General features: G+C 39.6%; 1 protein-coding gene across 3 annotated transcripts; it reads right to left on the bottom strand.

The window, feature by feature from the left end:
- Positions 1–57,105: 57,105 nt before the first annotated feature.
- LOC110936014 (WD repeat-containing protein 62) lies at positions 57,106–67,253 on the bottom strand. Of its 3 annotated transcripts, none has more exons than XM_022178358.2 (20): positions 67,097–67,253; positions 66,757–66,975; positions 66,020–66,128; positions 65,534–65,908; positions 65,390–65,445; positions 65,111–65,300; positions 64,772–64,827; positions 64,432–64,693; positions 63,372–63,535; positions 63,159–63,301; positions 62,970–63,071; positions 62,748–62,886; positions 61,515–61,601; positions 61,274–61,435; positions 60,559–60,870; positions 60,326–60,486; positions 58,531–58,646; positions 58,106–58,410; positions 57,807–57,995; positions 57,106–57,668 (listed from the first exon to the last, which is right to left on the bottom strand). In XM_022178358.2, exons 1-20 carry the CDS (start codon positions 67,142–67,144, stop codon positions 57,189–57,191), a joined length of 3,675 nt encoding a protein of 1,224 aa, XP_022034050.1. In that variant the 5' UTR covers positions 67,145–67,253; the 3' UTR covers positions 57,106–57,188. The 3 variants fall into 3 exon arrangements, with proteins under 3 accessions (XP_022034050.1, XP_022034051.1, XP_035830552.1); XM_022178359.2 differs by having other exon boundaries at positions 63,372–63,532; XM_035974659.1 differs by lacking the exons at positions 66,757–66,975; positions 67,097–67,253 and having other exon boundaries at positions 66,006–66,130.
- Between the last annotated feature and the right edge of the window lie 4,836 nt (positions 67,254–72,089).

The following is a 72,089-nucleotide window of genomic DNA, read 5'->3' as shown; positions in this document are numbered from 1 at the left end:
TTTCAACTTAACAAAAAATGCAATAATAAATATCACAAGTAGTTGAAACGGATCCACAGGCGGATCAAATAAAATAAGATAAATTGTTCAACAGTTTATTGTCGTCCGAGCTTGCGAGACTATTGTGGACGCTCTTTAGGAAACAGCCAGCCTAGTACGTATAGTACCTGCACTTAACCTTTTGGGAAAGATACGTCAGTTTACACTGGTAAATACAAATTAACTGACTCATTTTGAAAATGATTGAAAATTTATTTAAATGCACATGGCATAAATATTTTTATAACTTGGGATAATTATGCAAGATAAACTTGTAATGGATTTATATGTTACTCCGCGTTCAGTAGCCCGGGATCTTCTGTCCGGGTTAAAGACTAATAGACACACCACAATATAGAGTTATACACGACGGATGTACGCCTACACCCCGTGCTCTGGTCGTGGCCATCTCGTAAGATAATGCCAAGGATATCCGGGACATGGTCATTAACCCCCCAAAGGCTTCAAGTAATAAAACACATTCAAAACAGGGTCATCTCAATGGATTTAACCACTATACGATTAAATGATTCGATGCCGGACCAAGCGGTACTTTATATACCTTACCCCAAACCCGTATAGGGAAAATAAGTTAAAAGTATTTACCTGAGTAAGTATGAATCACAATTGGTAAGTGTAGATAGCTTTTACTGGGCCTCCTATTCTGGAACAAAGGTTTATAATAACCTATTAGATTCCTAACGGGTCTTTATTTAAGCTTTAGCTTAGACCGGTTAGTTTTAAGGACGATACGATACAAGCGCACGATTAAGCGAAAGACCGGATAGAATGTGATTTAAACCCGACAAGTTTGAATACTTGTATAATATGGGTATACTAAATACATTCTGGATTTTGAGATAAAAATGATAACGTTTGACCCATTTCGGTCAATTTACGCAAACTAGTTACGTAAACCGAACCGAACGCAAAAAGGGCGTTACGGGTAACCAAAAGAGTCATATGCAAGTTCCCTGAGATAATATGCTTTAAATATGATATAATATCAGCAAGTTATGTCCTATTATGCCCCGAATAATTTTAAACTCAATTTATGCCTTAGAAGGGCATTTTGGTCATTTAAAATGTTATAAAAGAGTTAAATTGGAAATCTGGGTTTCGGGTCTGATTTATACAGTACATATACTTAATTTGGCATATTATAACAGTAGGGTATGACCCATATTCAAAACCTATCATTTAAAATTAAACTATGCACCGTAGGGGTATTTTAGTAATTTCACAAGGGCTAAAAATGTCAAAACTGGAAATCTGAGATCAAAATCTTATACTTACTGTTATTATATGAAAATATGCTAAATACATCAGTAGGTATGAGTCTTATATGTTTAATATGAGTATAACGCTTACTATGCGCTAAAAACGCTTAAAATGCGATTTAGAGCCGTTTCCGGGTTTTTAAAAGAAAGCAGAGATTTTTATATTTCCAGAATACTTAAAATACTTTATTTAACAAATAAAATCAGTAGAAAAAGGTTTGGGGTCAAAAGGATTTATAAAACTCATTTTATGGCTTAAACGGTCAAAACGACATTAACCGAAATAACTTAGCGATCTAAGAAACGATCAGCCAAAAATTAAATAAAAATCATCAAAAATCCCAAAATATTATATAACATCAGTGGGTAAAAATTTTTATATCAAAACGTGGCCTGAAATAGGTTATACGCTAAATGCGCCGTTTATTTAACATAAAGATATAGTTTTACGCTATCGGCCATAACTCAAAATCTGGACCACCAACTGACCTCAAATTTTCGGTGCAAGTTTATATATTAGAAATAAAGATTTCCACTCTTTCACTTTTCCAAAAATCACGTTTTATATCAAAAAGGGCAAAATAGTCAACTTTAAGCATAAATCGGAAACATGCATATGAATCGGTTAAGCATAGACTCAAGATGTAAAAATTCCAGAAAGTTATACATAAATAAAAATGGTCAAAAATAAACTCCAATATAGATCTCAAACATGCATGCATGGATCCGAATCGAGAGTCAACGAAAAAGTCGTTTTATAAGACTTTCGGTTCCGATCCGAGTTTATACTAAAGATTGTCGAGTTGATTATGATGAAACACATTCTTATATTCATTATAAAGTTATTTTTGATGATCAAACTGATTGCATGTCATCTACATTACTATTTATGCTATATTTCGCAAAAACGATTTCTGTTGACTTTTTAAGAACATCTTTGACTCGACAAATAGCATGCTTAGAGTGGGAATCAGAGAATACCCTTTTGAGGGTTTGTTTCCCACATAAATACCAACTTATCAGTGGTTTTAATTTGAGAAATGACAGAGCCAAACTCGTTTAATTGAAAAGTCAAACTATATGAACAACGGTTTGAATTTTAACTAATAATCTATGCTAGAACGGGTTATAGAATGATATAAAGGCTTACAAAGGTCCTAATGAAGCTTAGATAGGACTTGGAAGTGGCCTTGACGATCAGATTGCTCCAGAAGTTGCCTTGTGAATTTCTTGAAGTTTGCTTTGTTCTTGTTACTATCACATGTGCCTCAAAATGTGAAGTTTGATCAGATTATAAGGTGAATTCAGAGGTTGTAAGAAGACAACAGGTGTCCCAACATGCAAGGGCTTCTATTGGTGCTTTTAGGAGGTGCTAGCAACTGCATCCCACTCCAAATTCGGACCCAATTAGCAATTTTCGCGAATTACTGCATCTGATAGGGGGTCGCGGCCCGCATTAGGCAGCCCAGGCGGGCCGCCTGAGGTCTGCTACTGTCAAACTTCTTTCGAACTTGGCAGCTTTGGTCCCTGTCTTCGCACGCAACGCTTCGGCTAGTTATTTTGACTCGTAAACCCCCAAACTTGGTTTTTAAGAACCTTGGGACATTTACCAACATGGTAATGTCCTCGGATAACTTTGCGCTCAACCGAAAAGCCATGAAATTCGACGTTGACGCTTTTAACCCCTCAAGTACGGTTTTGGCCATAACTTTCTCATACTGTAACGAAACTTCATGAAATTTTTACCACACATTCTAATGAGTATATTTTAGCATTACAAAGCTTCGGGTCTGCCAAAAGTTTACTCAGAGGTATAAATTAAACATGTTGACACTTTTAGCCCCTATAGTTTGTAATTCCTCACTTTTGTGCAATTTCCGCTTCGTATGATCCATGATCCATCCGTTTAAGGTTATAAACATTAGGTAGGGTTATCATAGAGTCTATTTATCCATTGTTGACACTTTGGACCCTTACGTTCCATAGTTTTCACCGTTTGTCGATTTTAGTCCCTCTAAAGTTTGTTTTCACATACCGGAACTTTATGACACGTGTCAATACATTATTGGACGTAATTTTTTGAGGTGTTACATCCTCACCCCCTTAAAAGAAATCTCGACCTCGAGATTTACTGAAACAGATGAGGATATTTCTCTTTCATCATGGATTCCACTTCCCACGTGTATTCGGGACCTCTACGGGCATCCCATTTGACCTTTACAATAGGTATATACTTTCTTCGGAGCTTCTTAACCTGTCGATCCTCGATCGACAATGGTTTTTCCACGAACTTCAAACTCTCATCTATGTGTATATCTGTATGCGGTATAACCATTGATTCATCAGCGAAACACTTCTTCAAATTACAGATGTGGAACACATTATGAATAGCGCTAAGTTCTTCAGGCAAGTTTAACTTATAAGCGACTGACCCGACGCGTTCGATGATCTCGAAAGGTCCTATGTATCTCGGGCTTAGCTTGCCTTTCTTACCAAATCGCATCACCCCTTTCCAGGGCGATACCTTAAGCAACACTTTATCACCTACATCGAAGTGAATATCTTTGCGCTTAGGATCCGCATAACTTTTCTGCCTATCCCTGGCAGCTTTCAAACGATCGCGAATCTGAACGATCTTGTCCGTCGTCTCAAAAACGATATCTGGTCCTGACAGTTGGACATCTCCAACTTCTGCCCAACAGATGGGCGATCTACACTTCCTACCATATAAGGCCTCAAAAAGCGCAGCTTTTATGCTGGAATGGTAGCTATTGTTGTAGGAGAATTCAATCAGTGGTAGGTTCTTATCCCAACTACCACCCAAGTCGATCGCACATGCACGAAGCATGTCTTCCAAAGTTTGAATAGTACGCTCACTCTAACCATCGGTCTGAGGATGATAAGCCGTACTAAAATTCAAACGAGTGCCCAACGATTGTTGGAAACTCTTCCAAAAATGCGATGTATATCTAGTATCTCTATCGGAGATAATAGATACGGGTATACCATGCAACGCTACGATCTTATCGACGTATAATTGAGCTAACATATCAGAGCTATACGTCTCCTTGATGTGTAGAAAATGAGCTGACTTCGTCAGTCTATCTACTATGACCCATATGGTATCATTTCCCTTTTTCGTCTTCGGCAACTTGGTGATGAAATCCATTGTCACCATTTCCCATTTCCACTTGGGAATTTTAGGTTGCTGAAGCAAACCTGACGGCTTCTGCTGCTCAGCTTTGACTTGCGCACAAGTCAAACATTTGGCTACATGCTCAGCTACTGACTTTTTCAACCCAATCCACCAGTAGTTTGCTTTTAGATCCTGGTACATCTTATCAGCTCCAGGGTGAACGGAATATTTAGAGTTGTGGGCTTCCTGGAGGATAACATCCCGAAGTCCTCCATAAACTGGAACCCATATTCGTCCGTTTAGTCGTAGCATTCCATCCTTGTCGTAGGATAACTGCTCCTCAGTTACTCCTAACTTCTCCTCAGGATAGTTAGCTTCCAACACAGCTTCCTTCTGTGCAGCTAACACCCTTTCGTTCAAATTATTCCTTATCTCAATGCGCTTGGCATTGATTCTGATCGGTTTCACCCTTTCCTTTCTGCTTAAGGCGTCGGCAACTACATTTGCCTTGCCTGGATGGTATCTTATCTCACAGTCATAATCATTTAGAGTTTCCATCCATCGCCTTTGTCGCATGTTCAATTCCTTCTGATTGAACAAGTGTTGAAGACTCTTGTGATCCGAATAAATTATACACTTGGTTCCGTACAAGTAATGTCTCCATAGCTTCAAAGCAAACACAACAGCACCCAGTTCCAAATCGTGGGTGGTGTAGTTCTTCTCGTGCACCTTTAACTGACGAGAAGCGTAGGCAATGACTTTGCCTCTTTGCATGAGTACACAGCCCATACCAGTATGTGACGCATCACAATACACCACAAATTCTTCAATACCATCGGGCAATGTCAACACGGGCGCATTACTCAACTTCTTCTTCAAAATGTCGAAGGATTCTTGCTGCTTAGGGCCCCAATCAAACTTAATCTTCTTACGAGTCAACGAAGTCAGGGGCGCGGCAATCCTTGAAAAGTTCTCGATGAATCGCCTATAGTATCCTGCCAATCCAAGGAAACTGCGAATCTCAGTAGGAGTCTTCGGCTCCTGCCAATTCATGACTGCTTCTACTTTAGCGGGATCTACTTGGGTACCACGCTCGCTTACCACATGTCCAAGAAACTGGACTTCTCGAAGCCAAAATTCGCACTTCGAAAATTTGGCATAAAGTTTCTCCTGATGCAGAAGTTTGAGAATACAACGAAGGTGTTTCTCATGGTCAGCTTGGCTCTTCGAGTAGATAAGGATGTCGTCAATAAAGACGATGACGAATTTATCTAGATAAGGCTTGCAGACACGATTCATGAGATCCATGAATGCGGCTGGTGCGTTAGTGAGCCCAAACGGCATCACTAGGAACTCATAATGTCCATAACGAGTCCTAAACGCTGTCTTGTGTACGTCTTCCTCCTTGACCTTCAACTGGTGATAGCCCGACCTCAAGTCATCTTCGAGAAATAGCTTGCTCCTTGCAACTGATCGAACAGATCGTCGATCCTGGGTAACGGATATCTATTCTTAATAGTGACTTTGTTAAGCTCGCGGTAGTCGATGCACAGACGCATCGACCCATCCTTCTTTTTAACGAACAAGATTGGCGCTCCCCAAGGAGATGAGCTAGGCCTAATAAAACTCTTAGCTAACAGATCATCCAATTGCGTCCTCAACTCCTTCATCTCCGTTGGTGCCAACCTATATGGTGCTCTTGCTACAGGCGCTGCACCCGGAATGATGTCTATTCGAAACTCCACTTGCCTATCCGGTGGCAAACCGGGGAGTTCTTTAGGAAATACTTCAGGGTATTCTGAGATGACAGGGATATCTTCAATCTTCGGCTTCGGTTCATCAATAGTAACTTGTGCCATATAAATGACACAACCCTTCTGCAGGCATCTGGATGCCTTGAGCATGGACACTTGCTCAGGCAATCCATGCTGGGTATCTCCCTGGATAGTAAGTGACTCACCGGACGGAGTCTTAACTACCACTTGCTTTCTGTTGCACAGAATCTGGGCTTGGTTATGCGATAACCAATCCATGCCTATCACTATATCAAATCTGGCTAGCTTAAAGGGAAGCAAGGATAACGGGAAAGAATGATTCCTAATGGATATAACACATCCATCTAGAACAGTCGAGGCGGTTTCTATGGTTCCATCGGCTAATTCCACCTCATACTTCACACTTAAGGTTTTAACAGGTAGGTTTAACAATTTACAGAACTTATCATCTACAAATGACTTATCTGCTCCTGAATCAAATAGAACTCTAGCAAAAACATCATTTACAAGAAAAGTACCTGTAATGACGTTGTCATCTAGAACTGCTTCCTTGGCGTCCATTCTGAAGACTCTCGCATTTGTCTTCTTTCCATCCTCAGCTTTCTTAGTATTCTTTGGGCAATTAGACTTGATGTGCCCCTTCTCGTTGCAACCGTAACAGGTTGCATCTTTCAGACCTTTGCACTTCAGAGTTGTATGATCTGCAGATTTGCAGATTCCACAGGGCCTCAAGGGAGACTGCGATTTCGATTCTAAACGACATTTTCCAAAATGATGCCTCTTGCAGGTCTTGCATCTGGGCTTATCCCCTGATGGTTGCCAATCTCTCCGAGATCCAGACCCTTTCCTGCGGTCGTTGTTCCCTCGGTGTCGTTTTTCCGATCTTCGTGAGGTGTCGTCCTCACGTTTCCTCTTGTTTTCCTCTGAGCTCTTAAGGGCTCTCAATCTGACTACATCTTGAGTGAGGGAGAGGGATAGATCAGCTACTGATCTGAACGTCGTAGGCCTGGATGCCTTAACGCTCGCCTTGATCTCTGGTGCCAGACCCCCAATAAAACGAGCGATCCTTCGCGGCTCCGGGGTCACCAAATACGGCACTAATCGAGATAAGGTGTTGAAGGTAGTGAGATACGCCTGACAGTCGAGGTTCTTCATTACCAGGGATACGAAATCCGATTCGATCCTTTCGACTTCGTGTTGCGGACAGAAATTTTCCTTGATCAGGGCTACAAACTGATCCCATGTCATGTTGTACAATGTGGCCTTACCGGCAGCTTGTAGGAGTGACTTCCACCATGCTAGAGCATCTCCTTTAAACGACTGGGACACGTACTTCACCACGTCCCTATCAGCACACCCGCTAATATCAACTACCGTATCCATCTCATCTAACCACGTCATGCAGTCAACTGCTCCTTTCTCCCCAGTAAAATCCCTGGGTTTGCATGAAACGAAATACTTGTACATGCAGGACTTGCTGTGCGTATCATGCTTCAGCTTGAGTTCTTGTTTCGGTACGCTGCTGTGGTTGGAGGAGTGATTATCCTCCTCATCCTTCTTCGGCTCATTCTTCTTAGAAGGCGGCTTACTATGAGCCTCCGAATGAGTCTTGGGCTTTACGTGCGATACGGTTCGGGTCCTACTCCGAGTCCCGCTAGATTCTCTGAATTGCCTATCCATAGCTTTGGCAACAGCGTTTTCTACCAGTGCTTGCAGTTCCGCACCAGTTACGTGAATCTTTGTATTATCTGGGTGTTCCCCAGAACGACTGTTGGTTTCTTCCGATTTTGCCATGTAGCTTTAAGCTATATAAAAGTAAGGACAAGGTCTATTTAGAAACCTAACAGTATTATCGTCCTTGACGATTTATTAACCATGGTATTAATAACCATAATAGTTAATTTATTTAATTTCATTCAGCACTTTTATTAGCAACTATATCATAGAATGAAATATATATATTGGCACCATAGGCCTAGTCACTTCGGACAACTTCTAAATTTTAAATTCAGATTTTTATAGGATTAAAATTTGTATAATTAAACAGATAATCCTTTGCTTGGCAGGGAGTTATAAACCACAACTGCCTTTTTGTTTTATATGACATAGTCATAACCCGTAGGTATCAAGTCATAATCAGACTTGTATACATATACAATATGTAGATAATTTATTAAAAATGGTGGCTTGTGTGATTTTTACAGATCACGCTTGGCCAAGAATGTTAACATGTTTACAGATGTTAACAGAGATTTGAATCTTTTTATCCAGGTTTTACCATATTGGCCAGGCCTTTTAATAAGACATTCAAGCTAGGTTTTACCTTCTTAAGATCCTTGTTAAAATGGTAAATCAAAATAAAATTGATATTTTCATTTATTTGTATATTATGTTCATGCACATAGATAAAATGAAAAACTTAAGTTAACCATTTTTAATAAAGTAAACTAATACAACTTTGCCCTAAACGGGACTTTTACTCAAATGACATGCCCACGCAGGGGCTAAACCAAATAACAAACAATTAAAACAAAACAAACCCACGCAGGGGTTAAACAGAAATAACATACCCACGCAGGGGTAGAATAAGAGAAATATACCCACGCAAGGGTAGAATACAGGAATAAATGTCCTCGCAGGAACATGAGTAAATGAGCTAACAACCAAAGGATTTAATAATCCTTCTTACTCTTACCCTTAATCAAGTCAACCATCTTCTTAAACATACCGCGGTTGTGTTGGCGATCTTGTCGCATTTCCTGTCGCAATTCCCGTCGCACGTCGTGTATCCCTTGCAGGATTTCTTGGACTTGCGGTGGCGACATCATCGGCGCCGGCGGCGGTGGCTGATACTGCGGTGGCTGTGGAGGCTGCGGCTGCTGGTACCCCTGCGGTAAGTACCCAAAAGCTGATTGTCCCGTAGCCCAGGGACCTCCGAAAGCACTCTCCTGGTTGAGAGGGTTGTAGCCTGAAGCTAACCAATAAGGATCTCCCGTATAATCATAACCTGGAGGAAAAGTCGGCTCGAAAGGGTTGAACTGTGCTGCGCTAGCATACGCAGGGATTGGCTCTCCAAAGTTCTGTGGTGGCGGTGGCGCAATAGGCGCAGAAGAAACCTCTGAGACGGGATGCGGAGACTCTCCCATCTCTGACTCCTCGTGGAGCGGCGAGTAGCGGCTGCTACCTGAATGTCGAGGGGTGCCAATGCGAATCCCTCCTCGCGTAGACATACGCGCGTTCCTCCTTGGCCTCTGAGGCGGAGGAGGCAAAACCGGTGGTGGTGGTGGCGACGGAGTGACCACGTCGCGCCAGAAGGCCTCAGATGGGTCCTGCTGCTGAGGCTGCTGCTGATGCTGCTGCTGCTGGGAGTGATGCTGCGAGTGCACGGGAGAACCGTGGTAAGACTGGTGCATGGGGGAGTTATGGTAGCTAGGGGTAAAAACCCAGTTGTGCTGCTTAAACCTCTCCTCGTAGCTGTCAACACCATTGTAGGGTGATCCCCTGAACGGTGACCCATCAGATATCTCAATGGGGTGGTTCGGTGTACCGGACGGTGGCATGGAAGGATCTGTATCCTCATCGACCTCCATCTCGTTGCCACCCGAAAAGTGGTCTTCAGGTCCTAGTGGGTTATGACCCACTGGTTCATCCAAGTAGGCATCAGGGTTGTACAGGCCCTGATAAACGGGTGCTGGGTAGTTGTGAGGTGACTGGTGAAGAGGTATGAAAGATCCATGGGAGTCGTGGGGCCCATTTTCAGAATGTGGCCCAAAGGAGTGAGGTAGGGATGGTGAGGTACTCAGTGATACCGAGTGCCTGGCTGGTTCAGCAAATGATCTCCAAAGATCGTGGGCAGCAGTGTTGTGGGATGCTTATGGGGTCCGCCTATGCGAAGGCCCTGCCTCGTGGTCATGTGAGGTGGCGAATCCTCCTCGTCCCCTTCCTCGAACTCGTGGCGGCATGTTGAACCTGTCAAAAATCAAACAAGTTGCACAACAAAAATATATATGAGACAAAGTTAGAAAAATGAAAATATAAAATAAACGAAAGTTTTAACATTTCCTAAGTTCTTTGTCTAGACTCGAAAATCGAGGAATGTGCAACTGTGTAACTGAGATTAAACACAAAAGACTAGTGTTTAATTCACTCAGCGTTGGCTCTGATACCAACCTGTCACACCCCGATCTCCACGTGTCACCGGTGGGCCCGGTGTGGGGTACAGTGACGTAGTTGGCATCGTCATAGACAAACAACACAATATAATAATGCACAGCGGAAGCAGAAATAGATACATTTCAACTTAACAAAAAATGCAATAATAAATATCACAAGTAGTTGAAACGGATCCACAGGCGGATCATATAAAATAAGATAAATTGTTCAACAGTTTATTGTCGTCCGAGCTTGCGAGACTATTGTGGACGCTCTTTAGGAAACAGCCAGCCTAGTACGTATAGTACCTGCACTTAACCTTTTGGGAAAGATACGTCAGTTTACACTGGTAAATACAAATTAACTGACTCATTTTGAAAATGATTGAAAATTTATTTAAATGCACATGGCATAAATATTTTTATAACTTGGGATAATTATGCAAGATAAACTTGTAATGGATTTATATGTTACTCCGCGTTCAGTAGCCCGGGATCTTCTGTCCGGGTTAAAGACTAATAGACACACCACAATATAGAGTTATACACGACGGATGTACGCCTACACCCCGTGCTCTGGTCGTGGCCATCTCGTAAGATAATGCCAAGGATATCCGGGACATGGTCATTAACCCCCCAAAGGCTTCAAGTAATAAAACACATTCAAAACAGGGTCATCTCAATGGATTTAACCACTATACGATTAAATGATTCGATGCCGGACCAAGCGGTACTTTATATACCTTACCCCAAACCCGTATAGGGAAAATAAGTTAAAAGTATTTACCTGAGTAAGTATGAATCACAATTGGTAAGTGTAGATAGCTTTTACTGGGCCTCCTATTCTGGAACAAAGGTTTATAATAACCTATTAGATTCCTAACGGGTCTTTATTTAAGCTTTAGCTTAGACCGGTTAGTTTTAAGGACGATACGATACAAGCGCACGATTAAGCGAAAGACCGGATAGAATGTGATTTAAACCCGACAAGTTTGAATACTTGTATAATATGGGTATACTAAATACATTCTGGATTTTGAGATAAAAATGATAACGTTTGACCCATTTCGGTCAATTTACGCAAACTAGTTACGTAAACCGAACCGAACGCAAAAAGGGCGTTACGGGTAACCAAAAGAGTCATATGCAAGTTCCCTGAGATAATATGCTTTAAATATGATATAATATCAGCAAGTTATGTCCTATTATGCCCCGAATAATTTTAAACTCAATTTATGCCTTAGAAGGGCATTTTGGTCATTTAAAATGTTATAAAAGAGTTAAATTGGAAATCTGGGTTTCGGGTCTGATTTATACAGTACATATACTTAATTTGGCATATTATAACAGTAGGGTATGACCCATATTCAAAACTTATCATTTAAAATTAAACTATGCACCGTAGGGGTATTTTAGTAATTTCACAAGGGCTAAAAATGTCAAAACTGGAAATCTGAGATCAAAATCTTATACTTACTGTTATTATATGAAAATATGCTAAATACATCAGTAGGTATGAGTCTTATATGTTTAATATGAGTATAACGCTTACTATGCGCTAAAAACGCTTAAAATGCGATTTAGAGCCGTTTCCGGGTTTTTAAAAGAAAGCAGAGATTTTTATATTTCCAGAATACTTAAAATACTTTATTTAACAAATAAAATCAGTAGAAAAAGGTTTGGGGTCAAAAGGATTTATAAAACTCATTTTATGGCTTAAACGGTCAAAACGGCATTAACCGAAATAACTTAGCGATCTAAGAAACGATCAGCCAAAAATTAAATAAAAATCATCAAAAATCCCAAAATATTATATAACATCAGTGGGTAAAAAGTTTTATATCAAAACGTGGCCTGAAATAGGTTATACGCTAAATGCGCCGTTTATTTAACATAAAGATATAGTTTTACGCTATCGGCCATAACTCAAAATCTGGACCACCAACTGACCTCAAATTTTCGGTGCAAGTTTATATATTAGAAATAAAGATTTCCACTCTTTCACTTTTCCAAAAATCACGTTTTATATCAAAAAGGGCAAAATAGTCACCTTTAAGCATAAATCGGAAACATGCATATGAATCGGTTAAGCATAGACTCAAGATGTAAAAATTCCAGAAAGTTATACATAAATAAAAATGGTCAAAAATAAACTCCAGAACAGATCTCAAACATGCATGCATGGATCCGAATCGAGAGTCAACGAAAAAGTCGTTTTATAAGACTTTCGGTTCCGATCCGAGTTTATACTAAAGATTGTCGAGTTGATTATGATGAAACACATTCTTATATTCATTATAAAGTTATTTTTGATGATCAAACTGATTGCATGTCATCTACATTACTATTTATGCTATATTTCGCAAAAACGATTTATGTTGACTTTTTAAGAACATCTTTAACTCGACAAATAGCATGCTTAGAGTGGGAATCAGAGAATACCCTTTTGATGGTTTGTTTCCCACATAAATACCAACTTATCAGTGGTTTTAATTTGAGAAATGACAGAGCCAAACTCGTTTAATTGAAAAGTCAAACTATATGAACAACGGTTTGAATTTTAACTAATAATCTATGCTAGAACGGGTTATAGAATGATATAAAGGCTTACAAAGGTCCTAATGAAGCTTAGATAGGACTTGGAAGTGGCCTTGACGATCAGATTGCTCCAGAAGTTGCCTTGTGAATTTCTTGAAGTTTGCTTTGTTCTTGTTACTATCACATGTGCCTCAAAATGTGAAGTTTGATCAGATTATAAGGTGAATTCAGAGGTTGTAAGAAGACAACAGGTGTCCCAACATGCAAGGGCTTCTATTGGTGCATTTAGGAGGTGCTAGCAGCTGTATCCCACTCCAAATTCGGACCCAATTAGCAATTTTCGTGAATTACTGCATCTGATAGGGGGTCGCGGCCCGCATTAGGCAGCCCAGGCGGGCCGCCTGAGGTCTGCTGCTGTCAAACTTCTTTCGAACTTGGCAGCTTTGGTCCCTGTCTTCGCACGCGACGCTTCGGCTAGTTATTTTGACTCGTAAACCCCCAAACTTGGTTTTTAAGAACCTTGGGACATTTACCAACATGGTAATGTCCTCGGATAACTTTGCGCTCAACCGAAAAGCCATGAAATTCGACGTTGACGCTTTTAACCCCTCAAGTACGGTTTTGGCCATAACTTTCTCATACTGTAACGAAACTTCATGAAATTTTTACCACACATTCTAATGAGTATATTTTAGCATTACAAAGCTTCGGGTCTGCCAAAAGTTTACTCAGAGGTATAAATTAAACATGTTGACACTTTTAGCCCCTATAGTTTGTAATTCCTCACTTTTGTGCAATTTCCGCTTCGTATGATCCATGATCCATCCGTTTAAGGTTATAAACATTAGGTAGGGTTATCATAGAGTCTATTTATCCATTGTTGACACTTTGGACCCTTACGTTCCATAGTTTTCACCGTTTGTCGATTTTAGTCCCTCTAAAGTTTGTTTTCACATACCGGAACTTTATGACACGTGTCAATACATTATTGGACGTAATTTTTCGAGGTGTTACATGTGGTTTCTGTGCACTAAATTCCATAATTATGTATGCATCCATAATTACGTAATTCCTTGCACAGTCCGCACAGTTTGTTTTGTAATGTTTTGGGGAAGAATATCAAACTTGTGATGAGGGTGACTAGACTACCATAGGGTCCTTTTAATTAGATCAACATATGATCTTTTTAACTAGGCCACCAAGGAGTCCTTTCAGCTATATCATCACATGATATTCCTAACTAGATTTTTGGATCAATCTGTTTAACTAGACCACTCAAGGGGTCTAATTATGGAATAGTACAATATAATCCAAGGGTCTTTACTATTACGTAAAAGCCCATTGAGGATTTAATATAGTACCTTTGGATATCCTACTATGAATCCCTTATACGAATGATATGGACGATTCTACGAGGATTTGAATAACAAAAACTTGGATTACACCAAAAGCATAAAAGGGAACACATAAGCATATAATCACATAGTTGCTTAACTCAGTTATTAATTTGTTATCTTTGGACGCGGATACTTAAAGTACACCAGGAATCCAATCCGTGGATTTCATTTGTCACTTTAATCATTTTCAAGAATCTATCTATGAAGATAGAAAAATCTTAATAGGAATTCGGCTTTGTCCTTATTGAATTGTAATGTACGTATTGAATCATACAGAGAATTTAATTAAGGACTCCGATGAATGTTACTCACCCACAAGGATCTAATTATGAGGATAGAAAGATCCTATATGGATTTTGGAGTTTGTGTAACGAGAGGTGTTCCGATACCCTACACCAGGCGTGCTTACGTTGATACACAAGGTAGAAAGTTCATGAGGTTGAGGCGCTAGATATGCCAAGGCGACATATGAAGCAGAAATTGAAGGTTAAGCAGTAGCAAGATTGTAACAGCTTTGCTTTGGATTGCAAAGCGGCACATGTTAACCAAATGTCCCCATCGTCCACTGTGGGTACACTTAAAACAGGGTATTTGATTCGGATGATGACGGTGGCATTGATTGCACCAAGGAGCAGTTCCCTTATACAGCTTCATCCCTGAGGCGAGTCATGGTGGTAGCTAAATCAACGGTCCTCTTGAGTACGACGCCTATTCGCTGGGTAATTGCAGCACCAGGTTTAGACATTTGAGTATTGTTGCGATGAAGAGGCATCTTGAAGACAATGGAAGGCATAGGAGGAAACAAGCAAAAGATAGTCAAAAGAAAATGACAACGCATGAAGATTGTGACCATTTGTTTGTTACCAAAGGCAAACAAATGAGATAGTGACTAATCAAAGTAAGCGGGTCAATATAATGTATCGTGAAGACATGCTCGCCTATAAGTGGACACTCACCCCAAGAGTTCCCAGGTAAGAGTGACTGGTCCGATACTGCGGATTTGTACGAACACTCTAGCCTTAGACAGAAAACTCAGGGTACAGGCACCCACTCTTCCAGTTTGCACGTGTTCACATTATTTAGACCCAAACTTTGACGAAATTTTGAAAACTTAAAGGGTTCGAAACCTTATAACAAAGGGTTCAAAACCTAGTAATCAATCATCCTAGAACAGATGATTAGTTTTCATAGCAGATCAACTTTATGTTCTTGTTGTGGTTGTCACCTATGGATAAGTGACGGTATTGTTTTATGACTAAACGCAAGTAAACTCGCGTTAGGGTCCTAGGAAGGTTATAGTCTAGGTCAAAGCATTACTAATAACCTAATTCTCTATAACCATTGGCTCTGATACCAACTTTTCTGTCAAACCCCGACCACGTAAAACAACAAAACGTTGCGGAAACGTCGGGGAGTGTTGTAACAGAATCATTGTTTCACAACCATGGATTAAACAAATTTCGTTTTATTGAATTAAATGAGTTACAATGTCTTAACAATAAAGAAACATAACAAAAATTAATTAGTCTTGCATCTTTTAATGTCACTAAGGCCTCGTCCAATCCTATGTGAGCATGCATCAATATCATCATCAATAGTCATCAACTATTGTACCTGAAACACATGTGAAAATACATCAGCATAAAAATGCCGGCGAGTACATAGGTTTTATGAAAAATAGGATTCATGACCTAGGTTTTAGAAAATGTTTAACAAAAACTTGTCATGAATCCAGTTTAAGTGTTTGCTTTTATAAAATGTTTGAAAATCGATGATAGATATGTATAGTTAAAAAGAATGATGTAAGGTTAAATGAATAACCAAGTAAAAATGAGTTTGTATAAAACAAACTGTCTTGTAAAACAATGTCTTGTGAAAATATGTTATTTATGTAAAAATGTATAAATCCAAATGAATGATTCAAATAACGCTACGCCATGTAATATAATACAAGCACTTATATATAGGAAGTACCAGCGGCGTATCCACCATGCTTGTACCACATTACACACGTCTCGTTACTCAAATCACTTACCCGCATAAACCACCAATGTAAATTGCCCATGTCTAAACCATTGTCAAATGTCAATTAAGTAATGTGTAAACAAAATGTCATGTATGGCAAGTGAAATATGTAATCACCAAACCATAGGTAAGAATGCACAAACAATGTACTAAGTATGCGACGGATGGTCATACATAGCATGATACAAAGCATAAAATGTCTTGTAAAACGATGTACTAAATATGCACACAAGGGGCATACATAGCATGAAATGTCATGTAAAACGATGTACTAAGTATGCTAAGTAAACATACATAGCAAAATCACAATGAAATCATGTACTAATAGTGTACTAATGAACATAGCAAGTATATGATATAAAAGCATGAAATCATGAAAGTAACAAGTAGGCACATGTGTTTCACCCCAAAATGTTTGGAAAACAGTAAAAGAGGGGTCTATGTACTCACTTGAGGGTGCTTAGAAGTCTTAGGATAACCACCAAGCAAAGCTAGAAGATCACGGAATCAAACGGCACCTATATAGGTATCTACATTAATAAACGGACCTATCGAAGGATCGGGTAGTACAAGGGTTCATAAACCAAATAAGTATGGGAACTTATGTAATATGGTTTAACAAAGCCTACGTACTAAAACGAAACCTATCCTAAGTGCTTTTGACCCATTACGACCCGTTTAGGTAGCTTACGCCACTTTAACGCGTCGTTTGTGTAAAACGCGTTTGGAATGGCTAACTAGTCCTATGACAAGCAAGATATGCCTTAACATGTTTAATATTGTTGTTAAATCAGTTTAGATGTCAAAAATTTCGTTACATAGACTTAAAATGAATTTATGCGTAAAAAGGGCATTTTGGTAATTTACCTAAGGCATATAAACTACCTATCATATAACTAACTAAACGTCTTGACCATAAGGTATAACCTCGGAAGGTTATTCCCTATACAACTGTGGTCACCTAATGTGTTTGGTCGGATCCTAAAGATCGACCAATGGGTCGGGTTCGTAAGCATAAACGATTGATTAGATCGCTTACCTTTACGACCCTAAACAAGCACAAATCTAAAAGCGACGAGCTAAACATGCTAGAACATGTTTAGTAAAGTTAGAAAACAGGTTTGGTATTAAAACAAATGGTTTTAATACCCTAGAGTAGTTTGGTTACAAAATACGCGAGAAAACGCATTTTGGCCGAAACTACGACTCGTCACTGAGCCTAGATAACGTGGTAATCAGTAGGTATAGTTACTAGGGACTATAACCATCGTGATTACGCTCACGTTATGAAGTTCAAACGAACTTCGCATTGACCATAAACTGGTTAATGCAGAAAGTCAAACGCAGTTTGACTTTAACGCTAAAACGAATGAAAAACGCGAAAGAATACTTACAGAAGGTCCCCGCAAGATTCGAACCCGATTCACTCTCAGGTAGGAAGCATATACTTTCACTTAGAGAGTGTAGAATCAGATTCAAATGTGAGGAAGAATGAAATGGGTGAGGGGTATTTATAGATTTCCTTGAACCGTTAAGATCGTTCGTCGAAAAACGTGATTTGATCTAGACCTTACATGTGGGCACATGGTTTTCAAAAACCATGGGAGCCCCTAATGTGGACTATGTTCATTGAATACCATCCCATGGTTTTGCAAAACCATGGGTGAAAACCATTAACACTTCAAAATGGACTAGGTTCATTGAATCTGCCAGAAATTTCAAAAATCGTCCCTACACTTGTAAAACTTGATTTTTTTTGGCACTATTAAACCCCTTTAACCTCATTTCAAGGCTCTAAAATGATATTAAAGTATAGGGAACTTAAAATATGCTCAAAGACATCACGGATGTCGGTTCGTTTGGTCGTACGGTTGCGTTATTCGCTCAATTACGACGGGAGTCGTAACGAACGCAAAAACGATCCAAATTAAGCGACGAATGGAATTTATCATACTAAACACTAAAATAAAATATTTTAATGCTTACATAAATTTTTGGAAGTCCGGAAGTATTCAGAACGTAAAATATGCGCGAAAATGCAAACTTATGCACTTTTTGACGCTTTTAGTCCCTGAATGAGCATAAAGTTTATTTTTGCGCACCAAACACCTCAAAGCCTATTTCTAAGCTATGTAAAGAATATTTAGGGCATAATTAACTTATGATCAAGTTCCGGAAGGTCTGTTACAGTACAAATAGACATACTTTCGCAGTTTGTCGAATTTAGTCCCTGTAAGCGAATAAACTTGATTTCGGCATACCAAACCATCCAAAACTTATTTCTAAGTTATGTAATGGTTATTTAAGGTATGTTAAGCCTATTTCACTGTTATGGAGTGTTTGTTGCATTAAACTGGTTATATTTACGCATCAGATCGCGTATAACCTTCCAGAAAGCGATTTAAAGCCCGAAATCGAACAAGAATTGATACGTGCAAAAGATACACATATTTATACAGATCCCAAGTATGAAATACAATATTTCATTGGCTTGGTATTTTTTTGATGGTGGTGGTGACACAGGTATCACACCAATCCTGTGATTACTTCCTCATCTTCTCGGGGAGTAAACCAAGTTGTTTCAGACTCAAAGGTAATATCTCAACTTGACTATATCACCAAAGAGTTGCTAGAAATTAAGAAGAATGTTGATAGGTGCGAAGTTTGTAGAGGTGGTCATGACACTGTAGATTGCCCAACCCTTACCTTAGAACAGGTCGAGTACATAGCAGGTCAAAATAGGGGTCCAACTAACCCGTTCAATAATAGTAACTCTAATTGGCGTGCTAACAATTATCACTCTTCAGGTAACCCCCTGGTTTTCCATCTGGTCAATATCAAAGTTGGGGGCCAGGTTTCTATTCTAGTCGGGGGTCAGGTCAAACATGTCAATTTGCTAGTTTGGGTTCAGGTGGGCAGTTCAGAGGTGAGGAGTCAAACCAAGAGGTTCAACCTAGGAATGAGGGGTCAAATGGTAGTTTGTCTAGGATAGAGGAACTTCTTACCCAGCTAGTGGTTAAGGATCAAGCCACCCAGCGTACCTTAGAAGAACACGCTACTTTCTTAAAGAATAATCATTCGAATTTCTTAGACCTTCAAAGGAAAGTTGGGGATATTGCATGCCAGTTGCAAGAACGACTTCCAGGTCAATTTTCGGGCAACACAAAGCCCAACCCTTCAGGCACTTTGAAGACAATTTCGACCCGTAGTGGTAGGACTTTAGGAGAGGTAGTGAGACCCGAGAGTGTTGAGATAGAAGATGAGGACCCCGTAGATGAAGAGATTAAAATGGAGGCGCCCGGTAAAGTGCAACCTAGGTTAATCCCAGCAAGTACCGCACACACCGGGGGGCCTTCAAGTGAGAAGAGTGTAGAAAAGAGGCCTAGTCAAGTTGTTCCATCACCTCATGTTGATATTTCCCGTGCTCCATTTCCCTCCCGCCTTTAAAACCAAACTTATTCCAAAGAGTACGGGAAATTTTTAGAGATCTTTAAACAGCTTAGGATCAACCTTCCTTTCATAGAAGCCCTTCAATCAATGCCGAAATATGCAAAATTTTTAAAAGATCTTCTAAAACGTAAGGATAGGTTAGGAGAGGTTTCTAACATCCCCCTTAGTGGAGGATGTTCCGCCGTAGTCTTGAACAAGGTCCCGGAATAATTGACGGATCCGGGCCTTTTCACCATCTCGTACTTGTTTGGGAGTGATACCGAGTGTAGGGCCCTAGCCGATCTGGGAGCGAGTATAAACCTAATGCCATATTCCATGTACGAGCGGTTAGGTCTAGGAGAGTTGTCCCCTACACGTATGTCTTTGTCTCTAGCCGATAGGTCAGTGAAGTATCCACGTGGCATAATTGAAAACCTTCTAGTCAAAGTGGATAAATTCGTCTTCCCCGTTGACTTTTTCGTTCTTGATATGGAGGCCGACGAAAAGGTTCCTATCATTCTAGGACGCTCGTTCTTGTGTACCGCCAAGGCTATCATTGATGTCTTTGACAGGAAATCACACTTCAAGTAGGTGAGGAGAGAGTTACTTTCGAGATAGCACGCTCCATGGAACATCCTAGTGGTTCTAATGATCTTAGTAGTCCTTGTCATTCAGTCTATTTCATAGAGTCTTTCTTATCTTGTGTCGACCATTGCTTTGACTATATTAGTGGAGCCAATCTAGTTGAGAGTAAGTTAGATGAGGTAGTTGAGAAGGTAGAGGAGGTTGAGAATGAAAGTGAGAAAGTAGAAGAGAATGAGTGGGTCCTCGAAGTGCTAGAATTGAATGAGATCAAAAGTGAGAGTGGGAGTACACCTATAGAGAAGCCCACTCCATTAGAACTCAAAGTTCTCCCGTCCCACTTAGAGTACGCATTTTTAGGTGAGGGGTCCGAGTTTCCCGTCATTATTTCGTCTAAGTTAGAGGAGGGAGAGAAGGGTAGGTTGTTAGAGGTGTTGAGAGAGAATAGGGAAGCCATTGCATGGCGTCTTTCGGATATCAAGGGCATAAGCCCCGCCTATTGTACCAACCGGATACTCATGGAAGATGACTATAAGCCGGTGGTGCAACCTCAACGGCGCCTAAATCCAAACATGCAAGAGGTCGTTAAGAAGGAAGTGCTAAAGTTGCTAGATGCCGGGGTGATTTACCCTATTTCCGATTCACCATGGGTTAGCCCGACCCAAGTCGTCCCAAAGAAGGGTGGGATGACGGTGATCATGAACCAAAAGAACGAATTGATCCCTTCCCATACTGTTACCGGTTGGCGTGTATGCATAGACTACCGAAAGTTAAATGACGCCACCCGGAAAGACCATTTCCCCTTGCCATTCATTGACCAAATGTTGGAGCGTCTAGCGGGTCAACAATTCTATTGTTATCTCGATGGATTTTCGGGTTATTTTCAGATCCCCATCGCCCCGGAGGATCAAAATAAAACGACGTTTGCCCTTACGGCACTTATGCGTATCGCCGCATGCCTTTCGGGTTATGCAACACTCCAGCTACTTTCCAAAGATGCATGGTTGCTATATTCCAAGACATGCTTGAGACTTCTATGGAGGTTTTCATGGATGACTTCTCGGTTTATGGCACCACTTTCGACCAATGTCTTCTAAATCTCGATAGGATGCTTAAGAGGTGCATAGAAATAAATCTTATGTTGAATTGGGAGAAGTGTCACTTTATGGTGACGGAGGGGATTGTCCTAGGTCATAAGGTGTCTAGAGAGGGAATAGAGGTGGATAGGGCCAAGATAGATACCATAAGTAGATTGCCTCCACCTACTAGTGTTAAGTCCGTTATAATCTTCTTGGGTCATTCGGGTTTTTATAGGCGATTCATAAAGGATTTTTCAAAAATTACTCGCCCCATGACCCGACTTTTAGAGAAAGATGTACCTTTCGTTTTCGACGAAGAATGCATCAAGGCTTTTGATCTCTTGAAAGAAAAACTCATTAGTGCCCCTATCCTTGTTTCGCCCGATTGGAGCTTGCCTTTCGAGCTCATGTGTGATGCAAGCGATTATGCCGTAGGTGCGGTCCTAGGTCAAAGAGTCGATAAACACTTTCATCCAATCTACTACGCGATCAAAACTTTAAATGATGCTCAAGAGAACTATACCACCACGGAAAGAGAGCTCTTAGCCGTAGTGTTTGCGTTTGATAAGTTTCGCTCTTATCTCATGCTTTCCAAAACAACCGTGTTCACCGACCACGCCGCTTTGCGATTTCTATTCCAAAAGAAAGACGCGAAGCTGCGTCTCATTAGATGGATCTTTTGCTCTCCGAGTTCGATATAGAAATTAAGGATAAAAAGGAGCAGAAAACGTGGCCGCCGGCCATTTGTCAGATTTAAAGGATCCAAAGAGAGAAGAGGTTCGTGAGGATTCCATAGGAGACACTTTCCCTCACGAAACCATAGATTTTGTTAGTGCCGAGGTAGAGGGTTTGCCATGGTTCTCGGATTTGGCAAATTATTTAGTGACCGGAGATCTTGTGAAGGGTATGTCATATCAACAAAAGAAAAAGCTTCTTAGGGATGCTAGGAAGTATATTTGGGATGACCCGTACCTATTTAGGATAGGTGGAGATAGAGTACTTAGAAGGTGTGTTTCAAAAGAGGATGGGTTAGACATCCTTAGACATGTGCACGAGGGTTTAACGAGAGGCCATCACGGGGCAAATGTGACGGCACAAAAAGTTTTCGATAGTGATTTCTATTGGCCAACGGTAGTGAAGGATGCCGTAGAGTTTGTTAGGACATGTGACCGTTGCCAACGTAACGGCAACATCTCATCCAAGGATGAAATGCCCCAAAATCCCATCCAAGTTCTTGAAATCTTTGACGTTTGGGGCATTGACTTCATGGGACCTTTCCCATCTTCGAGTGGGAATATGTACATCCTCGTGGCCATTGACTATGTCTCAAAGTGGGTGGAAGCTCAAGCTTTGCCCACTAATGATGCCCGAGTGGTGGTGAGATTCCTTAAAAAGTTGTTCACACGTTTTGGAGTTCCTAAGGCTATAATAAGTGACCGTGGTACACATTTTTGTAATTCCGCCATGGAAAAAGCACTTGCTCGCTACGGTGTCACTCATCATCTTTCCACCGCATACCACCCGCAAACGAGTGGCCAAGTAGAGAATGCTAACCGAGGGGTGAAGAGAAATTTAGAGAAAACGGTAGGAAAAAGTAGAAAGGATTGGTCGGAAAAGCTCGACGACGCCTTGTGGGCATTCCGCACCGCCTACAAAACATCGTTAGGAACAAAACCCTTTATGATTATGTATGGCAAAGCTTGCCATCTTCCGGTAGAGTTATAGCATAGAGCTTTGTGGGCTTTGAAAACCGTTAACCTTGACCTTACCGAAGCCGCTAGAAGGAGATTCTTCCAAATTCATGAGTTGGAAGCTTTGAGGGATGCCGCCTATGAACGATCTTGGAGTATCAAAGAAAAAACTAAGGCGTTGCATGATAGGAGGTTGCGAGGATTGAAAGAGTTTAAGGTAGGTGATAAGGTGCTTCTATTCAATTTGAGGTTGAAATTGATAGCAGGAAAGTTAAAATCGAGATGGAGCGGACCGTACATGGTTAAGGAGGTGTTTCCATACGGTACCGTAGAATTATATGATGAAGTCGACAAAGGTGTGTGGAAGGCAAACGGTCATCGATTGAAACATTACTTGGGAGGTCCCATTGATATTACTGAAGAGGAAGAAATTCCTCTAGAGGACCCACCCATCTTCCTAGAACAATGAGTGGCGAAAGCTTCGTTTGTAGAGTATGTACCATTTGTAAATTTCGTTATTTTTCGTATTTTTCGTAGTTGTTCGTGTTTGTGTTTTGCGTGTTTGAGAAAATTTGCAGGAAACGTACTCTTGAAGAGCTGAAAATGCGGAGAAAAAGTCATTCCAGGTAAGTCCCATACTTAGAAAAATTTTAGGATGGTTTGAGGAAGGTTGGGTAAGAGTTAGAAAAAAATTCTAAGGCAAAAACTTGAAAATTTTCGCAACTTTCTGTTGAAAATTGACGCTCGCGTCGCGCCACCACTAAACGTGTCACATAGTGGCGCAGCGCCACCATATAGTTCAATAAAATCACTTTTGAACCCTTTAAACAGTCTGACCCCCAACATAATGAACTCTTTGACCTGAACCCCATTGTGGCGCTACGCCACGGCCCTCACACCCTTAGCGTCGCGCGACGCGACCAACCCTAAAAACGAAATAATATCTTTTCGGTCACCAGCTACCCCAACCAAACCAACTTTCTTTCTCCTACACCCTCACCGCCGAAATCCTTCCCCACCATAGATCCTCCATTCCTCCACCAAATCTCCACCATTTTCCTCCGCCCTACCTCCCTTGTGACCGGATTCTCACCACGAGGAAATATGCATGTGGCGTCGCGCCACGGGTAGGTGAGGAGATGCTCGCGTAGCGCCAACAACAAAGCAAACAAATCCTGAAGTATTACTTACTCGTGTCGCGCCAACGTGAAGAGAGAACCCCGTCGCACGGCGCGACGGGGTGGGATTTCGTAAATTATTTGTTTAATGGCTAGGGTTTGGTATTTAATGAAAAAGAATCATCATTAAGGAACTTACTTACGAATTAAGAAACCCTAAGGCGACTTTTGGAGCAGATTTTACATCTTTCGGAGTGATTTAGCTTGCGGGAATCATACGGTTTAAGCTTGGAGCGTGGAAGTGAAGATTGTTCGGGTTTTATCTTCTGGTTTTCTTTAATTTTGTGTTTTCGATACCTTTTCCAATGAATTCTTGTTTTGAACCTGATTTCTTTATTTTAGACAACATGTTTCTTGGCTAAAACCTTTGTTACTACCTAGGCAAGATGATAGTTTGATAAAAGTTTGGATCTTTTAACGGTTATTATTGTGTGTTTATGGATTGATCTTTAAAAGTAAAGTGTTCTAGAGTTTCTGATTTGGTGCATATGCGTATTTACTTTTGATTGTTGATTATTTACTGTTTCACATAGATTTTGGTGAATGTCTTTCACATAATAAATTTGTGTTGATTATTTGCATCCTTGCGGGTTCGGGTGATCTTTGGGTAAATCAGCCGATAACCTTAGAAACAGTAATTAAAATGCAATTAGAATTTAATATTCTGCTTAACTTGTTGCTGAGAGGCTTGAGTTAGTTATTAGGTCTCAGTGCAATGTATAGCTAAGACAGATTTTGAGAGAAGTCGGTTTTAGTTCCCTAATTGCATTAGTGTCTAGTAAACCAAGTTAGAGCTTAGAATTGCCTTAGATTATCGCGCTGAGAGGTAGATAGTCGAAATAGGGCACTTTTAGAGTCGTTAGAGGACTGAGAGGAAGTCTAACAGTCGGTGTTCATAACAGCCTTGTAGGGTTTCCTAAGTTTCTTCCTGAGAAGGGTCAGGAAGTCTTAGCATTGAAATACCTTAAGGTTTAGTAATTTACGATCCTGGCTCTGTACAACAATAATACCGTTAGAAGTCCATTCCTAGTTAAACTGGATTCAAGTCAAGGTAGTCATTAATCTCATCTGAATCAAACCTTAGTCTTCGTTCGTGTCTTAGTTTAATTTCATTTTAACTTCAGTTTTAGGAATTTAGTAAAACCCCCCTTTAAAACACAACAATTGTTTACTCGTGTCAGTGTCTAGTCTAAAGAGAGTCCTTAACGTAATTAAGTAGAGTCCTTGTGCGTTCGACATCCGGACTTACTTTTCTTTGCTAGAGTCGACCGGTTCACTTGCCGGTGAGTAGTTTAGTCAAGTTAGAGAGTCTAGATTATTATTACTTGAGTCTAAATTAGGGTTATTTTAGTTTATTTAGTTGAACTACTTTTTCCACATCATTAGTTTTATGCCTCATTTGATGTAATTTATATGTTGCATTTTACACACATCAAATACCCCCACACTTGAATCTTTGCTTATCCTCAAGCAAAACTCTTTATTATGTGGCTTACACAACCAAATGGAATAGGTAGAAGAGAAGTTTTGGGCTTGTCTTGAGTGTTGGGAATCTAAGATCTTTATTGGGTTTTATTTTTATTCTATTTACAATCCTATTCGATATGATTTATTTAGAACGTTTCATAAGAGAAATTACTTATTTGGGCATAACATGCCTCTTTAAAATTCCATTTATATACAAGTTCACATACCTCACGGGAGATCACTCAACACTCGGCCGAAGATGTATTTTTGTGAAACACTCGAGATCGGCATGTAACTTACTTCTACCATATGCTTGCCAAGCAATCAATCATCCTCCTTTTTAACTACAAACCTTTGTAAATATCAAGAGTACTTGGGAAAGGGTTAGGCTTGGGCTAAAAGTAGGTGGTTTTGGGTTAGTGGTTAGTAAAAAGGGCTAAAAGTGTAAAAAGCGTCAGTCGTCTTAAAACTTTTTGTTTTTGTGACTTTTATTCAAACTAAGCATTTTCAAACAAAGTTTCTTTGAGGAACTTGTTCGTTTATTGCTAGACTTCATTTTTTTATAAAGAGACGTCACAAGAAAACAGAGTTTTTTACTAAAATAAAAGGTTGAAAAGAAAAGGGTTTTGGTCGGTAAAGGTGTTTGTTTTGTGGGTTAAGAAATGAAAAGGTTTAGGCTCAAAGGGTTTAACTAGGGGGATTTTGGGTAGGTGATAAAGAAAATGAAAAATAATGGTGTTGAAAGGAAAACGGGTTAGTCCTAATGCCTCCATCATTTACTTACTTGGGTTTAAGTTGGTAAGGACCGGGAATGTATCGTCGTGGCAAGTTCTAGAGTCGTAAGAACCAAGCAGCTATTTACACAAGAAACGAAAAATGAACATTTAGTTTAAAGATGTATGCTTGTATGCTCAATAAAGTCTCAAAACTCACTTATTGTGGGAATGGGTTTATAATGTGATCAAGTATATATAATCAAATTTTAACTAGATTTGTCATGCCTTTTTGTAATTTTCTTATGTTGGTTCTTTTTATCACGACGCTATCGGATGTAAATTTGTAAAAATATAACCTTTTTAGAACTTGTTATTCCCAAATTAAACCAAGACAAGTAAAAAAAGGAAAAGTTTTTGAAAAAATTTTTTTAGGGTGATTAGCGGTTCCAATAGAGTTTTGTGTAAGGCGTGTTGTTAGGACATTCAAGGTTTTAGCATCCCCCACACTTAAATTACACATTGTCCTCAATGTGTCCAAGAAATAAGTTTTTAGGTTGATTGAATGTGTAAAAAGGTGTTGAAAAACAAGGTTTGGTGTTACTGGGCACCTAGCCACGGCCACGTGCTGGGTGAGCACGGCCCCGTGGTCAGAGTGCCAGTAACAGAAACCTACAGAATGTGACCACGGGGGCGTGCCTGGTGGACACGACCCTGTGGCAGGCAGTTTTCAAACAATAGCAGGTACAAGGTAGTGGACACGGGGGTGTGCTGGCTGAGCACGGCCCCGTAGTGACAGTCTGCAATCAATGAAAACAGGTTTTTGGCTTTCGGTTTGGGTTTCCGGGCTTATGTAGCACTAATACTTAATGCCTCCAAGCTTCTTGGGTACCTGTTTTGCTTAAATACCATACCACACACAACAAATAACAAACATCCTAAACACAATGAATTATCGAGTATCGTATTATAGCGTATCGTTGAACCTTCCAGAAGAAATCGTAGGCTGATACATAAAAATACATATAATAAATTATCATCTTCATAATCAGACGAAGGTTACAAACACTCAGAAAATCACCAAAATGATGTTGAAATTTGTGAGCCTTCAGATTATTTTGGGAAACGTGAAAGAATAACGCCTCATGAAACGAGGTTTCATAATCATGGGAAACGAAGAAATTTGATCTTGGAAGAGATCGAAGATTTGGGTACAAATTCAAGTCATGAAGATCACTCTGCAGCAGTTGATCATGACGACTGTAATAAAACGGAACATAATCCCAAATTGTCTAGAGTATCGTATTATAGCGTATCATTGAACCTTCCAGAAGAAATCGCAGGCTGATACGTAAAAATACATATAACAAATTATCATCTTCAGAATCAGATGAAGGTTACAAACACTCAGAAAATCACCAAAATGATGTTGAAATTTGTGAGCCATCAAATTATTTTGGGAAATGTGAAAGAATACCGCCTCACAAAACGAGGTTTCATAATCATAGGAAACGAAGAAATTTGATCTTGGAAGAGATCGAAGATTTGGGTACAACTTCAAGTCATGAAGATCACTCTGCAGGAGTTGATCATGACGACTGCAATAAAACGGAACATAATCCCAGATTGTCTAGAGTATCGTATTATAGCGTATTGTTGAACCTTCTAGAAGAAATCGCAGGCTGATACATAAAAATACATATAACGAATTATCATCTTCAGAATCAGACGAAGGTTACAAACGCTCAGAAAATCACCAAAATGATATTGAAATTTGTGAGCCTTCAAATTATTTTGGGAAACGTGAAAGAAGACCACCTCATGAATGAGGTTTCATAATCATGGGAAACGAAGAAATTTGATCATATCACATTTTTAATTTAATATCGTATTATAGCGTATTGTTGAACTTTCCAGAAGAAATCGCATGTTGATACATAAAAAATACATATAACGAGTAAAAGTTCCTCAGAATCAATATCAGAAAAAGGTTACAAACACTCAGAAAATCACCAAAATGATATTGAAATTTCTGAGCCTTCAAATTATTTTGGACAACGGTTTCTCAACGAAAGGAATTGTAAAAAGGAAAAGAGACACAACTCGTGTAGCTGCAAAAACAGAATCACAGTCCTTTTCCTTAAATTTCCAAAACAGCCACCAGCAATACCAGTGTGTTACTAGTGCGGTTGCCGTGAGCTTGAGGAACTTTTAATAAGCTGTCACAGTTGGCAAATTCATTGCGTGCATTCATATCGTTTGGATCCACCACAAATTCCATGGGTTTGTGTCCAATGCAAGGATCTTCGATTTCAAGCACTTGATCATCTCAAATTTAGGGAAAATGGGGTTGAAAGATGATAACCCAACAGTGGAGGATCTCATTCTACAGCTCCTATCATCATTGTTTCAGTAGAGTTTGAACAAGTGGCCAAAACATTGACATAACGCGAAAATCATGATTTAAGGTGTTTTTGGTTTTAATTTTGTTGAAGATAGTCAAATTTCTTGTTTATCTTTATGCCATTTAAATTTATCAATCACATTCTTGTTTAGCTTTATGCCATTTAGGTTTAACTTAATATCGTATTATAGCGTATCGTGGCGTATCGTATCACATCTTTAACTTAATATCATATTATAGCGTATCGTGGCGTATCGTATCACAGCTTTAATATTTTTTTATCGTTAAGTATCGTATTATAGTGTATCGTGTCGTATCGTATCACATTTTTAACTTAATATCATATTATAGCGTATCGTGGCGTATCGTATCACATCTTTATTATTTTTATATCATTAAGTATCGTATTATAGCGTATCGTATCACATTTTTAACTTAATATCGTATTATTGAGTATCGTTCGTACCGTAGTGTAATTTTCTATGCAACCAAGCAAACCAATCTAAACAATTAAAATAAACAATCACAAATACAAATAAACTGAAACTGCAAATTTAATTACATAATAAGTTTGTACATATACATGACATGGTTCAAAATACATAAACTGTCAAAATACAATAAAAGTACAACGATCATAAACCTATGGATCCTGACCCTCCTGACTGATGCCTAAGGGCACCGCACCCTGAGTCCCTGAGGTCCCCCCTGATCCGCATCCTCTCCAGGGCGAGCCAACATTGGTGGTATCGGCAATGGTGTATTACCACGTCGGATAGCCGCCTGTATATCGCCCCGGATCGCCCGCACGAGAAGACGCTCAGTACGACGGTGACTGGCGTCTATCCGGGCCTGCAACCGTTCCTCCATTCGCTCTAACGCAAGCACCACAACTGGATGGAGCTGGTCGTACAAAACATGTTGGGGGTACTGAGGCACCCCCTGTGACTGCGGCTCCAGTGGTGGACCACCTGGCGAAAATGATGGCGGAAATGGTGGGTCAGTGTGGTCACCATCGCCGTCATCGTCCTCACCTTCGCCGTCCTCTGCGGCATCACCATCTGCCGGCTGACCTTGTGCCATCTCTGAAAGCAACTCTAGTAACTCGGCTGGGAGAGCGGCAGGGGCAAACAGCTGCCCGTCGGGTCCTATAAATCGCAGCCCGAGCCCAAGGAAGTCAAACGTCGCGTGCTTGTCGATCAGGGCCTGTCGGCTCAACCTGACCGGCTCCATCACGCCCCCTCACTAAATACTGGGTCCGGCTGGGGAGCATGTAGTTCCCTATCCCATATGGATCGTAACGAGATTGATAATCAATCAAGGGTGCAGAATCCCCTTGATCAATCAAACAAACAAAAACAAGAATATCAAGATGACGAACACGAAACAATCACTTTCAATCCGATCTTCTATTGATTATCCAACATAAGGTTTACAATCAATTCAAGACCACTCGAAATCTCCTAGCTAATCTATATAGATTTCGAACTCTTCTCTAACTTTCCTCTAAGTGTCTACTAACTGGCTAACCTAAACCCTAATGCATAAAGCTGTTTATATACTATAGCCTTGTTTGCATACTGGGCTTTGTTCTGGGCTTGGCCATTCTCCTAACTCATTACACTAATTAACTCCCTAACCAATATGCTAAGCCCATTACAAAATATCCAAACACTAAATAATCAAACTATTAAGATGTTGTCACAGAACATGCACTAACAAACTCCCCTTTGACAATAGCTTCATATTGTAACTTTGTCTTCAAACATCTTGCAGTCTTTTGGTCTTTGGATAGCGTCAGCTACACAGTTTCTGACATCAACAGACTCCCCCTTAGCGGTTGCTTTCAATCTCCAAAACTTTCATTCATTGTAGATCCGTGAACTAGCAATCTTTGGTTAAGCAAGTAGACTTCAACTCTTCCAAATCTCTCTCTGCAATGTAGTAGAAGGATCCTACCATGCATCTTCAAACATTCTTCACTTCACTCTCCATCTGCACTTTACTTGTATTCTGCACTTCATTTTGATAACTGCATCAATCTGTTTAGAAACACAAGCAAGTATCTCGAAAAACCATTAGTCTTTTTCATATTTAAAGATAAACCAATATTTTATCTTATCATGCAAAAACAACTACCTGTCAGTTCAAAATGGGAGATCTTTTAGTAGGGAAATATTTCAAGTATTCTTTATATAATTTTAAGTGAAAAACAGTCCAAGACGATTACCAGTATTCTTGTCCACTTAAACAAAATGCATGAACATTTCAAGTACCATTACCGTATGATATATTAAGGTAATATTATTCTGATATACTAGTGTGTCCCACTTCAGGATATACCCCCGCGATCAAGGTATGCACAAAGATTCATCGTAGTAGGTGAGTATACTAAATTCATTCGTTTTGTTTTTCAACGTTTAGATAATTGGTGATCAAGTCAGTACTTCCGTACAGCAAAGAGACCAAAATATCTAACGAGGGCTAAGACAAATACCATTTTTGGTACGATTTTTGCATTTTGCACATTTGAATGACTCTCTAGGAGAGCTTCTTCATTTTCAGGGTTTTGGCATGTTTAGCTCTTTTAAGATATCCTGGTTGTGCCTAGGTCAGCATGTATCTGGATGCAGCAGAAGGACAACCTTGATATTCCCGGATGAAATAACAGTATAAAGACCCAAAACCTCAGATTTTGGCAATCTATCAACGCAAGATTTAAGGTTATTAAACCATACACCACTGATGTGTTCCCACTCATACTCAGTTTATTTAGGTTTATATCACATTGGTAAGTTGATTATTTCATGCTTTTGCCTACTGGTACATCATATGATGAAGCTGCTATCACACTTAAGCAATTTAATTCAGTTTGAGTGTGACAGTCTAACTTGCTGATGTACTATCATTTCTTCTTTTTCACACCATGAAAACTCATTTTTTGATTTTATATTTTTTTTATGTTTTTAATTTTTCAATGTTTTTGGATTTTGTAAAAATTTATAACTTACTCCCCCTAAACACACGCACTATCTAAACTCTTTTTGGCATAGAGGAATTTCTCCCCCTAAATTTTTGTTTTTATGGAGTAAGTTTCAAAAACATAAATTTAAACATAAACACACACCCACTTTAAATCTGACAAAAGTTTTTCACGTTTAAAGTATAGAATAATCAAAACAATCACAGAAGTAAATAGTTCGTTACCCATGTCAACCTACTATTCACCTCAGATGCGTTACAGGAATAACCACTATTGAACACATCAACAGTCCTTCTTGGTCATCCTGCATTCACTCAACAACTCAATTAGACTTTAGAACCCAAGCCCTGACAGTCTTGGGTTTTCCAGATTCATCCATTACAGGAACATCCATCCAATATCCATCACTCCTAACTGGAGTCTTGGATCTCTTACCCGTTGTTGAACAAGATTGATAATTTCTACTAGGTTGTTGATTGCGAGAGTTCCAATAAACTCCCGGATTTTCTGACCTTTGAAAATTATTACATTTATCCCTTCTTCTCTGTAGGATCGATCGGTGACCCAAACGAGTCAATCAGAAGAGTTCTTGTCTGTTTCAGAGGCGGAAACAAGGAAACAGACTTGAAAAACAGCTTGTTTCACACTTAAACGTCTTATTTTATTGATATCACAGCAATACAGATCAATAGACACGTCGGCAGCACTTCGGTACCGGAATCACAAGAGTTACAAATGATTTCGCTTGAAAGGGTATATATATATAGGCCTCTAATTCCGTTCGAAACAGCCCCAAGCGGAATTAGAATTCCAAGCGAATCTAATTCCGCACGGAATTACATCACTACACTTTCAAGCGAAATTAGCCTTTACAAGCGGAATTAACCCTACAAATGAAATTAACCTTTACAAGCAGAATTAACCCTACAAGCGAAATTACCTATAAAACCTATTTCTCGAACTACGCGCCCTGATCTAACATTCTTAGTACAAGACTCGATACAAGACGAAGTCGACAGACGTATGCACCAACAGACTCCCCCTCGGATGTTGACGAGTCTTAAGTGTCGAGTCTTCAACGTCTTCAGTCTTTATCAGTCTTCGGGCTTCCAGAATCTCTATCTGGCTCTTATCACACTCTAACTCTTTCTTCAGCTAATCTCTCCCTCGGATGATGCTCTATCAATCTCTGGCATCTTCAGGATCAAATTCCTAGCTCTTGCATCTTCAGACTCTCTCTCTCTCTAACAGACTCCCCCTCAACTTGTACCGGGATCGTAGTCTGACTTTCACAGGATCAGGATCGAAACCTGGCTTTCTATTCAGCATCAGAATCCAGGCTGTCCTGCACATCCTCTACCTCAAAGTAAGATTTACAAATTTAATAATTTGACAAATTTTATTCTTTGATTATCACTTGAAGAAATAAACTCAGAATGATTTATCATTTCACAAAATCTAATAATCATTTGTAAATATAACTTTCTAACAAACTCTTCCCAAACCTGTTCGTCATGTTTTGCACTTGGAATTTTGAAAATCAGCTTTTCACTATCAGTTGTCGAAAATATTTTTGAATTTTTTTAAAAAAATTTATGCTAAACCACTCCGAAAATCTTTTTGGGTTTTTGACTTTGAACAGAAATCTGGTAAAGAAATATTTACAGACAACATTTTTGTGAGTTTGTGTAAGAGGATCATATCAGTTAATGAGACAAATCACTAACACCGTTAAGCTTTAGACATTTTAAGCTCTAAACGATTCACGTAGATTGTCAGTATACTGATCCACTTAAATTTTTACACAAAGTTCAACTGTTTCGAGATATGAGATTAATGATTTAAGCACTTAAACTTATTCGAGTGTCCCACCTCAGAATATACTCCCGTATCCAGATTTCTATATTCAGTCTTACAGGTGAGTGTACACTGGTGATATCTGTAAATGGGTAAATGCGAAACCGTGAGAGCTCAGGTCAGAACTTTCGTTCAGCAAAGAGATGACGGTTCGACTTTAAGTGTGTCCCGTTTGGGGATCTTTTCTTCAACTGCCATTGATACATATCTTTCGATATTTTTCAATTTTTTAGCAGAGGGTTGGCTTTAAAAACTAAAGCTTTATGCAAAGTATTATACGAGGACTAGGCTATTGCTCCCGCAAAATCAGAAGTCCAGGAATAATACCCCAGATATCACCACGCACAAAGACCTAGTATGTCAGAAACAGAAAATCTTTCAAACAAGATTTCGGGAGTTACCTATATATCCGAGAGATGTTCCCCAAGAGATAAGTAAGCATTCGATTTTTATGTTTATATCTCTAAAAAAATCTACTAAATGAGTAAAAATCTACTGACACATCATCACTGAGATCATTTATCACTTTTGACTTTCCACATCTTTAGCGTGTTGTGATAGTCTACTGATGTACTATCATTTCCTCTTTTCACAACCAAACCCATTTTAAATTTTTCAATGTTTTTGGCTTTTTCTGGTTTTATCTTATGGATTTTTTTTAATTTTCTAATGTTTTTGGATTTTCTGAAATTTCTTATTCCCCCTAAAATTCAAAAACATTAAAGAAATTTGAAAACAAACTGCACAATAAAGTGACAACTGTTATGAATTGTTTCAATTCGCCATTCACTAGGCATAAACAATCAGAACTCCCCCTCACAACAAACCATTTTCCCATTATGATTTCAAAACACTTAAGTTTGTTTTAATCAAAATGGTTTTTCCGGAAAATTAGTTTTGTTGATTTTGAAACCAATTGTAGTTTTAGGGGTTCATCACATTGTTCTTTCAACCACATGGAAATTTTTCAATTTTAGATTTTTATCAAACCAACCATCACATGTAGAAAATCAAGTACAACTTAATGTCCCTGATTAACCACTTGAAAGTCGAAATATCACAGTTACCAACCTGTGACTTTCTCAAGAAAGATGCCGATTCCTACTCCCCAATTACTAACCTAGGAGTTCCGACAAGTCACATTTGACATAAATTTTAACAATGTTAAGAGTTTTTACACAAACACTCTTTTTAAGAATGATGCCGATTCATGCTCCACGATTACCCACTTGGGAGCTCCGGCAAGTCAGGATTTCAGTTAGTAAATACTTTCCCCCAAGCCTGACCAGCCTTGGGAGATCCTGGTACACATCTATCCCACCAACATTTTGATTTGTAAAATTCTTTTGCACCCTTAACCTTCCCATCCACCATCTTCCCAAATATATGTTTGACTTTCCCATTGAAAGCCTTTTCAACATCAATTTTTTTGTTATCAACAAAGAATTGATCTGAAATCTCAAACCTACCTTTGATTTCAGGTTTTCTACCCTTAATGGTGGAAAGTTTTCATCGTTCAACTCAGGAACGGAATTCTCATTCTTTTTCTCAACAAATGACTCCTCTGATTTTATGGAATCAGATTCATTGTCAGAACTACTTTCAGAACTTTTAACAACCCATTTCTGTTTGTTTTCATCTGCTTTTCTTTTGTAAAACCGTTTTGAAGTTTCACCAACTTCCAAAGTTGATTTATCAAACATTATAGCCTTTTCTTTTAATTGTTCTGATTTACCAACACAATTCTTTCTCATTTCAGAGTTAGAAGAAACTTCCTGTTTTGAATAATTGGACTCGTGACAGTTCCAAGCAATGTGTCCAGCTTTTTGACACTTGAAACAAGTTCTTCTGTCAACTCTTGGAGCAAATTTCTTCACATTCTTCTTCACTTCAGCAAGAAACTTTTGGTTTGATTGTTTCCAGAATGGTTTCTTCTGCTCTTCTTCAGAACTTCCTCCTGAAACAAATTTTGTTTTTGATTTATAATTTTTCTCATTTTTATAATTTTCTGAAGAACTAAAACCCAAACCTTTCTTTTTGAAATTACTGTTATGGTTTGGTTTCTTTTGAAAACCATAACCACAACCATAACCCATTTTCCTGTTTACTCTTTGTTGAATCCTTGAAGAAGTGTATTTGTTAGGTTTTCCATCAAGATTTAAATCTTTTATTTCAGAAATGTTAATTTCTGTTAATTTGAAAACCTGTTTGATCATTTCAGTTTTGACACTTCTTATTGGAAATTCTTTATCAGAATATAATTTGTCTGAATCATTCAAAGTATAAGCTACTTTAATTGATCCATCATTCAAATTAGATTTTGATAACAAATATTCCTTATTGTAAACCCGTTTGACTGGTGAACTCTGACGAACTCGAACTTTCAGACTTAGACTCCGACTTTGACTCTTCATCCATATCCAACACCTGATCGACCACTTTCTTTAATAACTCAGACTCATGATCAGTATCAGACGCTGTGAATGTGACATCAATATTATCTGGTAACTCATCAATGGTTTCAAACTTTAACTTGATGTTGAGAGCCTTATTTAAACGTTCCTCATTTGGCTTTCGGGGAGAATAACTATTCCAAATCGGGGGCGGACACTTGTTATATTTGACACTTGGTTTCTTACTAGTATCCTCTTCAGTTTCTTTATCTTGAAATGCTTCAAGACCTGCAACAGTAGGATAAACTCGATCAATCAAATAATCACAAGTAGTATAACTCAACAGTAATCGTTTAATCCTTTCACTCTCAATCTTCTCAAGTTCCAACTCCTGCTTCAGCTTAGCACAATCTTCGATATACTCATTTATGACGCTCTGCTTTTTCATTAATGTTGAGCTCATCATTGTCATATCATCATCAACTTCTCGATTTGTTTTGTTCAAACCATCAACTGTCTTGTTCAAAACATCGTATGACTCCTTCACATACTTCACATCAGACAGTAAATCTTCTTTAATCTTCTCCAATTCAGCAATCTTCTTATCTTTCTCCTCACAAGCTTTGCAAGATTCTAAACACTTCAAACATGGTTTTTCAATTTCAACCACTTTTTCAATTATCTTTTCAATCTCGACAGTCTTTTCAACTTCAATGAGTTTCTCAACTTCAACAATTTTTTCTATTTCGACAATTTTCTCTACTTCGACAAGTTTCTCAACTTCGACTATTTTTTCGACTTCAACTATTTTCTCCACCACTTTCTCCACTTCAACGATTTTCTCTACTACTTTCTCAGTTACTGGTTCAACATTAGCTTCTCCAGCTTCTGTCTTTGCCTTTTCATGAGCGAGTATTTTTGCTGCTTCCAGCTCTCTCCTCAATCTGGCAATCTTCTTCTGATTCAGCATCTCAACTTTATCTGCAAAAAATAAATTAAAACTGTCAGGATCTATGCCTTTTCTAGCTTTGTTAAGATATTCTTCTTCATCATCAGTATCAATATCGCTTCCTAAATCTGGAAAAATTGGGATTCTTTTCTGACTAGCCTCATCTTCACCCAGATTTCTAGCAACAAGACCTGAACCGGGTGGAATGTATTTATCCCAGCTGAAACCTTCAGCCACTTTCTCGTCATCTTGATCAATGATACCAAAATAAGCTTTCTTATTTGCATCTTCGATCATTCTCGCATGAGCAGTTTTTGGTTCCTTTTGTTGAGTAATCTGATGAAAAATTGATTTCTGATAATAATTGTTCTTTCCAGACTGATCTTGTCTTCCATCAGCTTCTTTGTTTTTGCATTCACGCTTAAAGTGGCCTTTTTCATGACAACGAAAACAGGTAACTTTTGATTTATCAAATCCAATTGGAGATGCACTCATTTCACGAAAATCATCTCTACCAGTGACTTGTGTAAACTTTTCTGCTCTTCTAAATGCACTGGCTAGACACCACTTGATATCCATCAAATCAAGCTCTTCTGCATCAATTTGGTCATAATCCTCTTTGGTAAGCATAGGATTTTCAATTCTTCCTGCAATCAGACTTTCATATGACTCTAACATAGTAGCAAGTGATGTCATATGTTGTTTTGCAACTTCTGGAGAAAGATTGTGACCGTTTTGAAAATTCAAAGTGACATTGCATTGAAGATTTGTTGAGTTCTGTCTTTGAGGACTTGATGTCATATGATTTGGATCAAAGCTTGAATATGAAGACGAAGATCCACCACTCTGAGTTACATTACTACCCTTTGTTCCAGACGAACTGTCAGCCCTAAAACCAGTTTGGATCTTTGGGCTAGGGCTGGGGGTAGTCTCAAACTTGTTCCCTCTGTAATACAAACTAACATCTTGCTGAGCATTTGGATTCTTCATGATTGCTGTTTTCTGGATATCCAACTCATGCTCTTCAATCTTCTGAATAAAGTGTGCCAGATTCATATTTTCTGATTTTCTCATGTGTTTTATGATTAACAAATAAGTTCCCCATTTTTGCTGTGGTAATGCATCAGCAAGTTTGTCAACCCATTCATCATCATCCTTCTTTATGTCCAACCTTCCCATTTCCAAAACTAGATGACAGTATCTATCAATTGTCATTTTTGTTGTTTCATGATCAAAAGCTAGGAACATGTCAAATGATTTCTTCAATAATGCCTTTTTGTTTTTGATCATATCTGCACTACCTTTGAACTTTTGATTCAACGCATTCCAAATTGATCTAGCAGTATTCTCATGTTGAAGCAAAACAAAGATATCTTCCTTTACTGCTTGTTGTAGAAGACTAATCATCATTTTCTCACTTGTATACTTCAATTTATCACTCTCAGAAAAATCACAAAAAGCTTTTTCAAGCCCACGCTCGTTTTTCGGTTTCTCGTAATCTTTTTTAAAGCACACCGTGCATCAAACTTATATGCCTGCACACAGTTCTCAAATCGATTTTGCCATCCTTTGAAATCTTCAATGAACATCAGCTTAGGTGGTTTTTGGTAAGTTCCTGTTTCATTCTCACTGTACAATGTCTCGGCAGCAGTGACAGGAGCAATCGGTGTCGCAAACGCATTGTAAAATTCCTCATCCATGCTTCAGCAAATTTTTCACAAAATTACAAGTTCAAACGAAATAACAGTCCAAGCGAAATTACTCTTCAAATGAGATTACAAACGAAATTAGATCTTCACACGGAAAACCAAGTTCACACAGAATTACAATTCTCAAACGAAATTAGTAATTCCACGCGGAATTACTCACACAAAATAACACTTTGAAACGGAATTAACTATTTCAAGCGGAATTAGTTAATCTCGTGCGGAATTAGGTAATTTCGTGTGGAACAGTTTCAAACAGAATTACACATAGAAACAAAATTATGAATTTTAAGCGGAATTATGTAATTTCGTTTGAAAACAAGCTAGTGATTCCGTACGGAATTAGGCTGACGTCATCAAATTCGATCTGATTTTCAAGCGGAATTACTGTTTTTATCAAATTTTGATTGAATTAAGGTCCAATTCGCTCAAGGATTCATTAAAACACAGTTTCGCACTTAATATGTGAAATTCAAGACATTTTGACCGTGAAAACTAGTTCAATTTCGAAAAGAAGGTGTAGAAGACAGATTTTAAGGCTGTTTTGGCAAGAACTCTTCATCCTGAGCTCTGATACCACTTGTAGGATCGATCGGTGACCCAAACGAGTTAATCAAAAGAGTTCTTGTCTGCTTCAGGGGCGGAAACAAGGAAACAGGCTTGAAAAACAGCTTGTTTCACACTTAAACGTCTTATTTTATTGATATCACAGCAATACAGATCAATAGACGCGTCGGCAGCACTTCGGTACCGGAATTGTCACACCCCAACCGATGGCAGAATCATCGGGGCATGACACTGAGCGAAACAGATTGTCCAGAAGTATCCATAACAACTATCATCACTATTTAGTTTAAATAACACGTCCCATACCGTGTCCTAAATAATAAAACAAATTATTACAAATATCAACTAGGCAAATATTCTGTTCCGACAACTCAGATTTAAATTAATAACATAAATATTGTTCAAATGCTCCTAAAGACGCAGCCTGACAAGATCTACTGACAACTATGCACTAGACGCTTGTTCTTGGTAGACAACTATTAGTTGGGGGCCTCTAGAGCTTTATTCTAGCCTCGCTTTCCTAGCAAGCAAACATCTTATACACCTGTCACATACGTTAAAATAAAGTCAATACATATAATGTAAAGGTGAGCATACAAGTTTGATAATAGCATAATAGAGTTCGAATAGTTTACGCATAACCAGCACGTACACATAGGAAAATGAAGCATGTTAATTATCGACATGGATCTATCGATACCAATGACTGCGGGTTGACTGTCCGAGACAGTTCACAATACACGATTACCACCGTAATCCATGCAAGTAATTGTCCTTAACAACCCCCGTGTGAACGGGTGCTGAGTCCAAACTATAGTACTGTGTTGCTAAGGCAGGTAGACAGCATTCCACGTGTAAACATAACAACAAGCATTCATTTAGTCACGTAATACATGCAAATCGGTTAGCGTCTAAATAGTTGAGTAGTGTGTTCGGATGTGCTTTAGATCAGTAACCTATGTAACACCCAAAAGTGCTAAAGCAAAAAGGGTTCGAGTATCCTCACAGTGATTGATGGATTGATGGGAGCACTTGAATAGGGTTAGCCTGAATAGTTCGATGGTACAACGATGAGTAATGCGAAAAAGGAAACAAGTGACAGTGGGTCGAATAGCCTGGTCGATCGAACAGTAGGTTCGATCGGACGGCTGGTTCGATCGACTGGACAATCTGATCGGACAACCTATTCGATCAGCCGGCAGGCTCGATCGGTTAGACTGTTCAGGTGGATTGTTTCTTCCTTTGTGTAGGATGTGTTTGTGCATGATGGTTTGAACTTTTGAAGTTTTTGTTGCAGTATTTGAAAACATTGAAGTGTTCTTACTTTTCAGGTCGATCGATCGAACGGTTCATTCGATCGGTCGGCTTATCCGATCGTTTAGACACTTCAGTAGCAAGTCCTTAGTAGGTGGTCACCTGATCGAACAGCATGTCCGATCGGATGGCACCCTAAGGCTTGTCGGGTTGGAAATCGATTAAGTGTTGAAGCATAATATCTCATGATCCGAACAGTAATGTTTACCAATCGTCGTTCGATCGGTCATTACTTCGTTCAATACCATACTTCATGGCTTTGTCAAATGTGGGACCATATGCTAGCCGATCGGCTGGCCTGGTCGATCGGCTGACCTGTCCGATCGGTTGGGCTGTTCGTTCGTACAGCCTAGCCGATCGGTCAGCATCCTAACCTGGTCGGCCTATTCGTCAAACAATTGGCTGTTTTGATTATTTGACGTTATATGGAGGTAGTTTGACAACGTTTTAAGCTATAGAACTCTCATTCCTACTTGTTTCTCTTGCTCGGGTTGGAATCACCCAAACTCGGCCTGATGAACTGTTTGGAACGGTAGTTTAGCGTTTAACCCGAAATCGGTGAACCTCGTAGTTAGAATCTGAATCTTGAACCACATGACTGTTGGAATGATTAGTGAGTCGGTTCAAGCTCCGTTTCTACCGGTTTAAAGGTATTGAGTGTAAAAGAGTTAAAGAAAGTCGGAAAATCCGTCTTTCAATCTTTAACACCGTGTAATGTTTAGATCTATGATAGATTTTAGGTTGTTTCTGTGGAAATCGGTTAGATCTTAGCTATTCATGGTGAAACGAGGCCAAAACATGATGTTCTTGAAGAACACCATGATGACATCATCCTAGAATGCCTAGATCTTGGTGATTTCACGGTTAGAAATCAAGATTTGAAATATAGAAAGGTGTAGAAGTGTGTATTGATCAAAAACGTACAAGATTTGGGGCGAAAACTTACCGGAATCGGAAGAAATCTGAGAAAAGAAGAGGAGCACGAGCTGGTCGGCCAGAGCTTTCCAAAAGTGGAAAGAATGACAATGGCAGCCCTATTTATAGGCTCCAAAAGAGAAAAGGGCTGGCCGATCGGCCAGGCATCCCGATCGGACAGCCTGCTCGATCAGACGGTCTGTCCGATCGGCTGGGCTTGTTCGGTCGGCTGAGCCTGTTCGATCCGCAGCCTATTTCGAGTGTTTGGGAGACGATTTCTGATATTTCGAATACGATAGAGTTTCCTATTCAAATTACTTTTAGTCCCAACCACTATATCTAACATAAGCATCTATAGTTACTATCCACCTTCGATTTCGATTCGATGTGATTGAGTTCGATTGCTTTTCGAGTTTCGATTTGATTCGATTGATTAACACACATAATGACATAAAGTAAACATGCACAAGTAACACATACGGCACACACACACGTATAAACACCAAATTTCGCATAATTCGAGTTTCGAGTTCGATAATGATTCGATTAGCTTGATTACTAATTGATTAACTTTATCGCATTGATACTTCCTGCTATTCAAGTCGTTAAACGGTTCGCTTTAATTAAACTTTCGATCTTTGATTAGACAACACTTACTCCACATAATACAAAATTTAAAATAGACTAATTACAGTCAAAGAAGTCAAACTTTGACATTCGAAAACACGGGGTGTTATAGCCTCCCCTTGTTTAGGGAATTTCGTCCGGAAATTAGGCTGAAAGCTTCACAGCACCGTGATTTACCAATTTGACGCTTCAGATCTTCATTTAAACAACTGCGGGTACTTGGCCATCATGTCGCTTTCGAGTTCCCAAGTGAACTCCGCGCCTCGTTTGCCTTCCCATCGGACTTTCACGATAGGGATGCGCGAGCGTCTGAGTTGCTTGGTTTGGCGATCCATGATTTCGACAGGCTTTCCCACGAAGTGTAGCGTTTCGTTTACTTGAAGATCGTCGAGTGGTACGATTAGATCATGGTCAGCTAGGCATTTTCGGAGGTTTGACACGTGGAAGGTCGGGTGGACGTTACTGAGTTCCTCCGGTAGCTCGAGTCTGTAGGCGACTTTTCCGATCCTTTCTAGAATCATAAAAGGTCCAATGTGTCGAGGCGCTAACTTTCCTTTCTTGCCGAATCTGACTACACCCTTCCAAGGTGATACCTTTAGGAGTACGTAGTCGCCAACGTCAAATTCAAGGGGCTTGCGTCTTCTATCGGCGTAACTTTTCTGTCTATCACTGGCTTTCGACAAGTTGTCTCGAATCTGGAGGATTTTGTCAGTCGTTTCTTGTAGTAACTCGGGACCAGTTAGTTGCGAATGACCGATCTCGTGCCACACAATAGGCGAACGACATCTTCTTCCATATAAAGCCTCGAATGGCGCCATTTGAATGCTGGCATGATAACTGTTGTTGTATGAGAATTCGACTAGTGACAGGAATTTGTTCCAACTACCACCAAAGTCTATGACACACGCACGAAGCATGTCTTCAAGAGTACGGATCGTTCTTTCAGTCTGCCCGTCGGTTTGAGGGTGGAATGCGGTACTCAGATTAAGCGACGTACCAAGAGCTGCTTGAAACGTTTCCCACAATCGCGAGGTAAACCGAGCGTCACGGTCAGAGATGATGTCGCGAGGCATACCATGATTACAAATGATCTCGTCGGTGTAGATTCGGGCTAGTCGTTCTACCTTGTAGTCTTCCCGTATTGGCAAAAAGTGGGCTGATTTGGTTATACGATCGACTATAACCCAAATACTGTCGTGACCTGATGGCGTGGGTGGGAGTTTGGTTATGAAATCCATAGCTATACTCTCCCACTTCCATATAGGAATCGGCGGTTGTTCGAGTAAGCCATAAGGTCTTTGATGTTGAGCCTTAACTCTTGCACAAGTCAAGCAACTTCCAACATAGAGTGCAATATCCCGATTCATGCCTGGCCACCAGTACTTGTAGCGGAGGTCCTGGTACATTTTATCGGCACCGGGGTGAATAGAATATCGGGATTTGTGGGCTTCATCCATTAGAATCTTTCGCAAATCAGTCCGCTTAGGGATCCAGATTCGGTCTAGATAATAGAATATCCCATTTGATTTGCTTATTAACTGAGCTCCATCGTGATAGATTCTCTCTTTCTTCAATGTACGCTCGTTAAAGCAAGCATGTTGAGCTTTGCGGATGAGGGTTTCGAGATCATGCTGGGCTTGGGTATTGCGAATACTGAGCATATAACTCCGTCTGCTGAGCGCGTCGGCAACAACATTCGCTTTGCCTGGGTGATAACGAATCTCACAGTCGTAATCGTTGAGAAGTTCTACCCATCGGCGTTGACGCATATTAAGTTCCCTTTTATTGAAGATGTGTTGCAAACTCCTGTGATCGGTGAAGATCGTACACTTGGTACCATACAGGTAGTGTCACCAGATCTTTAATGCAAAGACAACTGCGCCTAGCTCGAGGTCATGGGTTGTATAGTTCTTCTCGTGGATCTTGAGCTGACGAGAGGCGTAAGCTATAACCTTGTCTCGTTGCATAAGAACACAGCCAAGACCAAGGTTGGAAGCATCACAATAGACAATGAAGTAGTTGCTTCCGTCGGGCAGCGTATGAACAGGAGCGTTGCAAAGCATATGCTTGAGGGTTTGGAAGGCAGGCCCTTCTTCAGTTCCCCAAACAAAAGGCTTGCCTTTATGGGTAAGAGCGGTAAGCGGCACAACGATCTTAGAGAATCCTTCGATAAATCGTCGATAATAGCCCGCTAGTCCGAGAAAAGAAAGAACTTCAGGCGGGTTCTTAGGCGTAATCCAGCTCTTGACTGCTTCAATCTTTGCGGGATCGACGTGTATACCTTGACTATTCACAATGTGACCCAGAAACTGAACCTCCTCTAACCAGAATTCGCACTTGGAGAACTTGGCATAGAGTTGATTCCCCTGAAGTAGCTCAAGAACCAAACGTAGATGTTGCGCGTGTTCGGCCTTCGACTTGGAATAGATCAAGACATCATCGATGAACACAATGACGAAACGGTCTAGAAATGGCTTACACACGCGATTCATCAGATCCATAAAAATCCGCGGGTGCGTTAGTTAGACCAAAAGGCATAACAACGAATTCATAATGGCCATAACGGGTTCGAAAAGCGGTTTTGGGGATGTCTTCCTCTTGAATCCGCAATTGATGATAACCTGAACGTAGATCGATCTTCGAAAAACACGTAGCACCTTGCAGTTGATCAAATAAGTCGTCGATTCGAGGCAGAGGGTATCGGTTCTTGATGGTTAACTTATTCAATTCCCGATAGTCGATGCACATCCTGAACGACCCATCCTTCTTTTTGACGAAAAGGACTGGTGCGCCCCAAGAAGAGGTGCTCGGGCGAATAAAGCCTTTTTCAAGCAATTCATGGAGTTGGTTTGAGAGTTCCCGCATTTCGGATGGGGCGAGTCGATAAGGGGCTTTGGCAACAGGGTTAGCTCCAGGAATGAGGTCAATACGGAAGTCGATATCACGACTTGGCGGTAGTCCAGGAAGATCATCAGGGAACACCTGAGGAAATTCACAGACCACTGGAACATCTCTGACTTCGGCCTTCTTTTTTTTTTCCTTCTCCGCTACTACAATGTTGGCCAAGAAGGCTCTGTATTCCTTGCGGAGATACTTGCTAGCTTGAACACATGACATGAGCTTGAGACCTTTCAAAGCTGTTTCACCGTACACACATAGCGTATCACCATTCGCGAGCGAGAATCAAATCATTTTATCAAAGCACACAACTTCAGCATAGTTTTCGCGAAGAAAGTCCATGCCTACTATGACGTCGAAACTTCCGAGTTGCATCGGAATAAGGTCGATTGGAAAGATGTGATTGTTGAGCTCGAGAGTACAATCACGGAGAACAGAGTTAACGGCGACAGGTCTTCTAGTAGCGACTTCGACTTCGAATGACGATGGGAGATAAGAGCGCTTACGACTAAGGAGCTTCTCGAATTCAAACGACACAAAGCAGTTATTGGCTACAGTATCAAACAAACACGATGCATAAATACCATTCACAAGGAACGTACCATTAACCACGTTGTTGTCAGCCTGAGCCTGACGGGCATTGATGTTGAAGGTTCGGGCACGAGCAGCTTGTTGTTGCTGCTGAGGCTGCTGCTGTTGCTGCTGGGGTTCTTGTTTCACCACCCTGTTCGGGCACATGTTTGCAAAGTGGTTAGGGTCACTACATGCAAAGCAGACTCGAGCATTGACTGCGGGTGCTTGAGCTGCTGGTTGTCCCTGAGGGGCTGGAAGTAGAGCTTGATTAGCAGTAGCTTGAACTGGGGCTTGACGGGGACCATAGCGACAGTTCGCAGTGAAATGACCGTAGAGGTTGCAGTGAGTGCAGAAACGACAGGCGAGTCCCACTGGATGATGATATGAGCATGTCGGGCAGAGCGGGTGGGGACCTGTGTATGCACGCTTTGCTGGCGGTGCATTGGTCACTGGAGCTTGTTGGTGGTGCATCTGTTGCTGAGCTGGTACAGCTTGAAGAGGGGCAGCAGTTGTTGTGACAGCACAGTTCTTGTTGCTGGAGCTGTTGTTGTTGTGCTTCTTCTTTCGACGTGAGGACTTGGAGGGTTGAGCAACGGGTGTCGGCGGTTGCTGCTGTGGTAGCTTGATGCAGAGACTTGGATGGCTTATCCCAGAAACCAGACTTCACCCGCTTGTCATTGATCTCAGCGGTAAGCAGGTAAGTCTCCTCGATAGATGACGGCTTGGCGGCATGAACAAAGTCGGAAACACAATCAGGTAGAGCTCGAATGTACTTCTTGATGGCCATATCTGGCGTCTTGACTTGATCCAGACAAATGATGCTAAGCTGCTTGAATCGAGCAGTTAGAGCAGCGTTGTCTCCATCCTTCTGCTTGATAGTCCAAAACTCGTCCTCCAGCTTTTGGCGTTCATGGGGAGGGCAGAACTCGTCCATCATAATGGCCTTTAGCTCTTCCCAAGTCAGCTCATAAGCTGCATCATTTCCGCGTTTGTTTCGTTCGGCCGTCCACCAGTCTAAAGCTCGGGACTGGAAGATGCCGGTTGCATTGAGGGTGCGGAGATTCTCAGGACAGCCGCTTTGGCGCAGAATGACTTCAACTGAATCGAACCAGTGAAACATTGCGGTAGGGACATCTTCTCCAGTAAACTCTTTGGGTCCGCATGCTTTAAACTGCTTGAAGCTGAAAGCAGTCTTGGTTGCATCCTTAGGAACGTCGGCTCGGGATTCCTCCTAAGATTTGCTGACATTCTCATACACCTCGCTCATGGCTTTAGCCACTTGCTTGGAGATGATAGTAGCGAGACGCTTGTCTCTCTTTTCTTAGCGAGTAAGAGGGGTTCGGCATCCAGATGACGACATGGTCTGCAACAGACATCGTCGTAGGTCTTAGACACAACAAATCGAATCTCACCTCACACGTCTAGACTACTAAAGCTCAGGAACACGAGTAAAGCATAGATCACATATTCACATAGGCATGAAAGGCACAAAATCCACATAACCATAGAAGCACATAAGCACGTAGGGCACATAGTCACATAAGCACATAAACACATATGCATTTAATCACAGATGCAATCAGAATACAGAAACCTATCCTTTCAAGTTCGCGTGCCGTTCGTATAGCGATCGCGTATAATATATATCGAGTAGCATAGTATAATCGTACATCGTAGCTTAGTATCGTCTAGAATTGCAGCGACTTGTTATCGACTTGAGGTAGAATAGCAATGCGAGTCGTGTGTGTTGATCGAAATGATAGCAAAATCGAATAAGTCTCCAAAAATATAAACACGTAGGTAAATAAACACGTATATAACGGATAAAATCGACGAATCATCAGAGTGACAATTACTGACTCTGAGTTAGATCACATAAAATCGAGAGATAGATTGTCTGCGGCTACTAGACATCAACTACCCAAGGCGATTCGACTATTCACAGTAGAGTTGTCGTCACTTTTTTGACTTTCGGGATTCGCGTATCTGCCTCGATTCGTGGGCATTCCGCGCGCAATCCCTAGGTCATACTCGTGAGTTCAGGTCGTTGGAGTCCGTCGAAGCTTTGGTGAGATAGAATAAAGTTCGGAACGAGTTGTCAAGGTTAGGGTTTCACCCGTGGCTTAGCAACTTCTTCCTTGTTTTAGCAAAATGGAGGAGATTATTCATCAAAATATGGATTTCACTCCTGATTTGGTATAATTCTCCTCGTTCATTATAGAAAATAATGAGGAAACCATTGATAAATTGATAAAGATCAGCATTGATCAAGCAATTTAGTCAGGAGTTTGCGGTTTCCACACCTAATCCTGACTAAATTACTTGACTTTACCTGAAAATTCGAGTGCAGTGATAGCGAAGAATAGCAGAATATGGCACATAAGCTCGATCTGTTGGTTCCTAACTATAGTCTAGGTCTCTAAGACAGCGACCCGGACTAGGTCGTGTCTAGCCTAATTCCCTATAGTTATGGCTCTGATACCAATCTGTCACACCCCAACCGATGGCGGAATCATCGGGGCATGGCACTGAGCGAAACAGATTGTCCAGAAGTATCCATAACAACTATCATCACTATTTAGTTTAAATAACATGTCCCATACCGTGTCCTAAATAATAAAACAAATTATTACAAATATCAACTAGGCAAATATTATGTTCCGACAACTCAGATTTAAATTAATAACATAAATATTGTTCAAATGCTCCTAAAGACCCAGCCTGACAAGATCTACTGACAACTATGCACTAGACGCTTGTTCTTGGCAGACAACAATTTGTTGGGGGCCTCTAGAGCTTTATTCTAGCCTCGCTTTCCTAGCAAGCAAACATCTTATACACCTGTCATATACGTTAAAATAAAGTCAATACATATAATGTAAAGGTGAGCATACAAGTTTGATAATAGCATAATAGAGTTCGAATAGTTTACGCATAACCAGCACGTACACAGAGGAAAACGAAGCATGTTAATTATCGACATGGATCTATCGATACCAACGACTGCGGGTTGACTGTCCGAGACAGTTCGCAATACACGATTACCACCGTAATCCATGCAAGTAATTGTCCTTAACAACCCCCGTGTGAACGGGTGCTGAGTCCAAACTATAGTACTATGTTGCTAAGGCAGGTAGACAGCATTCCACGTGTAAAAATAACAACAAGCATTCATTTAGTCACGTAATACATGCGAATCGGTTAGCGTCTAAATAGTTGAGTAGTGTGTTCGGATGTGATTTAGATAAGTAACGTATGTAACACCCAAAAGTGCTAAAGCAAAAAAGGGTTCGAGTATACTCACAGTGATTGATGGATTGAAGGGAGCACTTGAATAGGGTTAGCCTGAATAGTTCGATGGTACAACGATGAGTAATGCTAAAATGGAAACAAGTGACAGTGGGTCGAACAGCCTGGTCGATCGACAGTAGGTTCGATCGAACAGCTGGTTCGATCGACTGGACAATCCGATCGGACAACCTATTCGATCGGCCGGCAGGCTCGATCGGTTAGACTGTTCAGGTGGATTGTTTCTTCTTTTGTGTAGGATGTGTTTGTGCATGATGGTTTGAACTTTTGAAGTTTTTGTTGCAGTATTTGAAAACATTGAAGAGTTCTTACCTTTCAGGTCGATCGATCGAACGGTTCGTTCGATCGGTCGGCTTATCCGATCGGTTAGACACTTCAGTAGCAAGTCCTTAGTAAGTGGTCACCTGATCGAACAGCATGTCTGATCGGATGGCACGGGCTTGTCGGGTTGAAAATCGATTAAGTGTTGAAGCATAATATCTCATGATCCGAACAGTAATGTTTACCAATCGTCGTTCGATCGGTCATTACTTCGTTCAATACCATACTTCATGGCTTTGTCAAATGTGGGACCATATGCTAGCCGATCGGCTGGCCTGGTCGATCGGCTGACCTGTCCGATCGGTTGGGCTGTTCGTTCGGACAGCCTAACCGATCGGTCAGCATCCTGACCTGGTCAGCCTGTTTGTCTAACACTTGGCTGTTTTGATTATTTGACGTTATATGGAGGTAGTTTGACCATGTTTTAAGCTATAGAACTCTCGTTCCTACTTGTTTCTCCTGCTCGGGTAGGAATCACCCAAACCCGGCCTGATGAACTGTTTGCAACGGTAGTTTAGCGTTTAACCCGAAATCGGTGAACCTCGTAGTTAGTAGTTAGAATCTGAATCTTGAACCACATGACTGTTGGAATGATTAGTGAGTCGGTTCAAGCTCCGTTTCTACCGGTTTAAAGGTATTGAGTGTAAAAGAGTTGAAAGAAAGTCGAAAAATCCGTCTTTCAATCTTTAACACCGTTGAATGTTTAGATCTATGATAGATTTTAGGTTGTTTCTGTGGAAATCGGTTAGATCTTAGCTATTCATGGTGAAACGAGGCCAAAACATGATGTTCTTGAAGAACACCATGATGACATCATCCTAGAATGCCTAGATCTTGGTGATTTCACGGTTAGAAATCAAGATTTGAAATATAGAAAGGTGTAGAAGTGTGTATTAATCAAAAACGTACAAGATTTGGGGCGAAAACTTACCGGAATCGAAAGAAATCTGAGAAAAGAAGAGGAGCACGAGCTGGTCGGTCAGAGCTTTCCAAAAGTGGAAAGAATGACAATGACAGCCCTATTTATAGGCTCCAAAAGAGGAAAGGGCTGGCCGATCGGCCAGGCATCCCGATCGGACAGCCTGCTCGATCGGACGGTCTGTCCGATTGGCTGGGCTTGTTCGGTCGGCTGAGCCTGTTCGATCTGCAGCCTATTTCGAGTGTTTGGGCGACGATTTCTGATATTTCGAATACGATAGAGTTTCCTATTCAAATTACTTTTAGTCCCAACCACTATATCTAACATAAGCATCTATAGTTACTATCCACCTTCGATTTCGATTCGATGTGATTGAGTTCGATTGCTTTTCGAGTTTCGATTTGATTCGATTGATTAACACACATAATGACATAAAGTAAACACGCACAAGTAACACATAAGGCACACACACACACGTATAAACACCAAAGTTCGCATAATTCGAGTTTCGAGTTCGATAATGATTCGATTAGCTTGATTACTGATTGATTAACTTTATCGCATTGATACTTCCTATTATTCAAGTCGTTAAACGGTTCGCTTTGATTAAACTTTCGATCTTTGATTAGACAACACTTACTCCACATAATACAAAATTTGAAATAGACTAATTACAGTCAAAGAAGTCAAACTTTGACTTTGACTTTGACATTCGAAAACACGGGGTGTTACAGGAATCACGAGAGTTACAAATGATTTTGCTTGAAAGGGTATATATAGGCCTCTAATTCCGTTCGAAACAGCCCTAAGTGGAATTAGAATTCCAAGCGGAATCTAATTCCGCACGGAATTACATCACTACACTTTCAAGCGGAATTAGCCTTTACAAGCGGAATTAACCCAACAAACGAAATTAACCTTTACAAGCGGAATTTACCCTACAAGCAAAATTACCTATAAAACCTATTTCTCGAACTACGCGCCCTGATCTAACATTCTTAGTACAAGACTCGATACAAGATGAAGTCGACAGACGTATGCACCAACATTCTCCCATTCTCATACCTTGAATTTTGGAAAAATTTTGGATGTTGTTGAACATTTGAGTTACTAAAACCCCTATGTTCGTTTCTTCCTTGAAAATTTCGATTTCCAGAATTCTGGTATCGATTTTGATATCCAAACTTTCTACTTTGACTTTGAAACCGATTTGATTTACCATTATGATGACTAAATTGTGGAGAAATACTTCTTGGTCAATCAAATCTTTTCGAAGTTGAAGGTTTAGATTGAAATTCAGGTTTCTTTGTCTGACAACTTGATTTTACATTATTACTTGACCCAACCTGATTCCCGTCTTTAACCTCATCAACTTTTTGCTTACCTTTCTTCAAAGGACAACAACTCGCCACGTGTCCTTTGTTGTGACATTTAAAACAGGATTTTTTCTTATAATTTTTCTTTTTGTTTGATCCCTTTTTAAATGTGTTAGCCTTTTTGTCTTCAGTATCCTCATCCACTTTATGAGGTGTACTATTAGACCCTGCAGATTCTTTCAAAGAAACTGGACTATTTGGCAAGTCCACAGCTATCGAATCCACTACTACTTGTGCGGTGGTTACAAAATCAGTTAGCTCATCTTCATTTGGTAGAAAAGAGTAGTCTTGATTTTCAGAGGATGAAGCTTTACTAAACCCTACCCCTGTTTTATCATTACTCCTTTTTAAACATTTTTGAATATGAGTCCTGACTAACGAAGAATTTCCAAATTTGTCTAACTTACCCTGAAGTTCTACAATTTTGGATTGTGCCTCAACCAATTCTGTGCACTTTTCTGAAAGCTCGTTAGTCTTTTCTTTCAGAGTTTCACGAGCCAAATCAATGATCTGTAACTGTTCATTGACTTTGCTTGTTAAACTGCTGATTTCTTGTTCATTTGATTTGAGTTTATCTAAACAATTTGACTCTCTTTTAATCAAAAGAACATTTAACTCTTTTCGGTTTTCCAAATCAGCTAACCGAATTTAGTTTTGCTCCGATAGTCTGTCAACTTTACCCTGTAGTTCAGTGCAATTAAGACATGTATGACTTACCGACTCTGATGATATCTTCACCTCTGCTGTAAGTCCATTCACATCATTCAATCCCTTTGAAACTTTTGTATCCTTCTTCTCAACATCAGTCTCATCAGCTTTCTTCTTCCCTTCTACTTCAATAACTACTTCTCCTATCAGCTACACAAGCTTGATCACATGTATTCAATCTTGAAGGAATCTGATAACGTTTTTCCAAAGCTTCCCACAGCTCACTAGAAGTCCCATACTTCTTAAGAGTACATTTAACGCTCTCAGGCAAGGACATCTTTATTGCTGCTAAAGCTTTCTTCTCAGCATCAACCACCCGTTTCTCAGATTCATTCATTTTATCATAAGACATCACTATAACTCTTCCATCAACACGACGTGTAGGAGCAATGTACCCATCAGTCATAGAGCTCCACATTTTAGTATCTTCACTTTTCACAAACGACTCAAACTTCTCTTTCCAGTTAGCATATTCTTTGACGTTTGTAAGCTTTGGCCAATTCTTAACAGTCTCCCTGACCTTATCCATTTTGGCCATCACACAGCGTAAAAGTTTAAATGGACTTTGGTAACCTGTGTCAAAATCCAAATCTAACTCGATTGCTGGTCCTTGTCTAGCTTTGACCGTAACCGTACAGATAAAATCGTATAAAAAAATTCACTGACTCAAACCCTTTGCAACACACACGAACCAGCTTCCGAACCTCACCCCAAAACCTATCAAACTTTTTCAACAAACCAAACAAATCTCCCTTTTTTAAACCTTTTTTTTATTTAGTAAAACTTATTATTATTATTATGATTGTCTAATGATTGTCTAATGATTATTTATGTTATAAATATTATATTAATAGAATACTAAACGTCAATTTCAAATTAAGTTGTCTGGTTTGTCGTCTACGTTCAAAACAGCCCACAAAACTCTAGTTTCAAAATAAACAACTGCCAAGACTATCAATTCGATCGTTGCTATTATGAAGATGACGGAGGTGATGGACGAAGATGGAAGAGGTGACGATGAACGGCGGGTGTGATCGGAGAACACAAAACAGTGAGTTGCAGGTTGAACGGTGATGGTCGATGGAGATGAAAGACGATGATGATGATGTTGCAGGTATTAATGGAAACGGTGGAGATGAAGTTGATGATGAATAATGATGACCGGACAGTTTGGAGGCGATGACAGAAGATTGTACGGCAGCCCAGAGATGTATGATGATTAAGGTTGCGACTCGGAATGACTCGAGACCTTTTCTGATGATGATGATGAGTCGAGACCTCAGAACAACACACGTGCAGTTGTTTCAATTTTCCCAAATTTAAGGATTTTTTCAATCCTTTTAAAAGTTTTAAAGATACGGGGGACAGTTTCAATATTTTAAAACTTGATTTTATCTTTTCAAAAACACTATCAAAAGGAAACGAACAAGCAAATTATAATGATTTTTCACAGAAAAACCTATGAACTAGATGAATATCGCGACGAACTTGATGAATTTCCGGGAAAAACAAAAAGACCCAAACACCCAAACAGAATCAAAACGAATCAAAACAGTCAAAACAACACATTTTCTTCGAAAATCTTGAATTCGTATCAATCTCGAATCAAACAACTAAGAGCAAAAGCTCTGATACCAATTGTAGGTCCCTATCCCGTATGGATCGTAACGAGATTGATAATCAATCAAGGGTGCGGAATCCCCTTGATCAATCCAACAAACAGAAACAAGAATATAAAGATGACGAACACGAAACAATCACGTCCAATCCGGTCTTCTATTGATTATCCAACACAATGTTTACAATCAATTCAAGACCACTCGAAATCTCCTAGCCAATCTCTATAGATTTCGAACTCTTCTCTAACTTTCCTCTAAGTGTCTACTAACTGACTAACCTAAACCCTAATGCATAAAGCTGTTTATATACTACAGCCTTGTTTGCATATTGGGCTTTGGTCTGGGCTTGTCCATTCTCCTAGCCCATTACACTAATTAACTCCCTACCCAATATGCTAAGCTCATTACAAAATATCCAAAGACTAAATAATCAAACTATTAAGCTGTTGTCATAGAACATGCACTAACAGAGCAAGGCCCAATGAGATGGTGATACGCATGATGTACGCCCCTCGTACAGCACAGACCTGTCCTGCCTGTGTTACGCCGTCGCGAACCACTGGGCTAGGCAGTGATGGAGGGTGCACGTCTCCCCCCATACAAGACAATATAGGTAAAAGAGATCCCCATGATTGCACCACTCGTGACTCTGCTCGCGTGGTGCAATGGATGTGGCAATAAGCCTGTGCACGTAACGGTACAGGGGATCTCTGATCCAGGAAACCCTTGACTTCGACTCCGGGCCGAAGCGACGGTCATTGATCACCTACCAGAACCTGCAGAGAGTCGAATGGGGGGCATATGGATGCCCTCGGTGTAGATGGAGGTGTCTGTCTCCTCCATCGTGTAAAGGCCGCAGTGCATGGCAAACTCTCTAGGTGACATCTTATGCCACACGCCGGCTATACGAAAGATGACCTCTATATCGGGTTTTCGGGGTCGTCAAGCTCCTCCGGCTGGTCTGCAGGCTTGGGAGCGAAGTCTAAAGACGCTAAAAACTCGCACACCATGACCCTGTACGACAGCGTGTATGCAATATCGAACAACCTGTCACACAGTGTGGTTAGTATGCTTGTCGTATACAAAACAAAGACAACACAGTAACAAATAGTATATCTCTCCCATGGAGTATCGTGTTCGATGAACCCTCGGGCTCTCGCCGCCTCGTCCACCTCCTCGAGAGCTGCCCAATCGAGGGCGGCATGGCCGCCGATCTGCATACGCCGAAAATTATCACATCTGTGAAAAGCATCATGCCTCTCATCGAACGCTAGATAAGGATTAAATTATCACTTGTGTTGGCACGCGTTTAAATTGTGCCGGTCGTTCCCCACGTTGTGCCGGTAGCTAGCGAAAGCTTCCGGCCAGTAACGGGTCTCACTGGGTTGGCGGCCCTTCATCGCGTTGTGCCGGTATCAAGTGTGGGTAGCGGGTTCGGGTAAGTGGAGTGAAGGGTTGGGGTAGCGATGTAGACAGGCGGTGGGGTTGGAGGGTTTTATAGTGACTTGGGTGAACGCCTGGGCTGAAACTCCCGCCCAAAAGGCCACGCCGAAACCCAAGCCCACCCGGGGTGGTGACTTGGGCGTTTGTACCCAACCCACGCCCCAACCATCGCTCCATACCCCATAGTCTAATAAATGAATATGAGGTATTGCTAAATATAAAAAAAAAAAAAATCACATAATAAAGAATTTAAAAAAACACTTCTTTTTATCATATATTTCTGTTAAAAATATATAATCAGTTTTATATTTTGTGTTTGTCATGTTGTGGTTTAGTTATTATAAAATTGTTTGTTTTGTTTTTTTGTGAGGTGTAAATGGGCGTCTCGTTGTTGCTGATGGACATTTGGGCCGGACTTATAAAGTATATATGGGCTGGACAAATGGAGCAAGTGGGCTGTGAATATCTAACAGAACTAGAAGTGTCTTGACTTATATAAAGGGAATCTTTCTCACATTTGCAAGATAGACAGACATAGAGTTCTTGACTTAGTTGTTACGCTAGGGTTTCCTATCGTTTTTCTCAGTGATTTCACACGTTGTTCGTGAATCCTGAAAGTGTTAAGAGTTGTTAGATGATCATCACATTGATGATCATCCGCTAGAGAGTTGTTTAGTTGTTCTTTTATCAGATCTTGTATCGAGTTGATGTTCTTAGAGTTGTAAACACTTTGATTTGATTCTGAATAAAGAAATTATAAGTTTCTGACAATTTCTAACATAATTTACTAATCCTAGAAAAGCTTGTATTTGTTTAAGATTTGTAAGTTTTTCTAGAAATTCTATATTTTTTGTCGAGATATGTGTTTGTAATTTTATTTTTCTCTCTCCTATTTCTAAACCAAGAAATTGTATTTTTTTTCTATTAAACAATTCCATTTTCCTTTTTAAAACTACTATACCATTTTTCTCTATTTTTTCAAATATCTGCTGTAAATGTTTCACATGTTCTTGAATTGTCTCACTTGCTACTAAAATATCATCAATGTAAACTAAACAAAATTCATATTTTAAAAATATTCTGTCCATGAATCTTTGAACTTAAAGCAAACTTTAGGTAATAAGGTCATCCTTAGGTTGAACGTAGTGGGGCGGTATAGCCCCTTATAGCGCCATTATCGCGCCGGGCACACCACCCCCTTAGGCGCCATGTTTCAGAAATTTGGGGGAGGCGCTATTATCTTCGCGGCGTGAGGGAGGAAGGTGATTAAGGTTGGACCAATCAAAAAAAGGTTAATGTTTTTATAATTATTTAATAAAAACGAAAATTAATAATTAGGTATTGATGGGTAGGGGCTTTATGACTACGGGCTTAAATGCATAACGCCCCATAACTCCCACCCGCACACGTGGCGCGCCACATGTCGCATAACGCCCCCAAAAGGGCTTTATGACTACACATGGCCTTAGTCATAAAGCCCCTGAGTGGGCGTTATGTGACAAGTGGCGAAACGCGTAAGAAAGGGGCTTTATATAACTTGAGTGTGTAATGGGGTTATACATGTATAGGGCTTTATAGATATATGTATGTATATGTGTGAGTGGGGAAGGAATCATCACGCCGTGATAATCATCGCGGGAGGACAAAAGATTTACCCCATAATGCCCCCTGTAATGGTGTTCCGGGCGCTATGGGGGTGTTATAGGAGAAAAGGGCGCGACATACAGCCCTATTACACATGCTCTAAAGAAAATGTTATTTCCGATTAAGAGGATATTGTGATATTGATATTGAAAATATGAAACCACCTTATATATACACCGTTTATCATGAACTTGTGCAGCTCTCCTTAAGTAATTCAATAACCCTTTGAGATAAACTCTCAGCAAACTTTCCTAACAACGGTTCAAAACCGGGGATATCCACTTTGCCTACACCACACGAACTTGCAAACTTGACAATTTCCTGTACATTTCTGGCTATTGATGGAAGCATTACTGCTGCCTCTGCACAAAACTGGGCTTCAGATGCTTCTGCACTGTTCTCGTGCGTCGATGTCACGTCTCTTAGTCTAGAGCATACCTCAAGGGCAGTCTTGCTTGAGGCGTCCAAACTTCTTAACGCTTCTACACAAGCATCGAATATGTTGTGTTTTTCGTTTCTGATCATGTCACAGACTTGTTGGTCCTTGATCTCTGTTGTTTTGACTTCTGTTGACTTTGATGAGGAAGAACTTGAATTACTTTGGGAGGCAATGCGGTTTGGGCTTAGCGAGTTTGGTGGTAGTGTGTTTGAGCTTGCTGTGCCCTGCCATCAAAAAATATTATATCATTTCAACAATAGAGACACGAGCGTTGGCCATGTAGGTTGATGGAACACTTTGTCTAAAACTGTTGAAATAAATTACATTGTTAATTAATATAGTTCTGTAATCATATATAATACCTCTTGGTTACTACTTCCTCTTTCTGAATCCTCCTGTTTGGTGAGACTGATTTCTTTTGCCGTGTTTGTAGTTTGACAAAGGTCCATGATAGGCGAGTCAACTACCAAGGTTTGACCACGAACAAGATCCCGCCACACAGTAAACCGTGCAGAATAGCTTTTCCTTGCAGATGATTTAGGTGATTCTAACTGAGAAGGCAGAAAGACAATATACGAGTTTATTAACCTATTAACATGCTTGAAACAAAATATTAGTATGTATAGGAACGCATTCAATACAGAACCAAAATTGTAGTAACCTTGGACTTGGAGATTGCTGAATTATTGCCAGAATTCAGGAAGCAGTTATCAGCAGCAACTTCGTTCACAGATGTAGAAAGCCGCAGCTGCTTTGAATTTTCGACGGAAAGTTCTTCCCCTAAAGCATGATGGCTTAAACAACCAGATCCATTCACTTTAATGTCAATGTTTACGCATGCAGCCTGCTCAACATCACAGTTACTGTTGTAGTTGTCAGATGTAGGGTTCAATTTGGTCACACTAGGTTTCATGGACGAGTGTTCCATGAGCTCGATTTCGGTTTCCTCTAAAGCAGGGCTTTGTGCTGCAAAGATTCATCAAGTAGAGCAAATAAGTGGTCAATTAGAAAAAATAACTCTAAAAGTAAATTAATAAATAACTAGATACATGAAAGATTGACAGTATGAATTTAGTTTGGACTTACATAAGTCTGAAGATAAGGGCACCATTCGTTCCTTCACATTGTATGCCTCGGGAGAATTTAGAAGATCTAAACATACAGTGTGAATGGTGAACCAGCGCCTGTCCAAAGCAAAGCTCCTGTAGCAGATTAAAATAATTAGAAGAGTTCAGACCACCAGTATGCTATGGGTCGGGTCAACCCAAAACACTTTTTGTCCACCAGTCTCAAATTCTTTCATATATATCTAGTGTGTCATTTATGATTATTATTTCAGTAGTAATTCTTACACATTCTCTACATATACAAAAACGAAGTGGGGGAATAGTGCCACGCAGCTGCGTGGCACTTCCCTATTGGACCAACAGTTTTATTGTTTTATATTCGTTTTAAAATTACGGCTTTGTCCTTAATTTAAAATAAAATTACGTTTTTGCCTCCAGCTCAAAATAAAATTATGTTTTTATCACTCGCTTAAAATTACGATTTTGCCCTCGGCTCAAAATTATGATTTTATTCCCATATTACAATTACAATTTTGGCCCCAGTTCAAAATAGTTTTTTCTTTTGCCCCAAACTAAAAATGACGACTTTGCATTTTCGCCCTGTTTCAAAAATTATGATTTCGCCTTCAGTTTAAAATTATGTTTTTATCCGGTTCAAAATAAAACTATGCTTTTGCCCCTTATTCAAAATTACGAATTTGCCCTCAGTTCAAAATTTTGATTTTGCCCCAACTCAAATTAAAAATATAGTTTTGTCCCCAGCTTAAAATTACGATTTTGTCCTTAGTGCAAAGTTATATTACGATTTTGTCTCCGGTTCAAATTTATAGTATTACCATCACTTTAACTTTTGCCAAATTACGATTTTACCCAAGTCAACAAATACAACTTTGCCCTCAGTTCAAATTACAGTATTGCTATCGTTTTAGTTTTTTTAGCAAAACTATAAAAGTGTTTTTTTATTAGTTGACTGGATTTAATTTTTTCCATGTCAAGGAGCTTCCTAAAACTCGCTCATTAATCCTTACAAACTACAGTTTTGCCCTGAGCTCAGAACTACGGTCTTGTCATTGTTTTAGTTTTTTTCCCTAAGAAAAACTATAATAGTGTTTTTTAATTGATTGAGAATTATTCGGCCATCGCCCCGCAACGCGGGCGGTGGCATTAACTAGTTTATAGACATTTAAAATGTTTTATGCATAAAGAATACACTTTGGACCAGTTAGATCCATTTCCCTTTGTGTTCCTTTTTTATATTACATGTTTAACACATGACACGTTCAAAAGTAATTGGACAGAAATTGCACAATGTTAGGACCTTTGTTTTACAAAGCGTGTGACGATCCGATGCGTTTTGATCCCAAAACCGATGTGTGATGCGCAATGCGTGAAGCGCGCGCATCATGTACGCAAGGTGTTCATTACTTCGTTATTAAAAATTACTAAAAAATTATATATAAATAATATTTTATCTTGTTAACTTTTAAACACTAAAATATAAGATATTTCATCATCTCTAGTCAGATTTGTTCAATTAATGGTCTAATTTGTTCAAACGCTCGAACCCATTGGTCAATCAATAGTCAAATTTGTTCAATAAGATTTAAAAAACTCAAGACCCACTGCAATCACGGTCCAATTTGTTCAAATACCGGTCCACTGCATAAGACACCACATTAGACCGCATCATGGAATTGGATCGCGTGATGCGATCTCATCAATGCATCATGTGATGCACGATTTTAAAACCAAGCTTAGGACTGAAGTGTACATGTATGTACTATGTACTAGATAGTCTCAAAAATAGAAAATACCTGCAAGTTGCTTGGGTGGTTGAATCTTTGCTGTAACTAGGATCAGATAAATTTCTGGATGATCTTTGATTATGATTGGACGGTGTATGTAAAGAAAGATTCATAGGAGCATTTCCCGCACTTGTTGATTTGGAGGGAGAATGATCTTCTAGTCTAATTTCCTGTTACCAAAAAGCAATGCAATTATTAGAGACCACCGCTATATGTTATATATATATGTGTGTGATATATACCTCAGATGGTATAGGGTCCATGGGCATGACAAAAGGACTTGTGACTTTAGATTTAGCCCACTGTGGAAGTCTGGATATACTAAATCTAAACGTTGGTGTCTCTTGAGGACACTTTCCTTCACGAAGCATAGTTGTAGCAGCGGATCGCGATCTGAGATAATTTTCTTCATAATATTTAATTTGACCCGCAGCTGTTCGCTGAGAATTGATGTTTGGGGACAACGGATGAGAGCTTTCCTTGATCCTCAACAACATCCTCGATGTCAAGAGTACAGGCACTTTCCAAACAAATATACAGCCATCACTTCCTACCTGAGAACATCCAACAAATTAAACTGTTACTAAAAAACATAAAAAAATTCAGTGGGGAACTGAGGGAAACCGACTCAAACGAACTCTGATTGGACTCATTCCAGCTGCATGGAACCGGCTCGTCGAACCCTATAATATATATATTTAGGGTTTAGCTTTTAAGGTTTATAGTTTAGATTTACGGTTTAGCTTAGGTATTAGTCTTATGGTTTAGCTTTAGGGTTTAGGTTTAGGGTTCAGAGTTTCTAGTTAGGGTCGACAAGTCGGTTACAATACCGCTTGGATGAGTCCAATCAGAGTTTGATTGAGTCGGTTCCCCACTTTTTTAGTGTTCCCCATTGAACCCAACCCAAGAATGAAAAACTACAAATTATTTGAATTTCTAAATCATCTATTTACTCACAGAAACCAGATGTTTGCAGTCAGGTAAAAAGATGATTCCGTTAACTGCTTCACCGTGCCCTGTTGCGCGTGCAACCATCTCGCCATTTGTAATATCGTACATGCAGATGGACTTATCGGAGTATGAGCACACCACATAGCTACAACTGGGGTCCACACAAACCTGAGGACCAAATCTGTTAGCAAATGATATTTAAATTTTAATTACCATGATGAACATATAAGGAGTGAACAACACTTACTTTGTTTGGGTCTCCGAAATCTCCACCCTGTTTAAATGATCTAATTACTTGCCCAGCAGCAATGTCCAAAATGTTTATCTTCTTATCCTGTTGTACCCAATAAAATCTATTAATTGTTTTAGGCGTTGTGAACATATTTGATTACGGCTGAAAACGAACCGAACGTTCAGCGAACAGTTCGTGAACCGTTCCGCGGGAAGTTCGTTTGTGTTTGTTTGTTTAATAAACAAACAACACGAACAATGATTCCGTTCGTTTAGTTAAATGAACAAACATGGACAAAGGTCGTGTTCGTTCATTTATGTTCGTGAACATTCCGTAACATGTTTGTTTATGTTCGATAGTTCATTAGTGTTCTTAATTTTTATATATTTTATTTAAATACTTCAAAGTTCCGACAGATAAAATACTTAATAAGTATCAGGTGCTGTTTGTTTTTTAAGAGGTAAAATGTCTGCAGTCTGTGGGCCACATCTGCAAACATCTGTAGAAGAACAGGTGAACCAAACCTCTGCAATCTGCAAGAAGAAGGTTGTTTGTTTTTTAACGTATGTAGAATTCTAAAATAAATTGGTGGTGGTGTACGGACGGTGGTGGTGGATGGTGGTGCTGGTGCTGGACGGTGGTGGTGGACAGTGATGGTGGTAGACAGTGGTGGTGGGTGGTGGACGATGGTGGTGGTGATGGACGGTGGTGGGTGGTGGACGGTGGTGGACGGAGGTGGTGATGGACGGTGGTGGTGGGTGGTGGTGTTTAACCCTCTGCAGACCTTAGAAGATCTTAGAAGTGATTGGGCCAAGTCTGCACCAAGAAGAGCTCGCGCAGACGTTTTTTAATGAAATGTCTTCAGAAAAACAAATAGTCTGCGCGTGGCAATGTCTACGCGTGGTCTGTGCGGCGCAGACAGAAGAGCCTGAGCAGAGCTTTTCAGGAAAAACAAACAACACCTCAGTGTATTATATATATTACGTTCATGAACGCTTGCTTGTGTTCATTTGTGTTCATGAAGTCATGAACATTAGTTTGTGTTGTTTGTGTTCATGAATGTTCATTACCTAAAATTAACAAACGAACACGAACATGAACACGTTGATTTCCTTAACGAACGAACACAAACATAAAATCTTGTTCGGTAAGTGTTCATGAACACATATACAAAGGTCCTGTTCGTGTTTGTTCGGTTCGTTTGCAGCCCTATATTTGATGAATTGGCACAATTTTAAATCCACTTGCCTGTCCCACTGTAACAGCTGTCTCTGTCGTTGGATCGATGGCGATATCATATATAGTTCCATGAGATGCTTTTTGCTGATGTGGATCAGAAATATTATAGTCTTTATCGCTTCCAGCAACTTCATGAAAGATTAGGGACCTACAAAAAAGAAAATATCAAGTAAATCACTAAAGGATCTATGTAAAAAGATATGGTAAATTACTGCATTATTAGATACTAACCTATCAGAACCACAACTGATGATTTTGTGCCCATTTCCAGTGAGTTTTACCGAAGACACGGCAGCTGAATGATCATCAATACGGGCAATCGGATGAAAGTTCCTGAATAGGATAACACATATAAAGATTCAAAGACAAACAATGGAACTCCAAAATGTCTGTCAAGGGTAACAGTCAAATAAGTCAAACCTGTTTACATCAAAAAGATGTATCGTTTTATCGCGTCCACTTGATGCTAGAAAGTAGTAGCTTTCTGAATCCTCAACAGAATTGATACTTTTTTTGACTGGCACGCTGAAATTCAAGGAAAGAACTTCTCCTACATGAACATCCTGCAAGCATGTGTTATTAAGTGAAGAAAAGACAGAAGAAAACCGAGAATCAAATTTTAAGGATCCATACCTGTATGCATGTATAATCAGATGTGTATAAGTTGAAAATATGCAGGTTTCCATCAGAATCACCAGCAGCAAGGTGCTTTCCATCTGAGCTAACTGCCATAGATCGATACCCTTTAGTGATAACACCTGATACCACCGACTCACGTTCAAAAGTTCCAGCACCTACTGCAGAGAGAAACAATGCATGAATCAACGACTAAACACAATTAGAGGTGGCAACTGGTGAGTTACTGATAAAGGTTGGGTTGACCCAAAAACACTTTCTGATTCATTTCTTAAAGAGATTAAAAATGACTTATGTGTTAAATATGGTTACAAAAACATTAGGTATTACAGTTTAGAAGGTTGTATGCAGATATATGTACGTTGATTGACTTTCACCCCGTTTGGTAGGGGTGTTCAGTATTCGATTCGGATTTGAAAAATTCAAAATTTGACTCAATTCGAATTTCGAATTCGGTTTTAAAATATTTGAGTTCAATTTGAGTTCGAGTCAAGTAATCGAATTCGACTCGAATACCGAATTTATGATTTTCAATCCGATTCGAAATTCGAATTAACTTATACATATATATCTTTTTATATTTATATATACATGAATATCACATATACACACACATATGGAGAAAACTTTCTAAATTTGGGTCTCTAACTCTAGAAGCCCTTATAATTAGTTTGTAGTAGTTTTAAGAAACCAAAGTAAAACAATTTATTATTTAGGGTGAATTTTGAATTCGAGTTTCTAATACGAATTGAATCGAATTTCGAATCGGGCATAAAATTCGAATACGAATTCGAACCAAATAAATCATATCTTAATCGAATACAAATTCAGGTAAAAAAAATTCGAAAAATTTGATTTGACTCATTCGAAAATTCGTTTAACACCCCTACCGTTTGGCATGTTTCCTTTTTAGCTAACTTTCTTATTTAACATGTTTGCGATAAGAACGCAACGCAACCCAAATCAACCTATTCATAAGCAATCAGGTCGATATTTCCACCTCTTACAATATATTCGGGTACTCTCAAGTGAAAAAACAATATAAGAAACATGTTACCTAACCACAAAGTGTCAAGTGGTTCAGTAGTGACATGATGTTGACCTATGGCAAACGTTGACTTCCTTTCTGTTGATGCAGATTGCAAGGCAAGATCCCATAACCTAATAGTACCATCTGCTGAACATGTCGCAAAGGAAACTCCGCCAGTACAGCCTCTAGCAACACATGCAAGAGATGGATCATGCATGTTTTCACATGAAAGATTCTTGATATCCCATATGCACCCACTATGTGAAACTAGCACACAACACTTGGTAGCCTAAACAAACACAACAACTGTTTATTACAATTTACACCAAGTAGTCATAATTGTAGATTTACGTAGTTAGGCAATCACCTGGAATTTTCCATGAATGTTCCAAACGTAGAGACTCTGGTTTCTGTAAACCACCACTGCAAGATATAATGCTTAATAGTTGGACAAATAATAAACATAAAAAATTAACTTAAAACCTGTATTCAGGGGAGGAATCAGAGGGGGGTCAAGAGGGTCCGTTGACCCTCCGGTCACCGGAACTTTTTAAATTTTTATTTATAAATTTTGAGTTTTTGAAGAACAAACTTAGAGATGGACCCCCTAATTTGAACCAGTATAGAATATAAGCTTATGATGACCCCCTAACTAAATCGTTCTGGTTCCGCCACTGCCTGTATTATAGAATCTAGATATGCTTACCGAGCTTTTCTGAGGTAGAAAAGTGACAAGCTATTGCATCTGGAAAGGTAGCCTTGTTTTCTTTGTCATCACTATAATGCAAGTCTCCAGCATATTCAAGAGAACCGACAGTGTACAATTTCACAATCCCATTGTTGCATGCACATGCAATGAACTCCTGTGATGTGGATAACGCATAGCCTTTCTCAACCTAATAGTTTTAAGATACACATGAGTCATGACATGGAGATATTGCATGAAGCAATATTGTTTGCAAGAAGATGGAGACTGTAGAATTACCATTAGATTCACTGATTGTGTAATTGTCAACCCACCATGTAGAACACATAGAACACCTGTAAGCAAAAGAGGGATATACTTCAGATATGCAAACACAAACCGAAAGTAACTGCATCCATGAAAGAAACAATGCAAACCAGCTACCTGAACTTGTTAGCGCATATACAAGTACGAAATCACCACCATTTACGTCAGCTACATTCCCATTAATCTTAACCGGAGATGCAATATCTGTAAATGTGCAGCCTTTGTGATGACCAAGATTAACATGTTTTCCATGCATTGTTAGTGATACTGCCTCAGTTTTAGCTCGAGATTTTACAGGCAATCCAACGGTCCATATCTTTATGTGTTTTTTTCCAGCAGTTAAGATGCACTTTCCATCTGCTGAGAAGCTAACCGAGGCGACATCAGAAAAGGGTGAACATGTTTTCAGCTTTTTAATTAGTGTCCCGCTGCGCCAATCCCAAAGACAAAGGTATCCATCTTGAGGGGTTCCTACTGACACCAGATGTTTACCTGGACATTTTATAAGATAAAGTATAATAAAGTACAGTAAATAAATGAGCACAATACGTACTGGGATATTGGAAAAGATATTAGAGAGATAACTGACTTGTTTCAACTAACCATCAGGTGAGAAAGCAGTGCAAGCTACACCATATCGATGGCCATTTAGTTCTGAAATGGAAGCCAAAGATGCAGAGCTCCATACTATGACAGCAGATTGCTTCCCTGACTGTTAATGATGTAACATTGTAACATAACACCAAGAAAGTATAAGTGGTAGTGGTAGTTAATAATTTCAGAATAATGGGATTGATCACAGGCAGATATTGCACTTTAATGAGATTACTCACATAGATGAAACAATACATTGAAAGAATATAAAAACAAAGAAGGTAAAAGTATACAGTCCCATAAGGTTTTGATTAAAGAAACGCAAGCAATATAACACTTGAATACATTCTGTCAGTAAATCCTTTCGTGAAGACGTAAATCCTTTTGTGAAGATTCAAGTGCTTATTTATACAATCTTACCCATGCAGAAGAATCTTTCATGCATTTGACTTACTTCTGCATTGTTCGTATAATCATATCAACTAAATTTGAAAATAATCTACAGTTTTCCACCATGTGGTATTATTATTTTTAATAGGAAAAAGTTTATAAGTGGACTCTAATTGTCAAACACAGGTATTTTAACTAAACATGAAAACCTAAATTGACTTCATTAGTCAAAACCACTGGTCAACTTTCCATTTTGACAAATGTTCCACTTAACCACAGAAGTCAAACTACAATATTGTATATTTCAAATGCATAAAGTAATACACAACAAAACTCAAGCAGTGTTAATAATCAACCTCTCCAGCTGCAATGTAGCTTCCATCATGAGACACAGCAACACAGGCCAAAGGCTTCGGCAACCGATTCGAAACCACAAAGTGCGATTGAGTCCCTAAATCAACGTCATACAGCACCGCAACACACCCTGCCGTATAAGCAAACTTCGAATCGAAACCACTAGAAGCGAAACCGTTCGCATTCCTCACCGTCAATCCAATGATCTCTTCCAACTCAAACTGCAGATCTCAAAACACAAACAAACATCTCTAAAATATCACAATTTGAATGAATTCAAACCCTAGTTCACAAGTTATGTCAAAAATTGCGTGATTAGTGGATGAATGATGATTAGTTTACCTTCGAACAAGAAGATTGTGGCTTCTTGAGCTTGCGAATTGGCTTCATCTTCGATTGAAATTAGGGTTTGAAGAGAGGATGAAGCGGGAAAGAAATACAAATGAGTATAACGTTATGTCATATGTGCGTTTTGTGTGGATAAGTTTAAATTTGATATGTTTTCGGTTAAAAGCTTAAAAGTAGCTTTTTAAATGTGAGCATTTAATGTGTAGTTAATTGAGTCGATATGTTACTATTTATTGATGTATCACACAAACATATAACTACTATCTCAGCTTAGACTGAAGGGTATGGGGGTCGGTTGAGGCCCGGCTAGGACTGGCGTCAGTCCCCCACACCGCCCCCCATAGGGTGGGTCGGCAACATCGGCTCCCCACAGCCGGATGTGTCGTGCCTCTTTCCTCTCTCCTTCTCTCACATATACCTATACATACATACATACATATATAGGGGAAGGTTCAAATGAAAACCACTAGTTATTGTGAAAACTAGAAAACTAACTAAAACCCACTAAAAAGGAGGGAGGGAAGACTTTTAATGAAGGAGGGGTAAAATTGGAACAAAAAATATATAACTTTTCAAACATTTCTCATTTCTCCATACGTTATCATTTTAAAACAAAAATGGCACCATAAGATCACAAATTTTCTTATCTTTCATTCAAGTATATTCGAGCATATTTTTTATGACATAAAAAAAGATTTATGGTGGCGTCTTGTTTTCAATACTATTATTATAGTAGTGCACATGTGCAATATAACATGTACTACAATGTGCATTACATGCTTAAAATTAGTTTTTTTATTCTAGTTTAGCTTTTAGGGTTAGTTTTTTTTGAGGTTTAGGATTAGGATTAGGTTTTTGGGTGTGGGGGGAGGGGGGTTTAGGTTTTTGGGGGGTGGGGGTGAGGGGGGTTAGGTTTTTTTCGGGTTTATGTTTAGGGTTTAGTTTTAGGTTTTCGGGAGGGTGGGGGTGGGGGGGTTTAGGTTTTTTTAGGGGGGGGGGGTTAGGCTTTTGGTGGGAGGGTGAATTTAGGTTTTGGGGGGGGGGGGTGGGGGGTTTAGGTTTTTGGGGGGTGTCGGTGGGGGGTGGGTTAAGTGGTTTAGGCTTTCCGTATTAGTGCACATGTGCAGTACAACCAAAATTTTTTTTTTTTTTTTTTGAAATTTTTTTTCCATATATAAAAAGTAGTGATTTTTCTAAAAAAATTGTAAAAAAAAAAAAAAAAAAAAATTGTATGTTTTTAGGTTTTTTTAGGCTTTTTTAGTTAGTTTTCGAGTTTTCACAATAAAAGTGGTTTTCATTTGAACCATCCCCTACATATATATATATATATATATATAAAGGGGCTCATCCCCCACCCCCTATGTCCATCCCCTCCAAGCCGAGCCTACGTGGCGCCTACATGGCGCCTACGTGGCGGCCCATCCCCTTGGGGATGAGGCTCTCCATACCCTTTAGCCTTAAAGGTTTTTTTTAGGATATTAGATAGGGGAAATCTCGAAACTAGACAGAATTGGTTAATATTTCGAAACTAGCCAAAGGAAACGTCTTGTAGAGACGCTACCACGTTGCTGAAACGTCTTGACAATGGACCAATCGCTGGCTGCCACATGTCCGACAACGCTGAAACGTCTCAGAAGTCTTAGCTGAGACGTCTTAACATGGCTTGAGACGTTTCCACACGGCTTCATATGGCTTGAGACTTTTCCACATGGCTTAAGACTTTTCCACATGGCTTGAGACTTTTCCACATGGCTTGAGACGTTTCCACATGGCTTAAGACTTTTCTACATGACTTGAGCCCTAAAATGACATTTAACTCTTTATAAAATTAACCTTAAATTACGTTAAGGGTCCCGTATACAGTTATACGGCCCGTATATAATAAAATAAAACTAACAAAGTTTGTGCCTTCAGACTTTGTCAGTTTTTTTCATTCCATACGGGCCGTATAACTGTATACGGCCCGTATACACCATGTGTAAAGAATTTGTCTGGTCGTGTACAATGGATACGAATATCGTATACGGGTCGTATAACTGTATACGGCCCGTATGAAAAGAAAATTGGATTTTACCCAAAGTATTTAATGGATTTAAGGTGTCAATCACACGAGACATTTTACAGTCGTTAGGTGGTCAAATCTTTCTAAAAGTAGAAAAAAATAAAACTTTAACAAGTAACAAAGACTGAAAAACAAAAAAACGTGTCGTATGACTGTAATAAAAAGGAAGGGTGAGGCATTTGATGAGAGTTGTAAGGAGAAGCGTTTTAATCACTTGTTTTCAACGGAGATGTAATGCAATAATTCTGCTAGTGGTCGGGCTTCCAATGCTTACACAGGGTGATAAACAACGCTGATATGAACCCAAACCAACTGCTTTGTCATGAGTCGTCGGGAAAACTTTTCCTCAGGGGAGGGTGAGTAGTATGAGTCTGAGTCCATTATGGTTCGTGAATGTTTCGAATCATCATAGAAGACGTGTCGGGTTCTGCTACAAGAGTATAAGGATTTTGTTGGTTTGTTTCCAAGTCGGGTTTAGAATGTTTGAAGTATTCTTGGTTCAATACCAACTCTTCTGAAAGACAAGAATACAACGTTCATGTATCACAAGGAATGACCGATCTAAGGCAGAGAACCTGAAGTATTATCTGTCCTTGCTGCCTCTTCGGTTGGTAAAAGACATAGGATGGTTTCTAATACAGGCTCTTTGTCAGTTGTGGTTGATTTATAGCAGGAGGTTATGAAACGAATATATGTTTATGCGAATTCACAACATCCTTGCTTTATTCTCTTTAATCTATTAGAACGGTCCTTGTTTTGTCACGTACATGCGTTTAATTCCCAACATCATCTGTTCATCATTGTTCTTGAAGATGAAGATGAAGATGAAGATGAAGATGAAGATGAAGATGAAGAAACGAGGGTTTATTCTCATTAATCTATTAGAACGATCCTTGACTTGAATTTGTGGATTTCGGTTGGATCAGAAAAACTTAACAAGAGAATCAACTAAAAAAATACAATTGATTACTCGGTCGAATAACCGGTCCGTTAAAGTTGAGCTTCCTGATGCAACTTTCACAGTGGTACCAATGTCCTACTACTACAATCCTTCCAATGCCTGATTCCGATACAACCCTCGATGTTGATGAGTGAAAGAGTTAACATTCTGATTCGGATTCAGGAAGCAGATGTTTATGAGTGAAAGAGTTAACATTCTGATTCAGATTCAGGAAGCAGATGTTTATTAATGTTTTGAGAAACTAACAAGGTAAACCTGAATTTTCAAAATTTTAGATACTTACTTGAATCGTTAGTAATGCTAGATGTCATTTTGGCTGAACCACAACCTATTACCATTTTTTACCATGCGTATACAGGTCGTATATTGTTTATACGGCCGTATACGACTTGTAAAAAATATTTTTACCGATCGTATACTATGTATACAATGATTGTATACGGGTCGTATATTGTTATACGGCCCGTATACTATGGGTAAAAAATGGTAAAAATTGGTTTATTCTCTTTAATCTATTAGAACGATCCTTGTCTTGAGAACCTGATTCTAATTTAAACAATGGAATTTGTGGATCAACAGAAATAACTGAAAATAACTCGCCATTCTCTTGCATCTGTATACGTTGATTGTGGATTTAAGTTGCAAGAATTGTGTCTGTCGCATGGACTCAGACTCATACTACTAGCAGAACCCGACACGTCTTCTGTGATGATTCGAAACATTCACGAACCACAATGGACTCAGACTCATACTACTAGCAGAAGAACCCGACACGTCTTCTGTGATGATTCGAAACATTCACGAACCACAATGGACTCAGACTCATACTACTAGCAGAAGAACCCGACACGTCTTCTGTGATGATTCGAAACATTCCGAATCACTAGCAGAAGAACCCGACACGTCTTCTGTGATGATTCGAAACATTCCGAATCACTGCCGTTTTTTCTCTTCCGGTTACCAGGCCCATCATCTCCGTCTACGTTTGGTTTCAGCTACTGGAGTGAAATATTTGTTGGAATTTGTGGATCAACTGAAATAACTGAATACAACCGGTCAAATCACACACTATATAAAGTGTAAAGTTATCGTGTGTTGTAGTTTGTAATAGATTAACTAGACCCCTCAAGTTGTCATTCATAACAACTAAGCGTTTGGAGAAGAGTATGTTGATATAGGAGAGTTGATGCAATTTTACAAGCATTTTATCATGTGTTGTAATTTTAATGAAGCAATGAAGATTGAATATGCTGTCACAGTTGTCAAGACTGTTTGTCGGGTTTCCAACGTTCTACAGCACAAGTTCATCACTGGTTTCTGCAGCACAAGTTCATCACCGGTTTCTACAGCACAAGTTCATCACCGGTTTCTACAGCACAAGTTCATCACCGGTTTCTACAACACAAAGTCATCATCAGTTTCTATAGCACAAGTTCATCACCGGTTTCTACAGCACAAGCACATACACAATTTGTTGGAAGAACCCGACACGTCTTCTGCTAGTTACTCTTTTCTTCAATTTCAACAAATCTTTGAAGGTCTTCTTGAGTATTTTTCTAACTTTATGCTTGCATCCACCACAGTGAATATTAACTTTGAGTGAAAGAGTTTGGAAACCGGACGGTAAAAACGAAGTAACTGTTGGAATTTGTGGATTTCGGTTGGTTCAGAAACTTAACAAGAGAAGCAACTAAAAAAATACAATTGATTTCTCTTCATGTTACGGAGAATGTTCTAGAAATTGAAGGAAAAGGAAAAGATTTGTTGAAATCAAATTCAACAGAGATAACTTAATACAACCGGTCAAATCACACACTATATAAAGATTACAGAGGTTTTTACCATATGTATACGGGCCGTATACGGTTTATACGGCCGTTTACTCTCGGTAAAAACAATTTTTACCGATCGTATACAATGTATACGAACGATGTATACGGGTCGTATATTGTTATACGGCCCGT

The sequence above is a fragment of the Helianthus annuus genome, chromosome 6 (assembly GCF_002127325.2).
Source record: "Helianthus annuus cultivar XRQ/B chromosome 6, HanXRQr2.0-SUNRISE, whole genome shotgun sequence".
NCBI lineage: Eukaryota > Viridiplantae > Streptophyta > Magnoliopsida > Asterales > Asteraceae > Helianthus > Helianthus annuus.
The sequence above is the reverse complement of the archived record's forward strand: the minus strand, read 5'-3'. Positions and strand labels throughout refer to the sequence as shown.

Bases quoted from the DNA above. Each gene is read 5' to 3' on its own strand.
- LOC110936014 (XM_022178358.2), bottom strand. From the start codon at position 67,144: ATGAAGCCAATTCGCAAGCTCAAGAAGCCACAATCTTCTTGTTCGAAG. The intron at 61,602-62,747 runs GCAAGTGGATTT...TGGGTACAACAG, and splicing joins CAGCTGTTACAGTGGGACAG to GATAAGAAGATAAACATTTT. The intron at 61,436-61,514 runs GTAAGTGTTGTT...TTTGGTCCTCAG, and splicing joins ATTTCGGAGACCCAAACAAA to GTTTGTGTGGACCCCAGTTG.